Below are 72,089 nucleotides of genomic sequence, written 5' to 3'. Positions count from 1 at the left end.
ATCCTTCGTTATAAGAAAACTTCTTTTACAGCCTTTGCTGTTGCTGTCAGTCTCGCTACTGACTAATTTTACCAGTCTCCCTTGGTCCGAGGAGAACATGGCCATGCGTGTCAGCAACAAACAAAGGCAAACATCTCCAAACAGTTCCGTCATGTGGAACCTATATTTGAAAGCAAAGTGCTGTGGAATGATTTGCTGTCTAGACTGGCTATTTTCATGGGGTAGAGAGGGACTTATCTTCGATACAGACAGATACAAGATTCTCTCTCAGAAATATAATCTTGGTTAAGACTCCAGGCTTGGAGCCTTAGGGATTTAAAATCGAAGAACTAAGTCAGAATGTGAAAAATTACTTTTTGGACTACAGCTCTTAATACTTACTAAGTATCTTTTTTGTTATGGCAGAACCAATACCAAATTAGACCTTTAGTCACCTGCTCCAGATTTCATCCCCAGATTTCAATCACATGCTATATATAGTTTTTGCCCCTTTCAAAATAAATAAATGGGTGAAACCAATAAAAAGTCCCAACAACTTTGTGAATGTGGTATTGTGGTTATTATTTATTATGCATGTTCTTGTTTGTTTGTTTAAAATGCTACCTTGGGTCCCACAGTGGGAGCATATACATTAAACAAACAAACAAACAAAAATAAAGTGATGTATAGGAATGAAAAGTAAAAAGATTGTTTTTTGGTAAACTACTGTAGACTAGCTCTCCCAGTGGATGTTACATAAAGGGGTATGGTGCACTCTCTAATTCACTTGATATCAGGAAATGCTTCACATACTAAAGAGGTTGGGTTTTTTATTTGTGTTTTGTGTTTGGTAATCTGTTCTTATTTTACTTTTATTCTAGCTTGTGTTTTCTGGCTCTAAGTAGAATAGACTTTATTGTGCACACACAAAGCAGTCCTTTGGAAATGGATATTTAATATCCCACAATAATCAATACAGGTTTTTCTCCTACACATAACTTTAAAATACCATAGAAACCACACCACACAATTATAGTAGGTTGATCATATGTTAATTTCATCCCTTTTGGCTGTATCTTACAGAACGCTGGGATTAGAAGTCTGGTGAAGTTTTCAAATAGAGGAGTCTAGGGGTCTCATTGTAAAGGCCTGGTGAAGTACCGCGCTTTGCCTGACATCCCGGAGTGAATCAGTCACCTTGCACCCAGCTCCCTCTCAGTGAATCTTTTCCCATCACATGAGGAAAGTGTTGCCCTCCTGATGAGACCCTGTGCTGGCTTCACTGAAGCCAGCACAACATGGGAAGCCTCCTGTGTTGGAGGGAAAGCATCCGGTGACACTTTCACCCCATTTGGGGGGTGAGGCCGCTGCCAGAAGTTACACAACATCATGTGATGTCCAGCGTGGGGTTCTGTCCATTAGGCAGGGTGAAAGCATGCTAGGATGCTAAATTCACACAGTCTGATAAGGTCATAAATTCATCGTGAAGCTATAAATACTTATCAGGAACTTAGCCATTAAAATGCATCAAAGGCCCCTCCCTACACTGCCGTATGATCCAGATTATCGAAGATGACAACTCACATTTTGAACTGGATTATATGAGTGTGCACTGACATTTAATCCAGTTCAAAGCAGATAATTTAGACTTCATATGGCAGTGTAGAAGGGGCCAAAGTGTTATTATGGTGTAGTGTGGAAGACCCCAATGCAAGCTTGTTATCTAAGTCCATGGGGGTTAAAAGTATTTTTTCACTAATAGTTCAATTGAGGAAGCTTGAACAAAATTGGAAAACCTCTTCTAGAGCAAAATATTTTAACTTTATTAGCAATTATTTTCATGAGCAGTGATAATATAGGTAGATACCTCCTTTACACTTGAAGATGTATCCACCTATATAACCACTGCTCTTGAAAATAATTGCTAATAAAGTTAAATGTACATTCATATTAGCTGTTCTCAGTGTTGGTCCCCATGGATGAACGAGTTGTCCAGTCCCTTCCTGAAGTGATGAATATAATAGCCACCATCCAGTTTCACAAGTTGTAAATGTTGGAATGTATGCCAAGTAGAACCGAAACAAAAGCATGATTATCTCCAGGGCCTTTGGCGGTGGCTAATTCTTGGCTGGGCTTGGAAGACAGGAATGGAAGCATTTCAGAGGTGGTCTCAGGGTCAACCTTCTTTGAGTCTGTGTGAAGCTCATTGTCTTGGCTGGGAACAGTTTCCCTTTCATTCAGTAATCATAAATTCAGAGGGGATTTCAGTACACACTGTGCTTTGCTGAGAAAAATACCCCAGGCTACATCCTTTTCATTATGCTTAAGTTTAAAGTCCCCAATAAGCTTATAGGACACCCCTTCATCAAACTGGCCATTGGCCATACTGACCTTGTATGTTCTGCTTTCTGAGTTGCTATTTTCCTTTCTTCCGTCTTCTCCTTCCTTCTCCTTCTATATCTCAAGAATGATTGCCAAGACACAGACAATTTTCTATTTCATGCCTAGGTCAAGCTGCACAAAGCATTGAGCCACAAAATGTTGAAAAAAAAAGAATAAATAAAATTCAGATACCCAGACACTTATGTCACTGGTTTTGCTGACAGTGAGAACTATTGTAGATGGAATTGAAGCAGTAGAAATTATTTTGCTTTTCATTTTAAAATGAGCCTCAAGGGAGTTGTTCTTGGCTATAAACACTTGTATGGCAACTTTGAGTTTGCATGGTATGCGATTTGAACATTGGACTACGGCTAAGATCTGAATCCCAGATCAGCTATGGAAACCCACTGTTTGACTTTGAGGAAGTCTCACTCTTACTGCCTCAGAGGAAGATGAGGGCAAGCCCCCTCCAAACAAACCATGCCAAGCAAACAACATTGGCAACCTTACTTAAGATGGTGACTAGTTACCAAAATGGAACCCCAAAGCCATCATGTCCCTCTATCTTGCACAATGGAGAACTGTGGCACAAGGAAGGAGAAAGATGTCCAATTAGGGTAGTGCAGTAAGTACCTCTATTGCAAATTGCTTCTGATCATTTGAGCCACTGAAGCAAAGTTATTTCTTAAGTAGAAAAAACATGCTAAGCTTTGAAAGCCAATCTAATTTGAAAACAAAAATCCCTACCTGTCCCCAAGTATTAATGAACAGTCAGATCATTTGCACAAAATAAAACCCCAGTCCAAAAGTATTTCAAAATAAAATGTCATTACAGCAGAAGGTAATGCAAACAGTGTCTTCCTTCCATTTGTGATGGTGCTGATTCTTCCGAAAAACAAATAAGCAACATTTCTGGTCAACATAGTGAATATTGTCTCTCCCCCTGCCTTTCTCTTACAGTTATAATGCTAATGTGTCAATGCATTTAATCTCTGTAACATTTTAAAAAAATTAATGTGTGACACAGGCGAATGCTGTGGGAGAAGCATAGGAAGATGTTTGGGATTCAGGAAAGGGAGGAAACCATGTCCACACAACAGTTAATTACAGCTCAAGCAAGAATTGATAAAACTTTACTGTATTTTTGGAACAACAGGAATACCTGTTGCAGAGTGTGAAATTCAGAAACAGAGCATCCCAATGCTTAATTAAATACCTGGATCATAAGGTAAGAACTGGGTCTTACCAGATGTGGATCCTGTGGGGACTGGACTCATGTCACATGATTCCCGGGCCCAATCCACACAACCATCTCAATTTTTCAGGCTCCTGGAACCTTTTAGTCAAGAACAGATTGTGGTATTTACTTGTGAATATTAAAAAGGACAAAAATATTCTATAGTGAATTTGTACAAGTAACTTGTCATTCATTTGATACTACAACATAGCTGGTAGTCAATGTTTACATATTATGTTTTAACTACAGATACTTTAGAAATTCATGTTTTCCCCAGTTTCCTGGCTATAGATTGTCCTGGGGCCTCTAAGACAAGGGTACTCAAACTTTTAAACCAGGGTCAACGGTCCCTCAGACTGTTGGTGGGCTGCACTGTCTTTTAAAAAACATGAATATATATCTTATTTATAGTGCAAGAAAATGAAAGAACAATACAATATTTAAAATGAAGAACAATTTTAACCAACATAAACTTGCCAGTATTTCAATGAGAAGTATGGGCCTACATCTGACTGATAAGATAGTCAAGTTCATTAGGATTGTTGTTGTGTGCCTTCAAGTAGTTTCAGATTTAGGATGGTCCTAAGGGAGCGTCCAGACAGCAATAAAATTCATGCCAAGGTGGATTTCTAAAAAAAAAACAAAAATAAAAACCCCTTTGGAACAGATTCCCATTCCCACTCCCTTCAAAAACCCTGGCTTTCCTGGGGTGGGGGGCTACATGTCATCCTGATTAGGATGGCATGGAGCCACCTCAAAGCCTCCCAATTTCCTCCCAAAAATAAAGTAAAACCTATCTGGCCACCATAGCTTTCCTCCTCGCACCGTCCTGGCACAAGGAAATAAAACACCAGGAGAACGGGGGTAAGGAGGAAAATACCCCCCCTTCCCTCCCCCTCCTGGTGCATCATTTCCTTGCACCAGGAGGGAGAGAGTAGGAAACTTATGGTGGCTGTGTAGGTTTTTCTTTCTTTTTGGGGAGGAAATTTGATGTTTGGGGGGAGGGGTGGGTACATTTTTGGTCTTTCAGGCTCCAGGAACCTGGAAAACCAAGATGGCTATGTGGATTGGGCCCAGAATTCATGTGATGTGGTCGTGCATCTGGTAAGACCCAAATAATATCTTAAGATCCAGATCTTACCAGGTACCATTTATACTCGAATATGAGTTTTTCAGCCCTTTTTAGGGCTCCCCGGCTTATACTCGAGTGAGGGTCCTGGCTGGCTTATATTCGGGTCGGCTTATGTTTACAGGTAATCAGAGTTGGACATTCTTATCTTATTAAAGTATTATTATTATTATCTTAAATTACATTTTTATGTAAATATCCAAAAACATTTAACCTACTGATGCCTCAATTAATCTAATTTTATTGGTATCGATTTTTATTTTTGAAGTTTACCAGTAGCTGCTGCATTTCCCACCCTTGTCTTATACCCGATTCAATAGGTTCCCAATCTTTTGTGGTAAAATTAGGTGCCTTGGCTTATATTCGGCTCGATTTATTCTCGAGTATATACAGAATTTGGTTAATTTGGTTTGTTCCAAAATAATTCATTTTTACCAGAGGTGTCATTTGGATGCCTCCAGTAAAAACCCAGACAGGTCCCGGAATATGGACTTGCCTGGTTGGGCCCAAAGTCTAAAGTTTAAGGGGTCTGGGTAAATAACTTTAGGGGGCTGCATCCGGCCTGTGGGCCTTAGTTTGGGGGGTCCTGCTCTAAGACAGGAGAACATGTTAATTTTGAAAGGAGAGGACTTGTGAAAACATTTTTGATTAATGCTAGGACTGGTCTTTGTACTACAAAAGAAAGTTTCAACATGAATGCAGAATGGATCTAGCAAAACTGATTGCTTTGTCTAGCCCATTGCCATTGTTTCCCAGGGGCAGTTGTCATCTGTTCTCAGTCAGATGAATGAGAACAGATGAACTTCAGTGCTATTTTCAGAACTTCAAACCTCATGGGAGCTGGTTGGGCTATATTGTGATACTGTGAGAAATTACTTTACCCAAGTAATGTAGGAACCAGAACTCAAATCTGTTGGTGCCAAAATGGAGGGGAGACAACTCACATTGGATATGATTGAGGATTTATTTTAATCATCACACGAGGTTTGTAGTCACTTGCTATTTCATTGGCTGAACAATCCTGCCCTGCATTTCTTATTCAATAGGAATGATTGAAACCATTTTTTTAACCAAATCCAAACTGGAAAGCATACTTTTCCTTTTATAGACTACCTCTATAAATGAATGCAGCAAAAACATTAACAAGGAAACTGCTGGCTGGATCATAATGTGGTGTCTAAATGTCTCTGTGTTTGTGAGCATATGCATGTTTCCAAAAGCAATTCTTTCTTCTTGTGCAGGCCTGTAGCCAGGATTTTGATTGGGGGGGGGGGGGGGTGCTGGGATTTTGATTTGGGGAGGGGCTGAGTCTGGGTGAGGGAGGATCTACCCTATTAAACCTTTTGTATCATTATCCCAATACCCCCATGCATTTGGGATATATTGAGCATGGTGATCAGCTCATGATATGAACAAACGTAACAGTTTAAATAATAAATGTAAGGTCTTCTCGCAGACCACCCTGAGAATTTCGGGGGGGGGGGGTGGCTGAAGCCCCTCAAGCCCCCCCCCCCCCCCCCCCGGCTACATGCCTGTTCTTGTGTATATGTAAACTAAGTGCCAAACTACATGAGATATTAAATACATTATTTTCAGAATGCCCATAGGGGTTATTGTTAGCTGAAAATTCCAGGGATCCTTGCTATTCTGTTATTGTCCCAGGTACAAGGACTCTTCTAAAGCTGCTAACTGGTCAAAGCAGAGGGGTGATATTAAAAAGGTATTTTTCCTCACTTGTTTTGGAAGGAAGAACATTATATATTGACATCAACTTTTAAAATGATGTGCCATCTTTCACTCTTTGGTTTTATTGGCCTATGGATGCCAGTGAAAGGAAATTGAATTTAAGGCATGGCTACTTTCAGTGATTCTTGGGAACAATGTGAGTCTGTGACATTGCCATCTGTTAAGGTTTTATTTATATATTTCAAAAAGCCCTAAAGTATGAGTGCACCAAAAATATAAGTATGTTGCTATTTCCTGCCAGTTCTTTTACTTTGGAATTAGCAAGATATATTCTACTTTGCATTTTAAAAAATACAAATTCTTACTCTGAGTTGGTTATAAGTTTTTTCCCCATTTACAGGCGATTTATATTTCATACGGTGGGCTCTTGAGCAATTCAGGGCCAGAAAGGGAAAGTGAGGATTCCCATGGGATGTTATTTCCTTTCTTGGGGTGAGGGAAGGTATTTGTTTACCAAGTGGTGTATTTGATTTCTTTCTCCAAATACTTCAGTGGTAGCCCTGTCTTCACAAGTACTCCACATTGTGATCTCAGATTCCTGCTCTGTTGCGAACATACAGTGATCAGCTTCAGTGGATTTTATGGCTTGATCTGGGATTTTCAGGAAGCTTTTTATACACTATATCCAACTGAATGCGTGTTGCAGTGTGCATTGGAAGTATGTGTTTTGTAGATACCTGGACCTTGAGCTCACTTCAGCTATGTAAAAGGGCCCTTAGTCCAGTTTAAAGAACAAGCAGATTAAGGAACCAGAGTGTCTTCAAATTATCTGCTAATGGTGAGAATATTGACAGCAGACAGAGGCAACACAGAAGATGCTTGGTGTCAGTCCTCCCTGCTGTAGTAAGGTTCACTGCATTTTTATTTAATTATTAGTAATTGTGAGTATATTGAAACTAGCTAGACTACCAATTGAATCTCAAATCAATGTTAGCAACACACTTGAAGATAGCATACTGTTTGGGAGCTTAAGACAGGGCATGTTGGCATATCCAGCTCTTCTATAAGAGAGAGAGAGGCGTGTAGATGAGGAATTGAAAAAAAAAAACTGTAGAAGCTGCAGTTAGAGGAGATTAATTCCCTACCACTGGTTGAAATAGCAATTAATTTTAAATTGGTTAGTCAAAGTAGGACTGCTGTGTTAATGAACTAATGGCTTTGGGTAAGATCTTCCAGGTTGTTTTTTTTAAAGTAATATAACCAGTATATTATGATCTTAACCAGTTGCTACCCTATCAGAAGTCTTTTAATTATCATACTGGTTCATGTGGCTATGTCGTTTATACAATAAAAATGGAAAATGGAAAGATGGGAACATACGTCCTTGCTAGATAATGCTCAGGAACTGGAGAAAATTAAAAATGGAATGATGGGGGAAAGGCAGCATATAAGCCTGAAACTTTTTTTGTATCTCCAAGGGCCCTTCCATACAACCATATAACCAAGAATATCAAGACAGATAATCCACAATATCTGCTTTGAACTGGATTATCTGAGTACACATTGCCATATAATACAGTTCAATGTGGATTTTATACAACTGAGGGCCCATCCAGACAGGGCCCAAAACAAACAAGCTTGTGTGCTTTTACTGGAGGCATCCAAACGACGTCTCTAGTAAAAGCAAATTAATTTGGGACAAAGCAGGAAAACTCTGCTTTGCCCCAAATTAATTAGGTACTGGATTAAACCTGGGTCTTCCTGAAAGACCCAGGTTTAATCCAGTGTGCGCCCTGTGTGGACTGACCCCTCGATAGTCCTGGGACTAACAAGGGGCAGTCCACACAGCTCTCTCAGGTTTTCTGGGCTGAATCAGCCTGGAAAGCCCAGAGGACTATAACCCCCTCCCCAAAAACTCTTTAAAACCCCTTTAAAAAGAAAATAACTTACCTAATCATGATTATTCTGGTGTTGGAGTCTTCCTGGTGCATAGAAACAATTCTCCAGGGGTATTAAGGTGTATCGGGGAGGGGGTTAGGGTGTGTGGGAGTTCTCCCAGAAGGTTCTGGAAGTACATCTAGACTCCCAGTGCTGAAAGTGTGGGCTTTCAGGCTGGTGTGGGGTCAGAAGGCCACCCTGATCTGGGTTTTTAAAACCTGGGTTGGCGCAAACTTCTTCTCTTTCTGGAACCGGTCTGAGTGGAAGAGGCCTAAGACTCCCTAGACAAACCCAAAATACCAACTTCCTAATTTAAAAAGTGATGCAAATATTGAAATAGTGCAAACAATCTAAACAATCTCCTCATATTATTCAGCGCCCTGGAAATTATTATTTTTTTAATTTTTTAATAGCAATTAAACAGAACGATATATGTACCTGTGGCCATCACTGCTCCCCTGGATTGCTGCAGCGCCCACCAGGGGGCAGTAGCACCCACTTTGGGAATCACTGGTTTAAAGGGTCATCCCTGAACTACAAACCCCAGATAGATAGTGTGATGAAGTTGTAATTGTCCATTTTTACTGTAGATCATCCTTATCCCATGCAAAAATCACTCTTCCCCCCGCCCCCAAAAAACCCCCCAAGGTGGTTTAAAACAAGAAAACACTTTACCTACCTGGAAGGGGAAATAGATAACTCTTGAGCTTGTGCTATATTTGTGTGATTCATAATTTCTCAGATACTTAAAATTTCTGAGATGTCCTATCCTTGATTCAACTAGACTGATCACATTTTAAGGTATGTAATGTTATATCACATTTTAACTTAAACTTCAGGGTGTGATTCTATAATTTTGGGGAAATAGCATCAAAATGGAAGATTGCAATTTTATTTATAACTTACTATTTTGTTTGGATGTATAAAAAGGAGGTAGGAAAAGGATTGCCATTTGTTTATGCCTTCAAGAACTGCAGTTATCAATGAATTATGTGATGAACCAAACTGATGCCACAACAATGGGATAATGTATGGGAGATTGTAGTTATATTGAAACTCGCCTATATTATAAGAATTAGAGAGATGAGACAAAGAATTATTTTATTTAATTCTTTATGTATTTATTACAGTGTGGAAAAACAGTTCCAGTATAGGATGCAAGTTTTTTGATACTGGAAATCTTGTCATAAAATAAAATAAAATAAAATAAAATAAAATAAAATAAAATAAAATAAAATAAAATAAAATAAAATAAAATAAAATAAAATAAAATAAAAATTGATTTACACAGTTTTTGGATGCTTGATTGCTGGAGTTTTCTGTGTGGTGTATATATAACCACATGCGTGTACATGCATACATACATAAATACACACATGCACACTCACACACGTTAATGCAAAGAAACTTGGAGCAGAAAATGGAATATTTGATTTTTTTTTCTTTTCTGTAATCATAAAGAATTGATTCCACATATTAAGCATCTCAAGAGCCAGTATAGCATAGTCAGTCAGTGCTTTGAGGATTGCACTATGATTCAAAGCATATGATCAGAGTTCAAATCAACAGTAATGTAGGCTCTTTCTTTAAGGGCCCTTCCACACAGCCATATAACCCAGAATATCAAGGCAGATAACCTACAATATCTCCTTTGAACTGGGTTATCTAAGTCTAAGTGCCAGATAATGCAGTAAATGTGGATTTTATACAGCTGTATGGAAGGGGCTTAAGTACAACTACCCCACAAATGTATACACAACAGGAGAAAAGAAAGCATTTCTGTCTTTAATGGCTAGTTTAGGTGTGCTATAAACCCATTTCTTCTCTGTGATGGAACAGTAGCAAAGAAAGAAAATCAGATCTTTGATAGACTTGGACAATGGCTCAAGGAATGAAATGCCTTACCACAGGTGATCTCTAACTACATGTTCCATCTTGAGTGCATGTTAGACATGTGTGGTCTATGAATGGCTACCAGGGTTCGTTTTTTGAAAAGGCAATATCCAATAGCCTCTTTTAGAGTAGAGACCTTTTATAAGACAGGATGCAAACTACCGTTAAATCAGTTGTAAGATAATGGCTACTGAACTGGCAGGACATCGTGTTTTTGAATGTTTCTGGCAGCTCTTCATTGAACTACTGGTAGAATTAAGTATCCAAAAGGTTCCCAGGACCAGAACTAAAAGTAGGTGGACTAAGTAACTGTTTCCAATGGGAGATGCCAGGGAGTACTAGAAACAGTCTCTACCTCCACCTTTGAGCTCCTAATCCAGGTTAAAACCATAAAGGCATATAAAATCACATCACAAAATCACAGCAACCCTTGAAAGTCTTAAACGCCTTTGCCTTTAAAAGCCTGCCTGAATAAAAATGTTTTAACCTGCCACCATAAGGACAACAGTGAGGAAGCCATTCTGGCTTCCCTGGGCAGAGGGTTTTAGAGTCAAGGAACAGCCACCAAGAAGGCCCTCTCTCTCGTGCCACCAATTCAGCTTGAGATGGAGGTGGGTCGACCAAATAGGTTTTCCAGTGCTATTTTATGGTCAACTTCCAGCATACATTGACCATAGAGTCATACTGGAGAACCTAGATTTTCCTAAAGAGATGTTCTTTCAGGTAAAAATAATATAGCAGGTTATTTATTACAGGCTTTTAATTTTTGAGGTGATGCCGAGCCTTAGAGTATGTGGAAGGCTAACTTTACTTCAAAAATGGAATCAAAATACATCTTACTGCATCCATATTAGCCAGCTTGGTTAAATAAAACTCTTTCCAGAAGACAACAGCCCATGAATTACCTGCTTATTCTATGAGCATTAAAGATCAGGAGACTTTCAAAGGGGAGGGGGGAGGATGAAGGGGCAATCCTAACTTAACATGAACATACTTAAATTCACAGAAATCAAAAATTGTCACTTTTAAGAACATCGAAAGCCTTTGGCATGAACAGGCAAATCTGTGGCTTTGGGTTTTTCCCATATTTAATTACTTTCATTTTAAGTTCTCTTTATCCTGAATATGAATATATGACTAAAGAATTGTTGAACCAGTTCTTATGCTAGTTGCTGTAATTTTATGGGGCGCTTTGCCGTTTAATGATATTGTGACTTTAAGAAGGAGGTGTCTGGATACTTTGGCTATTTCAGTTAGGCCTTAAAGAAAACTCATATGAATTCCATGCTAGGAACACAAATAACAATATTACTGAAGGATGATGCATGTGAACAAAGGACATATCATTACATTAATAACAACTCAAGCTGGCTTTGTACTCAGACAGGTAAATGGAATGTGGATATTCACATTTGGTATTTTAAATGTGGATAGTTCCTTCAGTACAAAAAGATATTTGTCTTGGAACATAGTCGATGCTCCCTCCTCCTCCTTCTACTGCTTCTTCTGCCTGTAGCAACTGTCTCATCCGTTCTAATGAAATGAAACCAGTGTGGCAATACAGACAGAAGGCAGTGCTGCGAGGTCAAAACAGATTGAACAAGGCTCAGTGCAGGAAAGCAGAACGTTTTCTGGGAAGATGAAAGTGTGCTCAGAACTGTCATTGCAGGCTTGTTTTGTGTTTGTCTTGAGATATATAACTGGCCTCTGAGATATAGAAACATTTGGATATCAGCATACATTTGGTATGCTGGAGGCCTGAGTAGTAAGTATGTTTTATACTAGGGATGGGCAAATAGTGACCCTCCAGCTCTTTTTGAACTGCAATTTTCTAAAGCCCTAGCCTGCGCAGTGCTGTAAATTGCATGGAATCACAGCCCCAAAAAATCTCAGGAGGGCACACTATTCCCATCCATGTTTCAAGGTAAGCGTTGTTTTGAGGAAGGAAGTCAAAAAAGGTGCTGGGACTGTTTGCTTGCTTGCTTTGTATTTTATTTACAAATTATTTCAGTGTAACCAACATACTCCATCCTAAACATGTAAGTGTCAGAGGATGGGATCAACAAGATACAAACACTGTTACTTTCAACTACTTGGGTTTTTCAGAGGGGGCAACAAAATTGCATTTTAAAAATGTGACATGTAAGAGCAACTTTGTTTCACAGCTGTAACAAATATCACTTTCTAGCATCAATTACACTATGTAACAAAATTTGAAAATATTTCTGCTCCTGGTTTGAAAGTGTTTTTTCCTACTTAATGGTACAGTACTTACTTTGAAAGTAGTAGTTATACTCCAGAAACTTCGTTTTTGTGGCTGCAACAAACTATGTTGAATTGGTTGAGACTCTACAAGATAGTCATTGAAAAACTATAGCAAAATGTGCTGCAAGATACTACACAAAAACAAAGCTTTTGCAGCTTTTTTGCAACCTTTTCCATGTTTTTATTAAGACATGGCATTTATTAACCAGGACCATAAATCATGGTACATAGTGCAGGACTTCAAGAAGCATTTTGACAGGTCATTTTGAACATCTATACCGTTCCCTCATCAAAAATCATGCTACATTGTGTTATCCTTAAGAGTATTTCAAGAAGCATTTTGAAAGGTTGAATATCTATGTTGTTCCCTCATCAATTTTATGATTTCTTCTCTTTAAAAAAATACAAATGCTAATTCTTTTCCAAAAGTAACTTCCAAAGTTACTACACATCTCTTCTTCTCTCTCCTTCTGTCTACCTGTTCCCAATGAACTGACTCATACATCTGGATGTAGTGCCCTTTTCCATCCATTGTATCCTGGCTGTACAGAGCAGTGCAACCGAGTGAGTGCTGGAAGGAAAGGTGGCTGCTCTTGGGTGTAGCTACACTACCAAAATAATGCATATGACACCACTTTATCTGCTATAGCTCAATGCTATGAAATCATGGCATGTGTAGTTTTACAACATTTTTAGCCTTCTCTGCCAAATAGTATGGCAGCCTCCTCAGGATACTATAACATTGAACTGTAGCAGTTAGAGTAATGTCGAACTGCATTTATTTCAGTGTAGATGTAGCTCTTGTTGCCTGGAGTACATCACATTCCCTGTTCTTTTTTTTCAGAGTAGATATTCACTACATTTCTTCTAGAAGGGAGCAGTAAGAATTTTTAACAATCCTTTCCCTCTGTGAGAAAGTATTTGTCAACCACACAGTCTTCAAGCCTTATTCACAAATCAACTTTTATTCTATGCAAATTTTGTGCAGAATAAGCCCTGAACAGCAAAGAATCTTATTGGTTCATTCTCATTCTTGCAGACTTTTCTGCACAGTATTTTTATGCAAATCCAACTTTTTTTTTTACATAGAATAATTTCTCTGCAACATGTTGAGACATTTATATACAAGGAGAATATTGTGGAGGAATATTTATTTTCTCTCAGGCAGGAAGAAAAGTACTGTAATTATTCTTGTTTTGCATGCAAGGATGAAACAGTTGAGAATTTTCATCCTACTAGGTGTCACGATCTCCAACTGTCTTTGAATGCATAATCCTTGAAACCAGTAACATAGTAAATATTCAGGAACAAAGCAAGAGAGTGCCCCCTTCAATTCTTATGCCTAGACTATTGCCCCACAGAAAAGAAGGGGAGACTGAAGTAGCGATGGGTATACCTCCCTCTTGTGGTTGAAGTGAAACACTATGGACTCATCCAGAATTGACCAAAAATATTGGAGCTCTTCTGGTACTGTTTTTGTCAACTATTGTCACCACATCCATCTTCTCTTGTGATGGAAGCTGTTTGTAGTAATTTCTTAAATCGGTACTGGGACATTTCTAAAGGTTGTCCTCGAGCAGTGGTTCTCAACCTGTGGGTCCCCAGGTGTTTTTGCCTACAACTCCCAGAAAACCCGGCTGGTTTAGGCTGTTAGGATTTCTGGGAGTTGAAGGCAAAAACATCTGAGGTCCTACAAGTTGAGAACCACTGGCCTATAGTAAGAAGGACTATTTTCTTCTCTGTGAATGTTAAAATGGGAAATGTATCCACATTGGAAATATGGTATTAAATGTATCATTTCACTGATGTTCAGATACACTATAACAACACAATGCCAGGAGTGGGGGCGGGGGGGGGGGGTTGAGGGAAGCATGAGATTACAAGTGTCCTTTTGTATTGTTGTTTCTGTGGTTTGGTACAATGGCTGCTTGCTTCCTGTGCATTCAGGTTATGATCATGCAAGGCAAGAATGTTCATGGGTATTTCACCAGCAGTGTCAATGAGATATCTTGTTTTTGGGTTGAGGTTTTGGCCATGTTTTAGCAGCATTCTCTTCTGTTGTTTTGCCTATATCTGTGGCTGGTAACACATCAGACCATTAAAGCCTTCAACAACACATATCTAGTCTTTACCTACAAGCAACTTACCTGTACATGGTAACAAATGTATGGCCTTGCAGCGGACACTGCACCCTAACCCTGAAACAAATTCAGACTAGACATGGTATTAACATAAAGGAAAATAATGGGATGGGAAAAAATTGCATGAAGACTACATTAGAATCATATGTTGCACTTTCCTTTACTTACCTGTGTGGAGTATGCTGTCTTTGCTTCCCAGTCATTAACAGTAGAACTTGGTGTTGGCTGGTTGTATCTAAAAGTTCAAGGCAAGGTGTTAGCAGCCTCCCTGATTCCTATGCATACTATGAACCCAGGGATTTTATATGTGCAGTGTCCTCCACCTCTTTACAACGTGCCTTTTCCCAATAATTTCCTATTACCAGATTACCCCTTGTGAGATTGACATGTATTTGACTTCATGAAGGAGCACCAAGTTTTCAATGTGTTGATGTGTTCTGGATATTCTGTAAATGAACTCCAAATCAAGATACAATGTAAGGAAGGAGTCAGAAGCTTGGCTTTAGTGTATGTGGCAAGCATAAGATACTGACTGTAGTCATTTGGTTGTGGCTGCTATGGAAAAGATGCTTCAAACGAATGATTTCAAAATGGTTGAGAGTGGAGAAGAAGTTGTATTTGGACTAGATAGCTGTTGGGAAATTAGATTAGAAGTTAGAACGTTCATCTCAATGTTATTGAGTGGCGCTGGATTATAAATTTGGAAATGAAAGGTTAGTAAATGTGACAATGCCGTGCAATGCTTCTCAAGATTTATTTCTTTATCTTTGCCTGGAGAGGGTTTTTGGCAATGTGTGGGTATTGATATAAAAAATGTAAGGACGATTAAAAATATTGTTAATTATTTAAATCAACAACTTCAATTTTCCCATTCTTTCTAGAGTAAGTGGAGAATTTTTTTCACAGAGAGCTAAATGGTTTTCTGGGCATGTTAAGCAAGTGGTTATTTCACATTGTGCCAGCAATTATTATGAGATATTTTGAGGAAGCTTTGAAGTATCTAAATGATGACTGAAATGAAAGGCAGAAAATGAAGTGATGTTAGGTCAGGAGGAGTATTAATTATAGAATAACCCCCATTAACTGCTTGCAGGATACTTGGGGGAGGAAAAAGGACTTTTCGACCCTACTTGTATGGACCCTGAAGTTCATCACTGATCCCCAAAAGTTCTCCACCTCAATTTGTTTTAAAAGTCAATGCAATTTTGGGCAAATTTATCCAACTCTATGAAAACAGATCAATTCATCCTAACACAGAGAATTCCATACTAATAATTGATACACATGTCTTCCTCTGCAGTCCCTTTGAAAATATCCATAGGAAATAATATGATGTCAATCCCTGTGACACGAAAGACTGCAGAGGAAAACTGAGATAACTGGGTTTGCTGGGAGATATGTGTTCAGCTTTGAAGGGGAGGTTTGCAGTGGAAAATAGGTTCCTGGCCCTACATTGTTACCCAGCCCTGCTATATCATCTCCAAAAAGGTATCACCCCAGTCTTGGCCCTTTTGTTATGCAGACTGAACGAGCCCACAGCAGTAGTTATTTTGGGCAAAGGGCAATTCAATGTTTTCTTTTCATTGTGTGATATTTAGTGTAAAATTATATGTTTATTATATATTACAGTAATACCTTGACTTATGCATTTAATTTATTCTGTGACTAAGCTCTTAACTCAAATTGCTCTTATGTCAAATTGGATTTCCCATTGAAATGCCAGCCCCACAAAAGCCACACCAATAAAATGTACTTTATAAATAAAAAATAATGTATGAAAATAATAATAAATAATAAAAGAGAATGTAAAGTAATAAACTGGATTTATTAAGTGTAGAGTATGTATTTTCCTTCAAGATCAGACTTCACTTAATCTTCTTCTTCTTCTTCATTGACATTTGCCTTTTTCACCACACTTTCCTTGCTTTCACTTGCATGGTGGTTCAATAAAAACCTGTCCAAGGAGTTTTGTTTCTTCCTCCCTTTCAAAATGTTTCTAAAATGAGTGAGGCAAGTGTTGGGAAGGGAAGGGAAGCTCTCTCGGGATTGAAGGAGAGGGCAGGATTGGAAAGTTATAAGCCAATAAGATAAGTTTCCTTTTCCTGCTATGAGTGGGAAACTTCAGTAAAATTCTTCTGCAATTATCAATTAGAATGATAGGTATTTGTGTCACTTGCCTATTTTCATCAGGATAGAAGTTTACTGCTGAGAGACTCCTGGCCCCTAAGCTTTCCTGCAATCTTCCAAAGCCCTCGAATTGCAGATATAACTGCAAGGACAAGAGCAAGGAGCTTTCCTGGCTGCTCCCTTAAAGCTCTGCTTCAGATGCCAGGTGGCATACTCTCACACTGACTAATAACTCAAATCTCGGCTCACATGTCAAAGCAAAAAAAATAACTGAGCGATGGCTCGTAACTCAAAACTCTCATAAGTTGGTTTGATTATAAGTTAAAGTTTCACAGTATTTTAATTTTTCGGTTTCAAACTAATATGTTATAATTCATCTGGTCCCCTTCTCCCAGTGCCCAAAGTGGCAGTTGGGGGTCTATCCATAAACAATTCAATCCCTACAGAAAGTCCTGTTGAAAAATCTACAACCAGGAGGGATAGACAAAACTGCAGAAATGGAAGCTCACATATAAAGTGCCTGAGAAATGATGTGCACCCAAGTGAACAGCTGCTGTCCAGATTTAGGCAACTGCAAAAATCTCATCTTCTTTTCACTGATGCATGGCAACAAAACTTTAAAAATCAATACAGTATTGTTATGATGGAACTGGAAATTGTCAAGTATGGACTGTTGTTATTCTTAAATCATGATATCTCACAACTTGAGCAATTGATTTTTGCTACTGATCTGCTGTATCTTTTCTTTTAATCCATGGAAACACGGAGGCTATTCCTCCACACTTAAAAACACCATGGTTCGCTTAAGCATCATGGGCATAAATATTGGAATAACACTTTTAAATCCATCTAAAATATCTAAATTAAAAATTTTGATTATTTTTTTAAAAACCTCAGATGTTCCTAATTACATCTGGCCCTCTGTATCCATAGATTTTGTATCATGAAAGGCTTGAAAATATTCCAAAAATTCCAAAAAAGCAACTGCTTGATTTTATCATTTTATATAAGGGACAGTATTTTATTAAACCATTATACATACAATGAGACTTCAGCATTCATGGATTCTGGTATCTACAGGGGATCTTGGAATGAAGCCCCAGCATCCACCACATATATACCAATATACTGTAGCTATTTTCATTACTATTCACAATGCTACCACTGAAACATAATTCTGGTATACCCTTTTCACATCTCAAGACTAAAGTACTGACAGTATCCTTAGGTCCTCATCATACTAGAGCTTGGATCCACTTTAAATCCACTTTAGGGAGGGACCTTTAAACAGCTCAACCGGACAGGTTCTGGGCCTCACCAAACTACAAACCCCAGAATTCTGCAGGAGGCAGAAACCGGATTTGAAGTGGATCCATGCTCTGGTGTGATAGTTAATCATGTTGCATTGTTTCCCTTCACTGACCATTTTTGCAGACTTTTACACACTACTATAAAAAACTGAAAGACTATTTCTCTTCTAAAGAAAGAACTACAACTTACTTTAGTGTGGAAAAATAAGCTAAAACCATATTTTTGCTTTAAAAAGAAGAAGATTATGGCTTATTTCAGAAAATTGTAACCTAATTGAAAACAGGTAAAGGAAAACAAAAGCATAAAAAAGCAAAGAGACAAAAAGCTTGGGGGAATAATGTTAATAACAGTAAGACCAGCAACAGTTCTGGAATCTTTAAATATGTCAGAAGCAGCAAACCCCCCAGGGAGATACTTGGGCTATTGAATGATTAGGAGGCTAAATGATATCTAAGGAAGGAAAAGGAAAATGTAGAGAAGTCAGGCTGTATTGTGCCTTTACTCATTTCATTTTTAAAATAAAAAAACAGAATGGAAATCTTCTTAATTTTCTTTCCATCCAGAGAAGATGGAGCTTTGAACACTGAGACTAAGTTCTATGCATAGGGCTTACGAATTCTTTGAAGTTAATTCGATAACTGAAGGCTGCAGATGTACACTTGGATAAAATGCTCATTATCTGTCTTTTAAAATGAAGGGGAAACCACCTCCTTACACAGCAGTGAATGCTGTTTTTGCTTGTAAGGAGAAAGATTGGTTTAACCTTTTGCAAATATGTTAAGCAATGCAATTCGCTTGAACCAGATGAAAGAAAGAAAGAAAGAAAGAAAGAAAGAAAGAAAGAAAGAAAGAAAGAAAGAAAGAAAGAAAGAAAGAAAGAAGGATCATTTGACTTGCAAAAATAATTTGTCCTTCAAGCAGCAGTGCTTCTATTTAGAATTTGGGCCACGAATCCATGGATATGCTATTTCATTCCTAGCACCCATTTTCTATTTTCTTTTCCAAACAAATCTTCAGCAGTCTACGGCTACAGAACATGTTCTGTTGCACTGTATTTGAAAATGAGGACTTAAAAAGAGTTTTTGCTATTTTTTGAAAATCACAGACTTCCCTAAGCATGTCAAATTCATTTTGCTTCTTAGCGGCCTTCTTTTGGCAATGTTTATGATGCCTATTTGTGAGTTAACTGGCCTGTGTCTGCACAAATTGCAGGAAAATATTGTTTGAATATGATGATGAGGAAGAAAAAACTGTCCATCTTTTATCTCCTGTTGCTGCTTCAGTTTCAGACCATCTAATTTCTTTTTCCTACCATCTATCTGACACACTAATGTTCATGACTTGCCAAATCACATAAGCTAAGGGTTCAGCACAGGTGAAGAGTGGCAGGGTTATTTAATCTACTAGAAGAGCACATTCCCTTAAATGCAAGCTAAAAATATAACAAGTCACAAGAACGGTATGTAAAAGCGAAAGGGTTTCTTTTTGTTTTGTTTTGTTTTGTTTTTTACAGAGCTTGCCACTTCCTCAAGCCAGCCCTCCTGGGTTGCAAGATTCTTTCACAACAAACAAGGGGCAATTTTTTAAATCTGTTTTATAAGATTTTATCACAACAACCAGCAAGTCTGCTATAGTTTCTTTAGCATATATATTGGATACATACCAGGTTGAGCAACTGTAATGTATCATACATTACAGGTGCTCAGTGTATCATTATTGTCACCTCCTCTTCCTCTATAACCTGCCTTTTGAGTTTGGTCTCAAGATGACATAGCTAAAACAAACCCAGCTAAAAATTCATGGCACACAAAAGTTAGAAATTAATTACATTTATTTTAAAAATTAAAACCTGTTAAAATATAAACTATTAAAAGAAAATCAACAAACAGAAAATCTAGCACATTAGGCAAAGTTCTTTCCCCTTGGGAAGTCAGTCTTCTTAGGCAAATTCCAGGATTCCATAGGAAAGAAGCATGACATTTAAAGCCAAATCATGCTGCTATAATGAAACAGTATGTAAAAGAACCCCAGGACACATGGTTTGGTGACTGATTCATGTCCAAGTACAATTTAAAGCACCTGGCATCTCCAGATTGGCCCTGGAAAGGCTTCCATCTAAGGTCTGTCTCTAGGAAATCTGGCACAAAGTCAGAATAGACAAAATGAGGTTGATGAACCATTTGTTTGACTCAATAGCAAATAGTTGCCCATTTTCCTTGATATCTAAAGTATCTTCTCTACTTACAAAGACCTGCCCCTGTCAGATCCATCACCATCTTATGACATGCTGGGCATAATGCTTTCCTCACCTTTAATTTCAGTTAACATTTTATTTGTTTACATTTCTCAAAGCTAAAAGAAGGAGGTGGCTGGACACAAGAGCTTGGGGATGTTACCCTTTTTGGAGGAGCGAAATATGACTCAGAAATCCAGTCTAGATAGATTGGATAGAAGATTCTGAGTGTTGTACTCCAAAAGGTTCTTTCCCGAGTTTCCTGAGTTAGCCTAGCTGGTTCCACTTTTCAAGACTGCCATTTTGACTACCCATAGTGTGAAGAAATACATGGGAATAGTAGGCAAGGGTGAAGAGCTGCTCAGATAATGAACTTACATACAAACACCTTTATTTCCAGCTATACACAGTGTCAGAGGCAATGTGTGCATATCTCCTCATGACTACTAGAGTAGCCTCTGGCTGTAGCATAGACAGAATTCAAATGTGTTTCATATTGACAGTCTTCTTCCTGCATAGAGGAATTCTATTTCAGCCACTAAAATTAAGGATACATTTTAATAGTGACAAGTGTCCATCAATGTCACTTGAATTCTCTATGGTCTAATTTCACATGAATACACATGAGAACTACACTATGTGAAAACTGGGGTTCAAGCTTTAGGCAATAAAACTTTGGGAAAGGTTTTATTTATTGCACAGCAATTTACTGCACTGCGATGATTGATCTGTGGAATGCCAGATTTGGTTGCCCATGTCCTTTGTACACTGCATCCAGGTTTTCCTTTTGTTTACCATTCTGTCTGAAGGATTATTTCAAAACTAGGATGAAAAAGATATAATTTCATCCATTAACCTATCTGTAGGTGTTTTTTTTTCTTCAGTGCTCATTCAAATAGTAATTTTTTTCCAGGCTCATTCATCTGCATGCTGGGGGTAATCCTATAGATACAATGAAGGTGCATGTATGGAAAATATCAATATCTACAGGCTCAGATCTATGTTTTGGCCTTACTAGGGAGTTTCAAAACATTATAATCCAAAAAAGAGACCAGGTTCACACCTGCCTAGCAAAAAGCAATGTGACATCTGAATATAGACCATGTACATGTACATCTGAATATAGACCATGTACACTAACGTATTTGAAGAGCTTCCACTTAAGTGTCAACACCATTTTCTTCTAAACCTTTCATTACTATAAAACTACATTTCAGGATGCTGATAGTCTTTTTTAAATGAAACCTTTCCTAGTTAATTTTCCCCAGATGTTTAAGATTACAGCTTTCATCATCCCTAGTTTACTAAGGTTTGTGGGAGATATTGTTCAGCACATCTGAACAGCTAAGAGAAGCCATTCTGAGGAGCTGTTAGTACTCAATCATTTAAATGTTAATATAACCCCAGATTACCTTAACGACTACAAAATGCAACAGATATAACCCAAGATGGGGTCCATATTTACTTGAGCCTCTGTATTTTTCTCAGCATAGAGAGGAGGGAATGTGTCAATTCTGTTGTGGGTCTTCCTAGTATCTAATGAAATCAGATAAATTGCTGGGAAACCAAGATCATGTAAGTGTATTGGCAATGCTGACTGGCTGTAAGGGCCCTTTCACACTAATCCAAAACCTGAGAGGAAGCGGGTTAAAATAATCCGCTTCCTCTCAGGTTCTAGCCCCAACTCCCAAACCAAAACTCAGCTTTTCTGTGAGGGGTGGCTAGATGGCATCCCAGGTCAACCAGTCTAATGTTTTGGTTTGGGGAATTGGTGTGGCCTTGTTAGCTGCTGATCACCAGAGGTGAAGAGGAGATTTACCCAAAGATGATATGTGTAGAATTTCCACACCCCTCATAACAATTTATTTGGTTGTCACTGCTTTTGCATGTTTTATGTCTGTCCTAACAACTTAAGCACATAAGGTGTTGTGGGCACTGAGCCACATCTATGCCTGAGATTAGGAGGACCTGTGGGACCTTGTGGAGTAGATTCCAGTTCATGTTTCACAGTAGAAAGGTGGGAAGAGTTGTAGTTATTTTAATCTTTTCAATTATTGTATTTCACTTATTCCCCCCTCCTTTTCCACCTATAATCCTTCCACCTTTTCCTCCCCTGACCAACACACATTTTGGTGCCTCAAATGTTTGACCTGTATCTGTACCTGTTTACTCCAAACATCAGCTCTAGCTTTTGAGATACAGAACATAAGCCATATTTGCTCGCCCATGAAAAATCATGATTATATAAGAAACTAGAGCTAATGCAGTCGATACAATGCAATTTTCTGAATCAATGTGTCTAATAACCTCAGGAACTGGCCTAAAAACCAAGGCACCAAGAAAATGTTTTTGTTGAGCTGTGTAATCTAAATGGGACAAATAATAAGGTAGGCATAATTTCTAATGTTTCTCTGGATTTAGGAAAATTCGTTATCATTCAAGATCTTGAAGTGGGCTGTAGGAAGATCTTGTTTTTACCCAATGCATGAGCCTGTTTTGTTTATTGTGTAAGCTAACCTACGTGCTTACCCAGTAAAGCATTTCAACCTACAGCCAACACAGAAGAAAACTGTTTCACATTGATTTTCAGTCATAATGTGTGCAGTGTGGTGGTTAACACTACGTAACTTCTTAGAAGTAAGCCTGACTGCATTTAATGGGGCTCACTCTGAAGTGGTTATAGCATTATAGCATAAAACGCCTCTGAATACCAATTGCGACAGAACATGAGTAAGAGAGTGCTGTAGTAAATATATAGGATTTTAAGTTGGCCCAGCACGATTGATCTTTTTCCTTGTTTCCTACCAAGCTGTGACCCATAAGCTAATGCTCACAGATTGAGGCATCACAAGATCAGAATTCCCACTTGCTGGTTTTCTTTGCATGAGCAGGTGATCATGTGCTCTTATCCACAATGATGCTTAGTGGAAATACTTCAGGTCCCAGGTACACAACATCAAGGATGGTGCCCATAGTATGATTCATAACAATTTCTGGTTTTGTTTTTTGTTTTTTTAAATGGAGTAATAAGGCTAAATCTGCTTTTAAATTGAATTTACTGATGGGAGGGGAAATTATGTTTTTGTAAAACTTTATACAATTTGTCTTCTATATTTGTGGGTTTAACTCTTAAAGATTTGATTATTTGTGGATTAAAATGGAATCTTTAGGCCATCTATTGCAACTCTACGGCTATCTTTTGGTGCAGCTTCCTAGAGAAGTGTTCTCTCAGATTGAAGGGTCCTGCACCACTAACTCCCAGCGAATGTAGAGGACTGACTGTAAAACAGGCAGATTTGTCTCTTTACAACCATCCACTTTATCTGTATGTCTGTATCCACAATACAAATGACATGGACAACAAAGAATAAAGGCCACCTGGTGACCTCTGCGAATGGTCATCTCAATGGATGGCTTTCCATTCACCTAACAAGTTCCTTTTTTTTTTTTTTAAATTTTTTTATTGTTGTTTTGTCATCTTATCCCACTCCCACCCTCCCACCCTCCCCTCCTTGTACATACACTTTATACAACAAACTACAGAAGTTACATTTGAAATATCAATCTCAATCTTAATTTTTCCACTCCACATCTTAGTACATTCTCTAAATAGTTCTTAACTGGTTCCCACATCCCCTTGATTATTGCAATATTTTCAATTTTATCTATATTATTCCATTTGCAATTTGTGATTTCTACATTTAACATATCAATTATATACTTATACCAATTCGTCAGAGTCCATTTTGTTTTATCTTTCCAACCGCTCACTAAAACAGTTTGTGCACATGCTATTAATTTGTCAATCATTTTTTCTTTTTGTATATTCTTCACTTCTGTTATCCTTGCATGTAGTACATTTCTATTAACTATTACTATTTGTAGATTTAGCATTCTATTGATTTCTCCTTCAATCATTCTCCAGTATTCTTGCACCCGATCGCACTCCCATATCATATGATTGAACACCCCTCTTTGTTCACAACCGTGCCAACACCTATCTTTCATCCCTGGTAAAAACCGTGAAAGTTGTGCAGGAGTTCTGTACCATTTTTGTAACATTTTCCTTCTTGCTTCCCTTAATACATTGTACTTTTCTTTTGCTATATTACTTATTTCCCTTTGTATATCTTCCCTCTCAATTTCCATGTCCATTCTCCATGTTTGGAAAATTTCCTCTACTATTTCTTCTTTTACCGTTATAATTTGTTCATACAGATCTCCTGCCACCTTCTTTTCCTCTCTCAAACATTTCCTAATCGCCTTCTCAAATGGACTGTCCTGTTCTCTAATTTTTTCTCTCAATCTAAAAATTTCCTGTCTTATAGCCCAGCTTTGAATCCAATTCCCTGATCCTATCCAATTCTGAATTTCTTTTTGTTCTACAGGGTCTCCATCTATTGTGTACAAATCCTCCACTAACCTTTTCCCTCTACTTTCAATTGATCTCAATGTTCTGCCTATAATTTCGTTGTTATTGTAATTAATTTGCCATATAGTTGCCATCTTATTCTCATTGCCTGGACTTAGCTTCTTCTTTCTTTTTTTCCACACTTTTATTGTTCCTTTAAAAGGTTCCTTAAATTCTGCTTCTTCTCTCCTACTCCATTCCCTAAATATTATTTCTTTTTCTTTAGTATTATTTATTATCTTCTCCATATTTGCCCATTTTTTTTTAGTATACTGTATTTCCAATAATCTTTGGATTTGAAACGCATCGTGATAGACTTCTAAACTTGGAATCCCCCAGCCTCCCTCTTCCTCTTTTGCATTTAACCATTTGTCCCTTATTCTGGGCCTTTTTCCTCCGACTGCCCATTTTCTTATTCTCCTGTCCCATGTCTTTAGTGTCTTCCTATCTACTGTGTTCGGTAATGTTTGAAATAAATATGTCAATTTTGGTATTATGAACATTTTTAGTGCCCTTATTCTGTCCACTCTTGTTAATGTTTTTCCTTCCCAATTCTTAAACTGTTTCTCTATTACCTTCCATTTTTGTTTATAATTCCCCTTGACTATACTCTTTGGGTTTTTATATATCCATACTCCTAAGTATTTCAGCTTCTTTAATCCTAATCTTAACCCTGATATTTTCCTAATCTCCAGTTGTTCCCTTGGTGGGGTATTAAGACATAGTATCTCTGACTTTTTAATATTGACGAATAGTCCTGATATATTTTTAAATTCTTCCAGTTTTTTAATAATATCTTTTACCATAATTAACGGTTGACTTGTAATAATCATTGCATCATCGGCAAAGAAATTAAGCCTTATTTCTTCCTTTTGTCCTCCTCCCTTTTCTATTTTGTACCCTGTCCAATTGGTGCTATTCCTGATACTTTCAGCTAGCATTTCTATCGCTATTACAAATAAAGTGGGGGATAATGGACAACCTTGTTTTGTACCATTTAAAATTGGTATCTCTCCTGTCCTTCCATTATTCACCCTTATTTTTGCTTTACAGTTGCTGTACAATTGTTGCAGCGTTTTGCAAAAGTTTTCCCCCATATTCAACTGTTGACATAATCTTAACAGATAATTGTGATTGACTTTATCAAATGCTTTGTAAACATCCAATTTGAGAATTCCCATTTTTTTCTTATTCGAATTTGCATGATTCATTGCAATTACTACATTTTTTATTGGATCCCCAATTTTTCTTCCCTTCACAAATCCATATTGATCCTCTTTGATTATTTTTGGCATTATTGTTTCCAATCTTTTTGCTAAAATTTTTGTAAATATTTTATAATCTTGATTGCATAGACTAATGGGTCTGTATGACCCTGGTTGTGTTAAATCTCTCCCCTTTTTGGGTATAGTTATAATTTCTGATACTTTCCATGTTAGGGGGACTTTTTGCTTAGTGTATATTTCATTGAACAATTCTGTTAGGTGTGGTGCCAACTCTTCCATAAATGCTTTATAATATTCTGCTGGAAATCCATCTGGCCCTGGTGACTTGCCTCCCTTTAACCCTTTAATTGCCCTTATTGTTTCCTCTTGCGTTATTGGTTGGTTTAATAACTCTCTGTCTTCCTCTGCAATTTTTTCTCTGATATTTAAGTTCCCTTGCATTACCCTCTCTTCCTTATATAGATTTTTATAATATTTTGCCATTATCTCCCTAATCTTACTTTGCTCCTCTTGTTCTTTCCCATTTTCGTCTTTCAATCTCTTTATCCATGTTTTTTCTTTTTTCTTTTTCAAATAGTAAGCCATCCTCTTCATTGATTTTATATTCCAACTTTGGGAATAGCTTTTAACGTATAGATATTTATTTATTATATTCCTTTCCTCAAATGCTTCTAATTGGTTTTTTTTCTCCTTTAGCTCTCTCCAAATCTGTCTATCCTTAGTCCTTTTATGTTTGTCTTGCAGGGTTTCTATTTCTTTTATTCTCTTATCCTGTTCATTCCTCCATCTTCTTCTAAGATTTACCTCTAAACTTATACAGTGACCCCTTATCACTGCCTTACTTGCATCCCAAATTATATCTTTAGTTACTTGTCCATTGTCATTGGTCTCAAAATACTTATTTATTTCTTTCCTAATTGTTTCATATTCTTCCTCTCTACTGTTTAAAACTGTGTTATATCTCCAGGTTCTTTCTTTTCTTTCTATTTCTAATTTTACTTTTACTCTTAATGGTGCATGATCCGATAAATGTATTGGAAGTGTTTTTGCTTCTAGAATCACTGATTGGTTTGTATTTTTCCCCAGAATATAATCTATTTTGCTATATGTGTCATGTCTTCCCGAGTAATATGTCCATCTATTATTCTCTGGTTCCCCTTCTAATAAATCATTCATGTTGTATTCCCTTATATTTAACTTTCTATTACTATTTTGCCTTGTTGTTACCAATTCCAGGTTATAATCTCCTGCACAATACACTTCTCCTTGTGCAAACTTATCAATTTCCCCAAATAGCTTTTTTAAATACTTTTTTTGATTTTTGTTTGGGGCATATATACACACTAAAGTGATTCTAATTTTTTCAATTTTCCCTTTAATCATTACCCATCTCCCATCTGAATCCCTTTTTACCATTTCCACTTGGAAGTCTATTGTATTTTTAATTAAAATTGCCACACCCCGTGCTCTATTTGAACCTCTCGATTCATACACCTGTCCCCAAATCCTATCATTAAATAATGGAGTATGGTCCTTTCTCTTATGACATTCTTGTAAAAGCAGAATGCCAACTTTATAATCCTTTACCATTTTCATAACTTTTGCCCTTCTTTGTGGAGTTGATAAACCATTAACATTATGAGACATTATTACTACTTCACCCATAACCAGGTATTATTTGCATTTACCCTCCTGTAGTTTCTTTCCCCTGTCTGCTTGTCTTCCCATCCTCCCCCATGCCCCCCAGAGTCCAGACCTCTCCCTCCTCCCATCAGAGGGAGACCTGAAAGAGTTTTCCCTTTGTTCTCTTCCATTCCCAGACTCCCTCCCACCGGTGACTGCGTTGCCATCCACTGCTCTCCCCTCCTGCATCATCTTTTACCCCTTTAACCCCATTTGTCCAAATTTCATTATTCCACAAATGTTAGGCTGTTCATTCTTAAGTCTCTGTACTAGATCTCGTTTCAATTCTTCTATTCTCCTCTCTAATTTTCTGTTTTTTAAGATCTCTTAATTGTTTTTCTATAGATTTAATTTGTTCTAAATCCAGGTCCTTCAAATTCCTTAAAGTTCTCTTTTCTTCCCTGTCCTTTGGATCTCCCATTGCAAATAGACTCTGAAGTAAGTCTGTCTCTGTTGGTCCGCCTCTCTCTGCAGTCTCCAGCTCCCTCGATGCTTCTTGTCCAGTCGGCTTGTCCTTGGTCTTATCTGATTCCTCCTCCAGACCGTCTGTTTCTTTTCCGTCTGTATCCAGTTTTAACTGTTTAAGCATTTTCCTCCCACTTTCCAAGTCGGAAGCTTTATATAATTTATTGTCTTTATATACAATTAGGGTGGCTGGAAAAGCCCAGGTATAACGTTGTCCTTTCCTTTCCAAAGTTCCTGTAATTTCCCTCATTTCTGCTCTCTTTCCCAATGTCTCTGAAGATAAATCCAGGAGTGGCCATACTTTACTGCCAGCCAAGGTCAGGTTCTTCATTTTCCTCAATTTTCGATAAACAGTGTCCCTTTCAGCCTCCCTTGTGAACCGTATCAAAATATCCTTGGGTTTCCTGCCTCCTCTGAAAGCCCAATGTATCCTCTCGATTCCTTGCGATGGGACCTGAGCATTTGTTGCAAGCCACTCAGCTATAACTCCCTTCAGATTCTCCTTTATCTGAAGACTCTCTCCTGCTGCTCTCAAACGCAGATTGGCTCTTCGGGATCTGTCCTCGAGGTCAGCAACTTTATCTAGAAGTTTTCTATTAATGTCTCTCAGAGTGATTAATTCACCTTTTTGTCTTCTGATCTCCGCTGCTGCCTCCTTAAACTTTTCTTGGCATTCTTCCACTTTATTCTCTATCAGCCCGAGTTTGCTATTAATTTGTGTGATTTGCTCTCTTGTCTGCTCATTTCCCTGTCTTAAAATCTCCATGTTTAATTTAAGATGTTCCAATGTAGTTATAATTTTGTTCAATTTTTCTTCCTCCCCTTCCTTCTCCTTTCTGTCCGCCATACTCACAGTTGTCCGAACTTCTGTTTGGATTCTGAGATTTATGGCTTCAGTCACCTTTGATTGTGACCTCCCAGCCTTCTCTCTTTTCTCCTTTGATCCGGACTCCAGTTAAGGAGAGATTTATGACCCTTTATGGGCTTTTTGAGGCTTTAATTGCCTTTATAGTTAGGAGAGCAATTAGGCACGTCTACTCTCGTTGACGCATGCGCAGCTCCCCCACCTAACAAGTTCCAAGCCTAGAAGTCCACAGTGATAAATTCCACAAAGGAAGTATAGTAATATATAGTATAGATTTTCCTTTATTCTATGTCATTTATTAGCAAGAGCTGGATACTTTATCCTTAAAAACCTCTGCCAATTTCACTGTTTTCTCCATAGGTTATGCATCCCTTATCTAGAATTTCAAAATACAAAATACTCCAAAATCCAAAATTGTCTTCATGGATGGTTGGGAGAGTGACACCTTTGCTTTCTGATGGTTCAGTGTATGTAAACTTTGACATTAGATAGATAGATAGATAGATAGATAGATAGATAGATAGATAGATAGATGCTAGATAGAGAATAAAGTTTCCCCTAGGCTATGCGTCCGGGGGTGTATATGGTCCTAACTTCAAGACATCTCATTATATACATACAGTATATGCAAATATGGGTATTCCAATCTGAAAAAAAATCCCAAAGACTTCTGTCCCCAAAATAGCCTGGTCATAAATGATTTAATAACAGATCTGCCTAGAATAAGTTGCCCATTGAAGAGCTTGTTATCAAATCCACAAGTGGAACTGATGTATCATTTATCTGCAATAGCATTACGTGGCTGCTTTCCCCCTCCCTTTCTCTCTGTACCAAATGTGAATCACTGAATATAGAAAATGAATGTGATCAGATGGTGGGTGGGTGGCTATGCTTGTTCTCAAAGCGTCAAGAGCCAATTTGCAACAGGATCTTATGAGCCACTATGTGGATGTTGCAGCTCAACTGTCAACAACATCAGTGCCACTGAAATTGCTGGTCTATTGCTTGCCTTTGAAAAAAAATTGGGGTTGCCAATACAGAGATTTTTCACCATCAAATGATCTTAACTTTCACTGAAGATTTGTTGGCTAGTTATACAATTGTATTTGCATCTGTTCATATCATGATGAAATTTGTATTATGTCAAGCCAGAGTTGTTGGGTAACTTTTCATACATATAACATTCTTACAATTGCAGCTGAAAAAAAGAAGTGTTCAGGGGAAAAACGGTTTTAAATTCTGTATTAATTTTCATTACATTAATCATTGGTTTCAACAGACAACTTTTTTGTTGCCTGAAAGTTTGCTGTTTTCCATCCAAATGAGATGAATTTTGTAGACATCATTCTACCTTTCAGATTACACTTCAGATACTTAATTTAGAGGAAGAAGAATGCTTATTTAAAAAGAGGGTAACTCCAATAATATTCCCACCAGCAGAAGCCCCAGTCACATTTATTCTGCTCATAAACGTCTACATATTTGATATGTTATAGACTTTCTATCACAGTTTCCCCAAGCATCAGATGTGCCATGTTTCAAATATAAAAGACAAACAGTTCCCATTTTATAGACAATTAGAAACCCTCCACAAAGACAAAATCCACACAAGGACTGTATCCCAGATCCAGTGAGCACTATTCTGGTTTGATCTTGCTAATAGCATACTCACCTGTTTAAATCCAAACTCAAAGTGGACTTGAAAGTCACACAATTCCACCTCCCAAAAGCCACCTCAGGATAACGGACTTTTTGGCATGTCCAGGATTATTTTAGATTACACGATGGTAGTCACTGAAGATTTTTCTTCCCAGCATGCATAAGCCTGAAAACCAATAGCTTTTCTTATTTTCCTGTCAATCCATCTGAACTCCCATTGGATGACTCCTTTATCCAATTCCCTTCCCATCGTGTCTTAGTGAGTGAGTGGGTGCAAGAACTTGAAATGTCATGGCCCAAGCTGAATGAAAAGACTTTAATTCTCCCAACATACAGATATATTTGCACAGGATCCAGGGTGAATGGTGTGTGAATCAACAGGGCAAGGGCGGCTGGGAGGGACTTTAGTGGCTCTCTCCTCATTCCCTCCCCTGTCCTATTCCCTGTTTGTCCTAGACATTCATATACTATGTGCCATCAATCCTTTGCCCATCTGATCCTCTTCCCACCCACCCACGCCAACAAGTGAGTGACTGACAGGTGAAGAGTGATCCCCAATTCCACCTGTGCCAATAAGTGAAAGACTGAGTGACTGTGCCCTCCCTCTTCCCACTCATCCCACCAATCCTCTTCTCCCCACCTGCCCCAGTGAGTGAGCTAGTAATCCTCAGATGTTTAAATGTGGATGAGTGTCTATGGTTAATAAAATGTAATAAAATAATAAATATTTAATGAAATGTAACACCCTCTGTAAATAGAGAATCTAAAACCTTAGAGTTTTGTTTTGTTCTTTGAAAATGAATGACAATGCCACACCTGCCAGATCTAGGCAACTGTCCACTAACCTGTCCTGCCCTCCAAATCACCCTGGCCCCAAATTCCGCCCAAATCCCAATTTGAGTACCAGGACACATTTTTGAGAAAACATCAAAAAGAAATTTCTCTAGGAACTGCAGGGTAAAAAAACAACAGTTTTAAAAATTGCATGAATGCCTAAAAGAAGTACTTTTACTTTTGGAATGTGAAGAACACTGTGTTTCAACCACATTGGGATCGAGGTAATGACACATTATTTTGCAGGTGTGAATACAGCCCTAGTTGTTATTAAAATTAAATAGAGCATTCCATTCTGTCAATTGCACTTTTCATTTCATTTCCCTTCCCAAGGACCTTTTCGTGAATTGTGTCTGGGCCTATATCCCACTGTTGGTCCATCTAGATCAGTGGTTCTCAACCTGTGGGTCCCCAAATGTTTTGGCCTTTATCTCCCAGACATCCTAACAGCTGGCAAACTGGGATTTCTGAGAGATGTAAGACAAAACACCTGGGGACATCTAGAATAACCCTACAGAATCAATTGCAGAACAGTAAACTGACAGTTAGCAAATGTCATGGACTGAATGGATTTACTCTAAATGGGATTAGCAATTTATACCATAATGTTCAATAATATTTCTGAATACTATGCCTGAATTTATTTCTTCAGCGCAACACAAGATCTCCAATGCAAAACAATTTTCAAAAGCAACAATTTTAGTTTTTGTCACTTGTTAATCTATACTATTTAAACAAGTGAACAAATGATGGCTAGTGAATTCAATTCTCTTTCATGCATGCTACAAAATAAGAAATCAATATGTGGGGTATTTGCACACAGCTGTTGAATGTGTAAATTGTATAGAGTGCAGGGGCTGAATTGTATATAATCTTTTTTATGTAACACTATGGTAAAACCATATGTATAGCATCTCCTATCAAGAATTAACAGCATTTTGATAAAATAATCCCATAATTATTTACATATTATCTTATTGGAACTTCTTGCCAGGGAAATATGGATAGGATGATGATCACTGCTTTGGCTGAGTAGAAATCATTGCTTCTCCCTTAAATCAGAACGTTCAATTTGCACATATTCCCTCTACACACTGCATCCCTCCAAACCCTATTTCATTCTGTTCCAGATGGCTTCCAACTATCTGAAGCAGCTTTTTCACTAAGTAGGGGGAATTAATGAAAATTAAATGTCCTGACTTGTTTAAGAGGAAGCACTACCTGCCAAGGCAAAGTCAATACTAGACACAACTTGAAATGTAGGATGTTGTCTGCTATAGATAGCCCTTTCCTTCCCCCACCACAGAGAAATAGGTCAGATCTGTAGCAACCGAGTTAAATGACATAATTGATAGTCTTGCCTTGTGACTGATTCGCTTGTCTCAGGCTAAAGGCTTTCAAATCAGTACTGTTCAAAAGCTTTGGATTTTTTTCTTGGATTTTTTTCTTCCATATTTTCTAACAAAAAATGCAAAACATACATTTCTGTCTCAAGACAAATAAGTGGATATCCAATCTACAGTGACAAATAATACATCAACCACTAAATCAGTGTTCCATCGCTTTATTAAGATCTTGTTTACTCTTTAAGTAGCTCAGTACAATGCTAGTAACTCTGTGGAAGCAGTGCAGTTTTACTGTCACTAAAAAGTTACAAGATGGCATGCCTTATACAAAAAAACTGCATGCAACCAACACAGCATTTTATACAAAAATGGATAATCTTTTTTACTCATGAGAGTTATGCACAGTTAGTTTTTTACTCCCTAAATAACTACTAATTTCATTCCACAACAGAACCTGAGAAGCTTAAATATCAAGTAACACTGTCTCTTTAGGCAAATCAACTCAAATGGCACTGTTATCCACAAATAAATCTCGAGTTACTCAACAATATTACAGAGTGGTAGAAAAATAAAACATTTTCACATTTGCACTTGAAACACACTATAAAATCCAAATTTGCAAAACATTTAGCACATAGATCACACTTTTTATTCCTTCATATTATTCTGAAATGATGAACTATGATGCCGATAAATAAAAAAAGTATTCAACCCAGATATTATTCCTCTTAACAAATACAATCTGATAAGCAATTTGTTTAAAAATGTCCAGGTGGTGTTCCTGGAATAAACAGCCTGTGAGTTCTGGAACCAATGATGAGAAGGAAGTCACTTAAGATATAAAACCCTCTCATTACATAATTACAGTGAGTTAAAATTCAACACAGCAAGGGTAAGATGAATGCAACATTTTTAGCTGTGCTGCAGTTGAGGGCTTGTTAGTGTCTTCTGTACACCTTTGTTTGGACAGTTAAATTGTGCTCATCTTTTACCATATATACATTGGAAACTCCTCTAAATGAGTTTGAACAAGAGGCAGCATGTTCTTAAGGATTGAGCAACCATGTATTTACTGCTATCTAACCCAACTTCCCTGGGCAATTTCATTTTACTTCATCTTCTAATCTGAGTAACAAACAAGATGATACTGGGCACATTTAGTAAGTAAAGATTCTTTAAAATTCTAGCTTACTAGGAAAGAGGCAGCATGCTTGTGCATGCTGTCCAATCATTCCTACCACAAGTGGAAGTGGCTTACAAACCACCAAACCTCCACTTTTGACTTGTTTATTGTGATGTCCAAGCTTGACTAATCTGCCCTGTTTTTCTCCAAATAAAAATATGGAGACATAAAACTTGAGTCGTAAGCCAAGAATGAGTGTGCTGAGTTCTAATTTCACAATAAACAATCTCTGAATGAAAAGGTATTGGGAACCATCTCAACACAACCATAGTCCAGCTCAAAAAGGTCACAGGTGTGTAATTTATTCTGTGAAAGCCAGGGATCCCTACAGCTATGGACCACATCTCTGAGGGTAGGGCAAACAAATAAATAAGGTTTTGGATACTTTGCTCCCCAATTTGGAATAAAAGGATAAAATACTTTCATCATACCAAGATACTGGAAGGCAGAATTTTGTTCAAACCTCAAAGCACTAATGGGATGCAAAACCAATGATAGTAGATTAAACTTGTATTTTGTTGTTTGTGGGGGCATTGAGCAGCAACTATTATTCTTCCAGAAAGTGATGTTCTTTACAATATGATAATTCTCTTTCATCCATACAACAAGCCTGAAAAGGCCGAGAGCATCATGTGAGGTGTTATCTCAGATAAATATAGGGTTGGGGGGGGGGGGTGCATTTTGTTCATTTTGGTGGGAGTTCTGCATTTCTAAAACTATCAAATAGAGAGGGCCAGGTTGTAAAAATTCCAGTTTGGAAGACCATAGTCACCCAGCCAGTATAACACAGAGCATGTTGTCTGGGAAGTTTGGGAATTTGCCAGTTTTTAAAATTAACTATTCCTATCTTCTCCAAAGAAATTGCCTCTTGAAACCTATCACATGAAGGGATGCACTAACATTAATCTCAACTAAGATTACATAGTATTTCCAGCTCTTTTAAGTATGATTAAAAAAAACAGTTAAGTCTTCACAACTATAACATTCATTAAATTATTCTCAATATCCAGTGAATCAGAAGGAATGTCAAAAGAAAAATGAAATTGAATATTTTCCCTTACAAACCAGAAGTGGTGCAGATTTACTCTCTCTTAAGCAGATGGATGGCCATCTGTCGGGGGTGCTTTGAATATGATTTTCCTGCTTCTTGGCAGGGGGTCGGACTGGATGACCTGTGAGGTCTCTTCCAACTCTATGATTCTATGATTCTTAATTGAATACAAGAAGTGAGATTTTAATCTAAACCAGAACAGAAAGGTTTATCTAGTTTGTCTAGTTCAATGGTACAAAACTGGGGGTCGTGTCCTGATATACATGAATACGAAGAAACTGGCAAAAATGGCCTTCTGAGCCTCTTTTCCTTGTGAAAGTCCTTCCAACCATCTCAAAAATTGCATGAGAGGTTCAGGACAATTTGCTGAATGTAATTGCCTTTGTATTAAGATGGGGTTGGGTAATCCTAAAAACATCAGATTGAGACATCTTCCATAAAAATGCCTTTCTGTTGATAGTAGGAAGATCCTGAATCCAACCCTGAAAATTTGATGTTAACTGTGACAATATTGTTTTTGGTGTTGCAATTGCTTTTCAATTTGTGGACTGTAATTTAATTGTTACATCTGTGAGATTAGCAACTCGTGAAGTACAATGCTACACATATTCAGAGTACATTTGAAAGTTCATTTATTTTATCAGTTGGAAACCACATTCATCCACAATATTTGCAAATGTTGAAGTGCATTGTATATTCTCATCATGGTTTTGGGTGCCAATTAATTGCTTTTTAAGTGTGAAAGACAGCATTATATTAAATTATTGGACTAGCTCAAATAAGCACCATTTACATATACAGTAGAGTCTTACTTATCCAAGCTAAATGGGCCGGCAGAACCTTGGATAAGCGAATATCTTGGATAATAAGGGGAGATTAAGGAAAAGCCTATTAAACATCAAATTAGGTTATGGTTTTACAAATTAAGCACTAAAACATCATATTATACAAGAAATTTGACAGAAAAAGTAGTTCAATACACAGTAATGTTATGTTGTAATTACTGTATTTATGAATTTAGCACCAAAATATCATGATATATTGAAAATATTGACTGCAAAAATGGCTTGGATAGTCCAGAAACTTGGATAAGCGAGGCTTGGATAAGTGAGACTCTACTGTACCTAGCTTTTTTGTGTTACTCTCCCCCACAGCACTGTGAATGCCCAACAAATTCTGAAGATGTTTGGGTTTTGATCATATTTACCATTATTGTTCAATTTGTATTTTAAGAATGTTGATCTCTTAATGATGTTTTGACAGTGATGAAAAGGAGGATTTCTCAGAATGGCATCTACAAAATCAAACATTTCAGCTAAGGACATTTCTACACCGCAATAATTCCAAAATAAACCTGCATGTTATTGTTACCATTGGATACTATTTCAGAGGAAGGAATTGACAAAATCACTTCTGAGTATTCCTTGTCTTAGAAAGTGTTATGCAATTAATGCCATAAAATGGCAGGTGATTTGAAGGCAGGCATGCACACACTGAGAACTCTCTAATGTAGTATGTGAACTCTTCTAGCTCTCCAATGAATGCTCCTTGAACTGTTACGATTGCCTGCAGAGTGGCAATTAATATTACACAAGCATGAGTATGTATGTTACACAAAATCAGGAAAAAGAAAATGCTTCTTCACACACTTTATTTTTATGAAGCAATGACTTCCAGATGTTATTAAACTACAAATCTCCAAAATGCCCATGGCCTGAGGCCTATTGACCATTGTTTATTGTCCTCCTGCATCTAGGGAATCAAGTTTAGAAATTACTGCTGGAACTGATTCTTTAGTGCATCTTATAGAAAGGCCCGCTTTTCCTCACACTGATGCACGTGTTTCTAGTTTTGTTTCAAGATTTTGGCTTAGAGAGAAGCATTACGTAAGAATGGAAGTGGGTACCTGCCAAGGTTCATATCCCAGGTCCACAGCCCTGCAGAACAGGGCTGTGAACCAAGTGGCTTTCCAGATGGTGTCTGACAGCAGTGCCCATCAACCCTTGCTATTGGCTTAGGTGGCTATGACTGATGGGAATTGCAATCCAACACCATCTGGAGAGCCATATGTCCTTCACCCTTACTTCAGAGCCTTCCAATTCTGAAGCTTCCCTTTCTCGCTGCTGCTGCTGCTGCCTGCTCATCTGTCATTTCTGATAAATGAACAGTGACAGCTGCAAGAAAAAGAGCAGCTGCAATTGCTTACCTTTCCCTCTGGGCAGTTATACACATAGGACCCTGAGGGAGAAGGTAAGACACTGTACAGCAATGAAGGGATCCTAGTGAAGGCATTCTGCCCAATTGCTCTTCCATGGCTATTGTGGGCATTTCAGCTACACAACATTTATCAGACCTAAAATATGTTCTGATACCACTGACCATCAAAGGTGCGCCTCTATGAGAATATGCACACACAACCTCCATATATCTGTGCTCTTCAAGTAATTCGAAGCCTAATCTATCAAAGCTGTCAATACTTTTGCTCAATGATATCCAGACTGGTCACTACTTGGCCAGATCTCTTCTCAAGGTGATGGCACAATACATAAAGTGCTGTTTGTTCACTAGTACATCATGATCTGGCAAAGATTTGATTATTTTCATGCTAACTTCCCATCCATTGTGTGTTTCCTTATCTTCTTCTATGTTACTGACCATAAATATCAAAGACTCATTCATCAATAAAGTGCATGCAGAAGTGTCACATTGTGAGGTATACAACTTAGAATGTCAGGCTAGCACTTGGAAAAACTCAGGTCCAACTCCTGAGTTACAAAGCTAACCAAGAAAAGCTTGGGACTATTCCCCGTTTAACCAACCACTCAAGGTTGTTTGAGCTTAAAATACAAGAGGGAAAACCACCTTGGTTTTGATAAAACAAATGGAGAATATAAAGGTAGTGATTAAATAAGATGGGCTAATTATTACCTCTGGATGTTTACATCCCAGATAGGATGGCATGAGCAGAAGAAAGTAGCTGAGATCACATTTAAGATATAATCCTAATGAACCCAAAACAGACAGAAGATTGGTGTTCCATATATGCAGAGATAAATATATAAATCTAGACAAATACCCTTTTTATTTCAATGGAATGTCTTTTCATTTTCAGACTGGAGTATTAAGAAGCATTGCTAAAAGGAAGGAGTGTCTGCTGAAGTCAAAATATGACACTATGTAACACGGTTTTTGTTCCTGGGTTATAAATGCTATTTCCAAATTGGTTCTATCATTAAAAACACAGAAAAAGTTTATTAATCTGCAAAAACTTTGCTTTTGTGGGACATCCAGCAGCACATTTTACTATAGTTTTTCAATGAATATCTCATAGAGTCTCAACCAATTCAATACAGTTTGCAGCAGCCACAAAAATGAAGTTTCTGGAGCATGACAACTTCTTTCAAAGTATGTACCACATAATTAAACAGGAAATAACACTTTTTCAGGAACAGAAAATGTTTCAATTTTTGTTATATGGTGTTATGGAGAGGAAGTTTTGGAATTTTGGAAGAAATAGGGCAAACTTCCATCCGAGAAGGCCTAGGGAATCCTACCATTAGACTGTCAGATGGACTGTGAAATTTTATTAAAAATTAAATCATTCAAATTCTGTATGCCCATAACTGACTGTAATTATATGTTATGCATAACTTGCACTGAAGGGCAACCCTCTGCCTTTTTGGGGTGAGCCACCCCTCCTGCTTAAATCATAGCCTGACCCAGAAACATAACCTTTATTAAAGTTAAAGCTGCAAGTTAAACCTGGTAACATTAAAAGGATAAATAAGTAACAAAGAAGACAGGAAAGGAACCCAAATACCTCCTTATTATCCGCCTTTTAATTTTTGGTGTGGATGTGAAGGATTCATCTTGTATCCTTCTCCAGTAGCATATTTCACTTTTTTTTTAACCTACATTGAAAGTCATTTCCTATATTGGAATATTGTGTGTGTGTGTGTGTGTATGAGGGACAGCAGTTGTTTCTGATACAGAAAGTGAGATATACTAAAAAAAAACCTGTTTCCTAAGGCATCTAAAAAGAAAATATTGACACTCTGGAATCTGAAGTAGCTTTTTGCTCTTCAAGGGAGAGAATACAAAGTTTTTATTCTGTTGTGTGTGCACACACATACACACAGAGAGAAATACACTTCTGCAGCATCACTTAGTAGGATCTGAAGCTTTGACAAACTGTTAAATGTAGACTGCACTCATTTGTGCACAGCAGAGATTTTGCTTTTGTTGTTGTTGACCTATATTGTTTAAGACTCTCTTCTCTAAAACTCACTGGGATTTTAGAAATCAAATTCTATTTCAGCAAAGGTGAAAGGTGCTCTTCAGAAACAAGGCGATAAAAAAGCCTACAGCACATGCAAATACTTCTAGGATGACTTCTTTAACTTACACTATAAAAGGAAAACAATATATTTCTCAGTGAGTTCTGTATGCTAAAACTTATATAAGACTGAGCTTTGTTATCATGACACAGTTTAGACCACTGTTTCTCAAACTTTGAGAAACACTGATCTTCCAGCTGTTTTGGATTTCATTGGTCAAAGCTTCTGAGGCTTTGGGGAGTTGAAGTCCAAAACACATGGAAGACTGCAATTTGAAGACTCCTGATATAAACTCAAGCATTTTAAGGGTAATGTCCTTGGTAGAGAGACCATCAACTGCCACATTGCACTGACGAGCATTAAGAATGTCTCTGCAGAGACTGGATTCAGTGACTCAGTTCCAATGGCTTACAGAAAAGGAAGGTTTAGATTCAGTTCCCTAAACTGGCAATTAGTGTTATGGATGGATAAAGTACCTGAATGTTACAGTTAAGAACCCTGGAAACATCCACACAACATATGTGACTCATGGACAAATTAATGTAAAAGAACATCCACACTGCCTTGGATCCCACCCTAGGAGACAGGTGATCTTGTTGGATCAGGTCTCAAATATATTAAGAAAGCATCTTCAGTTGGGAATAGGAGGGTTTAACAAACATACAGAGTTTGATGGGAATTTGTGGTGGGAAATTATTATCAGGTTATAACCTATTTTAAAGGTTACACCCTGATTACAATTAACTATGTCAATATAGAAGTATGTGTAAGTTGGGTGAATGTGAGCATGTAGGAAAAGAAAGTTATCCTAGAAGAAAAGGTTAAAAAATCAATTCCACCATTCTGCCCTTAATTCAGTTGCTGTGTTCAGCAAGGCATGTCTCAGTTAAATTTGGTTTCAGAGAAGTGTTTAGTGGCAGTGGCACGGGAAGACTGTTTCATACCTCTCTGGTGTTCTCACAGCGTCTTAATATAAATAGTAAATCACAAGGGTTCATTAATGAGAGGAATGCCCCTTCTTGAGCTGGGACCTAAATTTTCTTGACTTTCTCAATTTTCCTAAAACTGCAAGTAAAAGAACATATTGTTCAGTGGCCTTGTGTGTTTGTAATTTGGGTTTTAAAAAATATGTCTGAACAGAAGCATTGCATGTATAATCCTATGCATACTTATTCAGAAATAAGATCCACTGGATCCACTCATTTTGATGTCCTCAATAGTCATAGTAAGTGGAGAAGGTGCTTCCAATACATTTTCTGAAAGCTAAGATGCTCAGTTTTACAGAGCATTAAAGAGTGCCTGAAAACCGTCTTAGCACAATACAATCCGATTCATAGTTACATGTAGGATCTGGAAGCATTATGAATATATAATACAGCACAGTTCACTGGTCATTGCCTCCTCCCATTAAGAAGTTAAATAGATTCTGCAGGTTCAATACATTTTTCATTTATGAATTTTAAGCTGATTTGCAGTTTTGCCAAGAGATATTCAGAACTATTCTCTTTCCACTCATATTCAGCCCTTGGAAATTAATAAGCAAGATGTAAACAGTTTATTTTTATCCCTCCAGTAAAGCATGGGCTTTTGTAAGGATTTCCTAAAGCCATTGAAAGGATTATGTATCCTCTTCATTTTGTATACAAGGAATATATAATGATTTGAAGCATGGGTTTCTAGAACATTTTTTCAGATATATTTTGGAATATTAAGTGAAGTAAATTAGGTTTTTTTTTAAAGTCCAGTTTTGTAAAAAAATAATAATCTAGAAGTGTATGCTTGTGCAGTTAGTGATCTGTAGCTTACATGATTCTGGCTGAATTCAAATGAAACTCTTCCTATCTTTCCCTTATCCAAAATTATGCATCTCTGATCCATCTGGCTGATTTTTCCCACTCTGACACTCTCTGTGTGAAATGACTTCTTAACAAGATTTCCGCATACACAATTCAGTATACATGCAACCAAACTGCGTGCCTGATTCTCCATCACAGAACCAAACACAAACAGTGGCAATTTGATCTTATATAATTTAGATTTTTACATGTAGGAATCTGACCTATTTTATTTACTTTTTGAATGTACCTTCCATCTTTCCTCATCAAGTGGTCAGGGCAGATGGCAACAATATGCAACAACATGGCAAAATCTAAATGCCACCACAGAACAACAAACAAACAAAAACAAAGAGTGGGCTACAATCAAGAGTGAGCTTTAAAAGATACAACCAATTTGGAATTTAGCAAACCAGTTGCATAGACATCTGAAAGCCTAGGAAGGCTAAAGGGGAGCGCTCCACAAGAAGAAAGTTCCAGATATTAGACACTGCAAAAAGCTTTTACTTGTGCTGATTATCAGTCTGTCTGAAATGCTCATAGGTCATTTCCTGAAGATCTCAGATACGGATTGATAATGAAGATTTGAACATGAACAATTGAAATATTCTACGCACAGGTGGTCAGGAAGGGAGCCCTATTTGGGAATTCAATTCTCCCTCCCCGTCCTTTCTGCATGACAGCTCCCCAGTTCTGTCCTCTTTGGTACATCCCTGACAGGCAGGCTTGCCACTTTCTGCACATTTGGAAATGGAAAGACTGTTCTACACAGGTCACACAGGTTTACACACCATTTAAAAACTTGACTGCTAGTTCCCTGTACTTGTGGAATAGGTCCTTGCCCCAGGTCTTTCGCCTCCAAGAAGGGCACGTCCTCCTCACTAATCATTCCATCAATCACTAAATGCTCAACACGAAAAGAAAGAAAAAGAGAGTTTCATCTCACAAGGCATTTCCTATTCTTATATGAATCTTTTATATGTTTAGGCAAAGCATGATTTTCCCCACAGTGAAAATTAACAGCAGCTTCCTTTTCCTCTTCTGAGAGAGGGAGAAGGAGGTGGTGGAGGGGGGACCCACTTGAGAAGTAACAATTTGCTTGGAAAACAGCCATTGTCATGCAAAGTGCTGCATTCAACAAAATCAAATCAAAATTAAGGCTAAAAATAAATGAAGTGCACATCTTTTGGTGGGAAAAATGACAACGTATTGCCAATCAGAGAGGTTTTACCTATTCAAAAATTACAATGGCCCAAAAACTAGATAACTAATCTTGAGCAGGACATCAAACAGTTGACTGGGAACTGGAATTGCTGCCAAAGCATAGGGATATAGGATACATGTTTTATGTTTAGCTATTTTTAAAGAAAAAACAAAGTCAGAATCCCTTGAAAATAGCACAGTTCTATTTTGTAAAAAAAAATCCATCTCTTGCCATTACCTCAGACAGTATTATTACTATTTGGGCAGTAAGAGACTTAAAATATATATAAATGAGCAATCTGTGAGAAGGACCAACAAGGGACTATTGCAATAACATCCAAGCACATGGGGAACATGGGAAATTTCATCAGATGCTTCCATATGCCAGCTTTAGGCTTTACCAAGCAGTCTTGTGTATGTCAGGCTAAGGGTTCACCATACAATTAAGAAGTACTGATTTTCATGATTCATGAGACTATCTGGAAATAGTATCCCGCTTGCAACAATGGATGCTCATTACAGCCATACTATCACAGGTTGAGAGTGACTCAACCCATCCTTTTCCTCTGAACATCACATGGCTAAATGCCTCTCTATATAAACTCAGATTTTAAGGGGGCAAATAACACCCACTAATAGGTTAACTTTCTGGAGTCACAAAATAACTGCCAACAAACCATTAGTGTATTTTGGCTATTGTTTCAATATGCTTTCAAAAGTGAAAAAAAGAGACAAGAAACAAAAATCAATTTGAGAAAAAGAGCAGAGCCGTTAGAGCTCACAAGTACATTGGATAAGGGAGAGAGGTGCCCAAAGGCAATGCCAAACAAAAATTTCAAGTCATATAATATGCTTCACGTTATTTAATCATTAAAGAAAATTCTACTTTAATATGTACCAAAGTTAGAGCAGGCTTACTTCTTATTGATTGGATGGGTAAAATACTGCCAGCATCTTGAAAACTCTTTAAATGAAAGGACTAGATGCTTTTTTGTTGTTGACAATGAAGATGAGGATAGAAGGTTTTTTTCCCCTAATGAAAGCTGAAAATTTCAGGGAGGGGTCTACAATATCCCTGATTGGGGCTATACCCCATAGACCCTCCCATTCTGGGCAAAACAATGCAGAAACAAGAGAGATTTGAAACATGAAATTGGGCAAGGTTTACCTTTCACAGATACTTTTCAAACTAGAAATTATGCAGTTTTTATGCATCACTAGTCTATCAGATGAGTTAATGTTTCAGACACGGTCCATACGGTTTCTGCTTAAACTGCACATTGTCTTTCTTCCTTGGCTCACAGAGCGTTTTTAAATTTTTACGTTTTTTAAAAAAACACATACACAAATATATGTTGTCCACTTGTTACGTTTTCTTGAAAATGCTTGAAACGAGGGTGCTCTACGGGTTAAAAACAATACGCGAAGATGAGGAAAAGCAGAGCAAAGCGTTTGCTTGCAAAAAAAATTAATAACAATTCACAAGCTTGTGTCTCCATTCTGTTTGCACTCAGATAAAATACTGAGAGTCATATCCTCACTTTTGGATTGCACATTGAGCTCACTTCGTCTTGAGGCTTTTCTGGTTGCTCTTGAGAGCCTTCTTCGAAATGTATCTCCTGCCAAAAAATACAGAATAGGATCCACACAACTGTTGAGACTTGCTAGACCCCGAGTTACTTGGTAAGTGGCATAAACCCTGTTGTTAAAGGCACACATTTCTGGAGTCTGAAAATCCAGCCTAGCTCGTAGATTCAAGTTTTTCATCACATGAAAAGGAAGGTAAGAGACAGCAAATACTGCCAATACTATTATCACCAAGTAAATGGATTTTCTCCTAAGTGGGGAATTGTCTAGATCTTTGTAAATCAGTGCTTTTACTATTAATCCGTAGCAACCAAGAATCAGTATGAATGGGATGCAGAATAAAAAGACTGTGGTGCACATGCTGTAAATGAAGTAGCTTCTCAGATAGTTATCTACCGTTGTGTCGTAGCAAGCCATGGTTTTGATTTTCCTTACCTCAGTCCCAGAATAGAAGAAGATGGGTGAAATCGCTACAACCACAACTCCCCAGACCAGGGCACTGATATATACTGCGTTCTTTTTTTTCAGCCTCCCCAAGGATTTCAAGGGATACACAACACCTGTGTATCTGTGCACACTGATGCAAGTGAGGAACAAAATGCTTCCATACAGATTGACATGAAAAATGAACCTCTGGAGCTTACACATGAAGTCTCCAAAGATCCAATCAGTTTGATTGAAGTAGTAGAAGATGAGCACAGGAAGAGTCAGGACATACAAGAAGTCAGCCAGTGCCAGGTTGAACATGTAAACGGAGATGCCACTCCACGGCCTCATGTGGAAGATAAACATCCAAATTGCCACACTGTTGCCCAGGAATCCAGTGATGAAGACTACGATGTAGACAGCAGGCAGGTAATAGAACTGGAAGCCAGTTTTGGTCAGTGAACATTTGCTGGTGGCATTGCTGGTGACATTGCTAGCCAGCGAGTGAGTTTCAGTCATGTTCAGGACAGCAGACAGAAGGACTTCAGTCATGGTTACTCCCACAAAGTCGCTTACATGGATCTAGAGGTATCAGCAAGTGTCTCTGGAAAAACAAAGAAGTATCTCAACTAGAACAATAAAAACCAGAAAAGACAGAATAAAGATCTAGCCTTAGTTTAATCTTTTCATTTAGAGCATGTTCACACAACATCGGTTTTTCCCAATGGTGATTAAATAGGAAATCTATTTTTACTTTTGGGACACTGAGAGTTTTTGTAGATTATACCAAATATGGCTTTATTTCTTTTTCATTTTGACTATTGCGAAAACAGGACCTTATGTACAGCTTACAACAACACGTTTTACATCATCCTGGAGGGTGAAGACAAAGGCATCTCAGCCCCGTCTCCTTGCATCATGTCACAAGGTGGTGTCACACTGCCCACATAAAGTGTGTTACTCTTAGGTCTGCCAGTTGACTTAAATAGGAGGAATCAAGGCCTGGCTGCCCTGAAAAGTTTAGTCTGCTCTCTGGCTCACTTTTTGGCCTTCTAATGGGCACACAATGGGACCCTGGATCTCTCCTGGCTTTACTCGGGAATTTGTGTAGTGGTATGGTGGTCTGTATTCCATATACGTGGTGACTCCCCCCACTGTAGCAGAATATGTTCCAAGACACACACACCTTGTGGGTACCTAAAACGACATATATTTTCAAACTCTATACTTGGGTCAGAAGCATACCAAATAATAGCACAGAAGGATTCAGAGAAGCTCACAAATGCTTCCATTTACGAGCTTCTCTTTGTCATCCAGTACTATTCTACGGTATTTTGGGGCCATAAGCATAACACAGAATAGCAGTGGAGGATTAGGAAACCTGCAAACACTTCTGAGATTTTTTTGGAGCATAGGCTATTAGATAAGGGCAGATAAGGGGTTTACTAATAATAGCTTCATTGTGAGACATCAGACCATATTTGTTCTGCTTCCCCAATGATGGTGGTGGGACCTCTAGGCATCTGCATGGGTTTGAGCTTGCCTGCCTCACTCCAAAGCTGCAGAAGGGACCTATACAATCAAACCCGGATGGCCCCAGTATTTTGCCACCACCCACCATGCCAGTTTGTCACCAGCATCCAGGCTGTTGCAGTATGTCAGCCAAGAAGTGGGCTGGTTGATGACTGGCTCATGCCTCTAGGCAACAACAAAGACTAGGCTGTAATCAATAAATACCACAGCTACTTTTACATGTATGTGTGTGTGTGTGTGTGTCTGCCTTCAACTTCAAAGGTGATTTTGCCACATCTAAAATATAGCCTTCAGCACCAAGGAATGGCTCTGCTTAACTTTCAGAATCAGACAGGTTCTGGTGTCTTTCCTTACAATTCCACTGCTATTCTTTCTGATCCCATAATGGGAACGGGAACCATTTTAGGCATCTTTGATCAACTCTTCCTTGTCTCTCTCTCACACATGTACATAAACACACCGACAATACAGTCTAATTTCGCAAAGGGCATTAGTCATTTTAAGCCAGTCTAATAGGATTCTTCTTTTTGTCAAAGCAATCTGCATCCCCAGCTGGAATCTTACGCATCAGGTAGGCAGATGGAAAATTGTAAGCTTAACCTGCAGCGTTTGTCACAAAATCATGTGAAACAACTTCAAGGAACCAGGAAGACTCACTTCCCCAGCCAGCTCTTCTTGCACTATGGATATTTCACCTCCCAGTTTGGTTTGCTATCATAAGGAAGTGACAGCAAAGCCTGAATGGGGTTTGAAAGTGAAGTGATGGAATATAGAAAGGACTGGAGAGAGAAGATGTTGATTTATTAAACCTGAAAGGAGATGGCAACCTTTACTTTACAGAAAATAGTGTAAAAACTTCAAGCAATATGGACTAGGACTACGTCTTTAATACTGCCTGCTATCTTTATCCTGAAAAAATATTTCCATGTCCAAGAATGCTATGTTCCATAAAATGAATTTGTGGCCTCATGGATTGGAGGCAACATGAGTGAACCTGGGCACTTTTAAAGGTATGATTCACTTCACGGAGGTGACCATTCCAGGACATACATTAAATATGTTGCTAAAATTAGTCGGTTTGGTTTTCAGTGCCTATGTTTTAGAAGAAATAAAAGATTGAAAAAGAAGGGAAGTGTGTGATGACAATGTTACCATGTTTTAAGACATTTACAAGCCTCCAATAAATATATTTCCAATGTAAAGGTTTCAATGGACTTAAATATAAACCCCAACTCATTCTAAACTGTACTTTTAATATTCTTTAAAGAATGGAAGAGGATCACTATTAGATCAAACCAATGATGATAAATGGATAAGAGAGGTGAGGTATTCCTCTCCTGTACCGCATACATCAGCAACCAGTATTCAGAAACATGACACTCTCTGAACCCAGAGGTCAGAAATAGCCATACTCATAGGCGTTATTAGATTTTAAAGCCATGGATTGGTCTAATTCAAAATAATCTGAGATAGAAGCCATTAACGCATGCTGTGGCAGCAATTACCTCAAATTAATACTGGGTAGAATTATCCTAATCAAGATATTCAGTTCATCTCCTTTGGACCATTTTGGGGAGGGGGGTGGTGTTTGGAGATATCATGCAACACATAAAACTGTGACGTTAAATTACAAAGGCAGATCCTAATGAGGGGACATTTTTAGAAATTGGTCTGGGAACCTTCCCCCCTGATATTTTACCATGAAAATGTGCTTTTCAAAATCATACTGAAAATCCACCTGGTTATTGGAAAAACAGGTAGCGGTATCTAAGAGGTCAGGAAGCAGCAGTAAGTCAAAGATAAGAAGATGAGAAAGTGGAGTAGAGGAAGAAAATGAACAATTGATTTTAATGTGTTTAATCTTACGCCTGTATTTTAACATATATGTTTTAACGGTCTTGCCTTTATCTCTATTTTGTAACAGTGTTGTACCCCATTTTCAAAAAAAGACAGGTAACATTATTATTATTATTATTGGGTTGCTGTGAGATTTCCAGGCTATATGGCCATGTTCCAGAAGCATTCTCTCCTGGCATTTTGCCCACATCTATGGCAGGCATGCTTGGAGGTTATGAGGTCTGTCAGAAGGCAGGCAAGAGGGATGTATACATGTGTGGAAAGTCCAGGGAGGGAGAAAGAACTCTTGCCTGTTTGAGGCAAGTGTGAATGTGGCAATTGGCCGCCTTAATTAACATTAAATGGCCTTGCAGCTTCAAAGTCTGAGAAGTCAGCCATAGCAGAGCACTTGATGAACCAACCTGGACACAGTATATTATTTGAGAACACAGAAATGCTGGACCACTCTAACAACCACTATTGTCAGACTACACAGAGAAGCCATTGAAATCCCCAAGCATGTGTACAATTTCAGCAGAAAGGAGGAAACCATGATAATGAACAAAATCTGGCTACCAGTATTGAAAAAAACTCTAAAATCAGGACAGTAAATAAAAAACAACATGTAGAAAACAAGGGAATTACAGACAATAAGCAATGCGGGCCAGGTAACACCTCCCAACAAAGGATTTCCCCAGGCAGGAAGAAGACAGACTTTGAAGCTGCTAGACTATTCAATGCTAATCAAAGCGGATAATTGCTGCATTCACACTTGCCTCAAAAAATCAAGAGTTCTTTCTCCCAACCTGGACTTTTCACAAATATATAAATCCCACTTGCCAAGTTTCCAACAGACCTCACAACCTCTGAGGATGCCTGCCATAGATGTGGGTGAAACATCAGGAGAGAATGCGTCTGAAACATGGCCAAACAGCCCAGAAAACTCACAGCAATCCAATGATTCCAGCCATGAAAGCCTTTGACAACACATGGTGATTACTATTATTATTATTATTAGGCCTGAATGCTGCTCCACAAGAGGAACAAAACAACAAACTGCACACTTCTGCTTTCCTGCACACTCTTTCCAACAGTGTCCCCAATGGTGGGCAGATTTTACCCGCCTAGGAAATGAAACTACAACAGTGCTTTTTGACTATTGCCATTTTTATCTGCTGTTAAGAAGAGTGTAAGCGCAGCCCTTGCAGAAACGTGTGTATAAATAAACCTGACTTGACTGGACTAGCCTCTCCTCTGCAACACCCTATTAAACCACCTTTAACACACCAGTTCAAAATCCAACAGAGAACAAATGCCCAAGACTGGCAGGCTTGCCCAGGCCACCCCCAGGAAAGGCGTGCAACACGGAAGTCCTCTGAACTGGAGCCAGAGTTCATGGCCGCGAACCGGCTCCCACACACACACACCCGCTTGGCCCGACCCTAAGTCAATGGCAAGTGGCCCCGAGGCATGCACAGAGTGCTTCATAGAGAGCCCCCCCCCCACTCCGATCCTCTTCGTTTCTTCCAAGCCACATTTGGCGAACTTTCTCTCTCACCCCCCCCCCCCCCCCGCCCCGTGCTAGGCACTCGTTTAGGCAAGCTCCCGAAAAAAGCAAGGGCGAGCGCGCGTTAAAAGAGGCTTAGACCCACCTGGCAGTTTAGATTGACATCCCTTTCACTGCCATGCCTCTGGGCTAGGGAATCATTGGCGGTCCTTTTCTAAGCTTCCCGTGCTGGTCCCTCGCCAAACTACAACTCCTAGGATTCCACGGCATTCAGATTAAGGCAGTGAAAGTGGTGTCATGCCATGCTACATTCCTTCTCCAGTCTTGAGGCGCCCCTTCTTCCTCCCTGCCCGACTTTTCCTAGGAAGAGGGAAGCGATGGCACTCGACTCCCCTCTACGCGAAGGGCCCTGTCTCCATGCTCCGGAACCCTGGGTGCTGGAATGCGGTGCGACATCCGCACTCCCCGGGGCTGAGGAGGCTCCAGACCTGGCCAAACCCCAACCTCCAGGCTCCGATAACACTCTGACACTATACAACTGCGGTGTATATGACCCTGTACAGGGCTACAGAGAGAGAAGAAGGAATGGGGCGGGGGGGGGGGGGGCAGAACGAATGCATTCCCACACTCCCCTTGGGTTGCAGGGAATCGCAGGAGTTGTAGTTTCCCAAACTACCAAAACGCACTGGCATCCTCCATCGCATTGAGCCAGGCGGTTTTTCCCCCCAGGTCGTTTCTGGTGTGAGAGAATTGGCCGTCTGCAAGGACGTTACCCAGGGGACGCCTGGATGTTCTACCATCCTGTCGGAGGCTTCACTCACGCTCCCGCATGGGGAGCTGGAGTTGACAGAGAGAGCTCACCCCACTCCCCGTATTGGGCCGTATTGGGAGGGGTTTTGAAAATTGGGGGGGGGGGGGTTGAACTCCTGAACACCCCCCCCCCCCCGACTACAGACCTGTCAATATCTGCTTGAGATAGTTCCTGGAGGGACTCTTAATTTTTTGCGTCTCATAGACTTAGCATGGGGATTTGGTTAACCAGTTAAAATTCATGAATAAACTAGTTTTTTTTTTACTGAAAAATTTCGGGCGGGGGGATTGAACCCCTAAACCCCCCACTCCCCGGCTACAGGCCTGCCTCCAACCTTTGGTTCAGCAGTCCTGCCGGCACAAGGGTTTAGTCTATTGAGCCACCGGGGGCTCCTATAGTCCAAGCAGTGTCGGTTCTGCCTGAATCCTACAGTTGTCTTCTTTGGGCTCATCTACACTGTAAGACTGATGCAGTTCGACACTACCCGGGCTGCCAGGGCTCAATGCTATGGAAGCGCCGGAGTTGGGCTTGGACACGGTCTATACCTCACAACCTCTGAGGATGCCTGCCATAGATGTGGGCGAAACGTCAGGAGAGAATACTTCTAGAACATGGCCATACAGCCCGGAAAACATACAACAACCCCACGGTCTTGAGAGTTCCCCTCTGCCCCGAGGCAGGGCAGTTCAAGCAGTCGGGCTGCATCCAGGCTCCAGTCCAGACACCCCTGGAAAGAAAGGCGTGCAACGCCTGGCATCCACTCCCGAGTGGCGGGAAAGTGAGCTCGGCGCCGGCTTACCTTGGGCTCTCAGCTCGCCCGGGGAGAGCGAGCCCACCGGCGGCGCCCCCTGGACCCCCGCGCCCGCCTCCATGCCGCCTCGCCCGCGGGGCTCTTCCTCTTCGGGGCCTGGGACGGAGCCGGGAGCGCCGCGCAGGGGCCCATCCACGCCGCCCGGGGCCCCTCGCGACGTGCCAGCCGGACGCTTCCACAACACTAGCACCAGCACCACCTCCAGCAGGAGCAGCAGGAGCAGGCGGGCGGGCGGGCGGACGGGGAAGTGCAAGTGAGGCGAGAGAGAAAGGGAAGGACGGCGAGCGCAAGGAGGAGGCGGGGTTGGCTGCTGGGGAGGCGGCGGCGGAGAAGAAGAAGAAGCAACAGCCTCCCCGAGGAAGGAAGGAAGGAAGGAAGGAAGGAAGGAAGGAAGGAAGGAAGGAAGGAAGGAAGGAAGGAAGGAAGACAAGAAGGAAGGAAGGAAGGAAGACAAGCAGGAAGCAAGCAAGCCTCTCTCACCCCCAGCGCCCTGCCCTCCAAGCCCACCTCATGGCAGCCGGTCAAGGCGCTCGAGCAAGTGGTCGGAGGGCAAAGTTGGAAGTGAGTGAGAGAGAGATGGGGGGATAGAGAGAGGGGGATAGAAAGAGAAAGGTAAAAGAACATAGAAAGAAAGCGAGGGAGAAGGTAACCAGCGTGACCAAGGAGTCTTGTTTTACTCTAGGGAGGGAAAGGCGAGTAAGGAAAGACCTGAGCGAATGCATGTGTGTGTGTGTGTGAGAGAGAGAGAGAGAGAAAGAGATGGAAGGGGAGAGAAGGGAACCGGTTAACCAAGGAACTACAGAAGTCAGCCATAGCGGAGCACTTCTTGATGAACCAACCTAGACACAGCATATTATCTGAGAACACAGAAATGCTGAACCATTCTAACTGGTTCTACACAGAGAAACTACTGAAACCCACAAGCATGTGGGCAATTTCAGAGAAGTCAGTCATAGCAGAGCATTTGATGAACCAACCTGGGAACAGCGGGTTTGAGACTCACGTTGCTCCTGACACGAGAAAAAGAACAGGTTTGAGAACACAGTGATGCTAGACTATTCAATCACCATGTCAGACTACACAGAAGAACTATTGAAATCCACATGTATGTGGACAATTTCAACAGAAAGGAGGAAACTATGAAAATGAACAAAATCTGGCCACCAGTATTTTAAAAATTCTAAAATCAGGACATCAAATAAAGAACAAGATTCAGAAAACAGAGAAATTCCAGACATGAATCAATCAGGGCCAGCTAATGCCTCCCAACAAAGGATTCCCCCAGGCAGTAAACAGCCAGACCTTTAAACTGAAAGGCTATTCAGTGCTTAATCAAGGTGGCCAATGGAAACATTCACACCTGCCTCAAACAGACAAGGGTTCTTTCTCCCACCTGGACCTTCCACAGATATATAAACCCCACTTGCCTAGTTTCCAACAGAACTCACAACCTCTGAGGATGTCTGCCATAGATGCAGGTGAAATGTCAGGAAAAAATGCTTATGGAACATGGCCAGGCAGCTCAGAAAACACACAGCACCCCAGTGATTCTGGCTATGAAAGCGTTGGACAACACTCTGAGATGTGTGTGTGAGAGAGAGATGGAAGGGGAGAAGGTAACCAGTTGACCTAGGAACATCTCAACTTGTTTTTAGCTGCCTTAAAGGAAGGAAACACAAATAAGGAGAGACTAGAAAGCCACACTTTGTAGGAATGTGTGTGTGTGTGAGAGAGAGAAGGAAGGGGGGAGAGAGAAGGAAAGGGAGAAAAAGAAGCTAACTAATGTGATCAAGAAACATCTCCATTGTTGTTTAGCTCAGGGGGCAAAGGCACAGAAAGAGAGACCTGAAGGCAGCACTCTCTGGGAATGTGTGTGTAAGAGAGATTTAGAAAGAGGGTTTGAGGAGAGAGAAGGAGAAAAGAGAGAGAGAGAGAGAGGAGTTAACCAATATGACCAGGAAAGATAAAAGAGACAGAAAGAAAGAGAGGGTCAGAGAAGATAACCAAAGTGATGAAGGATCCCTGCCACTAATCCTTGAGTTCAGAGGGGAAGAGAGACCTGAAGGCAGCACTCTATGGGGATATGTGTGTGTGTGTGTCTGTATGAAAGAGAGGCAAGAGAGCAAAGGTGGGGAGAGAAAGAGAGGCAGGGAGAGAACGTAGCCAACCTGATGAAGCTGCACTTCCGCTGTTGTTTGGCTTAGGGGGAAAAGAGGGATAAGACCAGACCAGACAGGGATACATAGGCTTATGCATAGTCTGGAGAAAGGCGATAAGGAAAAGCATCTTTTTTTCTGTCGCTCCTAATAGATGTTGGTCCAAAATGCTTGGGATCAAAGCATTCCTTTATTTACATTCTTTTCACAGAGTTGCATATAGAGCATGAGATATCTTGGGGATAGGGCCCAAGTCTAAACAAGAACTTCATTGAATCATAGAATCGTAGAGCTGGAAGAGACCCCAAGAAGCATCCCATCTAACCCCATTCTGGGACACATAGCCTCTGTTTGAAAGCCTCCAGGGAAGGAGACTCCACCACACTCCTAGGGCAGCAAATTCTACAGTTTAACTATCAGGAAGTTCTTCCTACTGTTTAGGTGGAAACTCTTTTCCAGCAATTTGAATCTGTTGCTCCATGTCCTCCTCTCTAATAGGAAACAAGCTTGCCCCCCGTTCAATGTGAGATCCCTTCAGACTTTAACCATGGCTATCATGTCCCCTCTCAGCCTTCTTTTCTCCAAGCTGATCATTCCCAGTTTCTTAAGCAGCTCCTTCCAAATCTTTGACCATATTAGTCACTCTTACCTGTACACGTTCCAGCTTGTCAGTATCATTCTTGATATCATGTATGTTTCTCAGATGCCATACACACATAGCCTGGAGGTCATTTTATACATGGTATTGTTAATAATATTACACATGAAGCACAGTTTGCATACATTGAACCACCAGAAAACAAAGGTGTCATTATCTCAGTGATACAGGTGGAGCATTCAGGATTTCAGAATAATGGATGCTAGAACCTGTCTTCCTCCTCTGAAACTGAATTGCGACAGATAAATGAAAGTGTTTCTTCATAGGCTTCCTTCAATCATGGAATTCACAATTAGAATATGTAATGATGGCTGCCTACCTGGATGACGTTAAATACCCTCAAGGAATACCCTCTTGTCTTATCTTTGAAACTAAACAGGATGAGCTCTGATTGGTACTTGGCTGGGGGACTAAAGGCTATAAACTACAATTCAGAAGAAGGAACTGGCAAGATTCCTCAAAGTAATCCTTGCCCAAGAAAACCCTGTGAAATTCATGTGGTCACTATAAGCTGACGGGCTACTTAAAGGCAGAAACACAAAAAGGGATGTTCATGGAGGACATACTGGTGGCATCATGATGACTCATGAGCAGATTTGCTCAGAGGCAGATGCTGGGGAGTGCCAGATGGAGTTATTGTACTCCAGGTGTGTGAACAAGAAGAATAGTCAGTCCAAGGTCAAGAAGAAACAGGAACATGAGAGAGTACCACCAAGCAAACTAGATAAGGACAGTTGTCAGCACTTGGGCTGGCTGCAAGATAACTGCTGGGATGTTTATGTGCAGCTCCATAAAGGTCGCAGGTGCTAATTGTTAGCTCTGCATCTATTATTTAAATAGAGCTGGGCTGGCATTTCTCTCTCCTCTGCTCAATGAAGGATGGGGGCTTGTCTTCAGCATCGGCAGCTTCTGCCAGCTCCTGCTGAGGAGCAAAGTCTTCAATTGCCTCCATACCAACAGTTTCAGAGAAAGTTTCACTTGTGGCTTGCAGCTTTATGGCAATCAGCCTCCTTCATGTCCAAGGACCTTATCACATTGGCATATGGATTTGTCACACATTATGGCAAATTTTGGGGACCCTGGTGGGGGTGTGGAGAACCCATCGCCCCATGCCCCACATTGCCCAACTTACAACTGCCTTCATACCATGAGGGGATCTGACCACCACCCAGCTTCCTCCCAATGTTTCAAAAGCAACATGGGAAGCCTCCCATGTTACCATCACAGCGACGTTCACCACTTGCTCTCCCCTTTCACCACAAAGCCTGTCGGAAGTATATATGCACCATGGAGTCAACTCCATGGTGAAAGGGGAGAGCAAGAGGCATATGATGGGCAAATTGCCCTGTCTGATGAAGCTGTGAGTTGTCCAGGGGTGAGTTCTGACATGTAGTTTCCTTGATTGAATCCCCCCGTTTGCAATACATTTATTTCCTACTGTCTTCTGCTTTACTAAGCATTATTGTCTTTTCTAGTGAGTCATGTCTTCTCATGGTATGTTCAAAGTAAGACAGCCTAAATCTGGTCCTTTTATTTCTGCTTGGTGATTTGATGTGTTTAGTGTCCCCACTAAATTCCCCTTTTATTTCTCAGATCATGTGGAAGAGACATCTTGTTCTTTGTTTATGTTGATTATTATAGTTATCTTTGTCCTGGCACATACAAATTGTTAAACTTACATCCAGGATTTTGACCTTAACTTTTGCTTCTCATCTATCCATAACTATATTAAAAGTTTTATCTTATCATTCATTGAGTCTTTCTTTTGTTTGCAGATAGTGATTTTTTGTTTGTTTTCCATTTCTCCCTGATTTCAATCAAGTGTAACTCCTCCACTATTGCTTTTGCTCAGTAGCTGCTTGCCACATTTAGCCCCATCTACACTGACCACTTAATGCAGTTTTAAACCAGTATTTAAAAAAGTGGTTTCACAGTGCAGATGATTACACAGGAATTCTTAAACGACTTTGAAGCCCACATAGTGATTAAAAGCACAGAGCACTGGTGCACATTAAGGACTTCTTTCACACACTTTTATGGGAATTTTTTGTTTGGTCACTTCAGTTTAATGTAACCTTAGAACTGCATTAAATGGTCAATGTAGATGGTTACTTATTCTGTCACCTCAGTAAAAGGCTGTCTGTCATGGGAGACCTATCCAGCAACACCGCTACCATCACCATAGCCTCTTGTCTCATAGAAGCATGTAGTCCCACCATTATGGAAAGATAGTACTGTGGTGAGAGCACATTAGGCAAAGTGAAGCAGCCATATAAGGCAGAAGATGTTGAGGGGCAGCAGCACAAACACTTTCAACAGCTTTTCCCCCTTGAGCCATTTCCCTCTCTTTGAGGCGTGTCTTGTACTCCTCTACCTGCCTTGAGTATATCAGAGGATCTTGTGTGGAAATGACAATGTTGAAGTATGAACCAGCTAAGAGTATACAAAATAGATTAATATTCTGTTAGACCAGTTTGGTTTCTGGACATGGGCTGAAATGGCAATTCCAACTTGTCCTGTGCCTCAGGCAGCAAAATGTTGAGCCATCTAAGTTTATATAGAAATATTACGTCTGAGACAAGAACACAAACAGGAAGAAAGGAGCTTCTTTTGTTCCCCAAACATCTGTATTGCAGCCCACAAGTCCCATGCATCTCTCAGATTATTGGCATGTGATTGCTACTGAAAAAACAAAAAGAATGGATATATTTTGATGTGGGAAGAAATTTATGTGAGTTCTATTTAGTTTGAGCTAATTTTAACTAAGCCTGTCAAACCAAACCTTTCACTTGTTATTAAAATCAGCCTGAAGCCACAAGTTATTCACTATTTTTCAACATTTTTTTGGGGGGGGGGGCACCACACTGACGAATTTGGAGGCCCACAACTATTCATGAAGATTACAGTGGGAGGAATATAATTTGGTTTTTGTTGAGGCAAAATTTAACATTGTAAAATGACACAACAGGATGGCAAAAAGTGTTGAACTTTTCTGAAACACTCTACACAAGTACAAATTTGGGACATAGAGCTTCTGTGATGCAGTAAGAAAACGTTTATGGCCCAGGATTTAAATTCTGGTTTAAAAAAGGATCTCATATATAGGCCATGTGGCAGCAAGGAGGGGAGATGAAGAACCAGGTGGCCACAGCTAAAAAGAAAAAGATCTTTCTTAGATCCTAGATTTAGAAGTATTTGCATGAAGCATAGAAACTGATCAGTTCCACACAACAGCTTAATTCTCTGCAAAGCTATTTAAAAGTGAATCATTTTTAAGTTACTGGTTGTCTCCATTACTTATTTGGCAATAATTGGTGTGTAGAAGCTGCAGGCCTTTATAAAACATCCAACAAACATATCAAGTTCATCTAAAGATGGGAATGATTTTAGATTTTATGTTGTCAAATACAAAAGATGAACCATTTTAAAAATGCTGGCAGTCATGGGTGTAGTCCCAGGACAATGTGAAATTATCATATTACCTGGCAGAACCTCATCTGAGTTGTTTAGATGGACTAAAAAATCATACTCCTCTCGTAAGTGCTCTTATCCTGATATATGATGTTCATGAGGATTCATTTGCAGTGTGTTTATTTGTACTTTAAATCATTTCCAAATAATATCTTTAACCTCAAGGCTTACAGAAAATCTGGACTTTTACGGTTGTGACCATCCCTGACATTGTTTTACTATGTAGATGGGAGGAGGAGTTGCCGGCGAATAGGACTGGTTGCTGGAAGGTGAGTATTCCTGCCAGGAAGTAGTTCTTTCCCAGATTAAATTTCACTATACATATTTTTAAAGAATGTGTGCAGATACTCTCATATCAGTAGTGCAATATTAGCACACTTCTGCTTAACATATAATGTATGAGGGCTATCCAGAAAGTACATTACCCTGTTTCCCCAAAAATAAGACAGGGTCTTATATTAATTTTTGCTCCCAAAGATGCACTAGGTCTTATTTTCAGGGGATGTCTTATTTTTCCATGAAGAAGAGCTCACATTTATTGTTGAACAACAAAATGAACATTTATTATATACTGTAAAGTAGTTGTCATCACAAACCAGCATAACCAGACAAACTGTGAATCCTATCAAGAATTTCTTGTTACTACCATTATTTACATGTGCAACAATCTATGGTACCTCTTGCAGTTTAGGTTTCACAAGGTTTCCACGCTGATTTCTCTCTATTCTAGTTTCAATGTAGTCATGAATGATGAATAATATAATATACTATAATAATAATATGATGATATAATAATAATATAATGATATACAATATATTAATTAGATAATATAATAATAGGATATAATAATAACAGAATATGATAATAATATGGTATTAATAGGATAATATAAAATGGAAAATAATAATAATAACAGAATATGCTAATAATAATAGAATAATAATATAATGATATAATAATAATAATAATAATAATAATAGAAAAATATAATATGATATAAAATATATTAATAGGATAATATAAAATGGAATATAATAATAACAGAATAATAATATAATAATATGAAAATATAATAGAATAATAATAGAATAATAATATAATGATATAATAATAATAGAAAAATATAATATAATGATATAAAATATATTAATAGGATAATATAATAATGGGATATAATAATGGTAACAGAATATGATGATAATAATATGGCAATAGAATAATAGTATAAAATAATAAGTTTCATGGCATAGGATAGGAATACGGATGAGAGGAGAATCCCTATGCGTCCTGTACCTTTAAGGAGCAAAAGCCTTGGGGACTAGTGGAAAGCCCTCTTCCTTCCTTCCCTCCCACCCTTCCTTGCCTGGCTCCAGGAGCCAATCAGAAGCCTCTGGGAAGAAGGCAGCATGGCCAGGAAGGAGACGGAAGGAAGGAAGAAACGGCAGTGGAGCAGCAGCCACGGAGGCTGGGGGACAGGCAAGGCAAGGCAGGGAGGGAGGGAGGCACAGAAAGCAAGCACTTTCCCTCCCTCCCTCCCTCCGGTGTGTGTATGAGGAGTGCTGCTTTAGCCCTGCAGCCATGCTTCCCAATGGAACTCTGCTGCAGCCTTAGTTGCTAGGTCTTACTTTCGGGGGAGGCCTTATATTTGGCAATCCCCCCAAACCCCTGCTAGGTCTTATTCTTTGGGGAGGTCTTATTTTCGGGGAAACACGGTATGTTTTGGAATTAAAAATGAACAAAGTATAGGAGAATACATTTACCATATGCAGTTGAAAGCCACACCCAAATACCACTTCTCAACATAGTCGCCATTCAAATCTAGGCACTCGATAAATGCGCTTGGAAACTCCTTCCCCACTATATTTTGCCACCTTTGTCCTCAACCACTTGTTTCCAACAATGGGGCGTGGCTGGCAACACAGTGTTTTGGCGACACTGCGCAGCTGAGGGAAGGGAGAAGGGGGAAGAGTTGAGGACAGAGGTGGCAGAATTTAGTGGGAAAGGAGTTTCCAAGCTCATTTATCGCTATGCTAAGTGCCTAGATTTGAATGGTGACTACATGAGATGTGGTATTTGGGTGTGGCCTTCAACTGCATATGGTAAATGTTTTCTCCTATACTTTGTTCATTTTTAATCCCAAAACATAATGTACTTTCTGGATAACCCTCATATTTATTTACATGTTTGACACAAAAAACAAAAAAATAAATAATGAAATGTCCATAGCTGTGTGGCCAAAAATAATGCAAAGGTTTAGAAATGTGAACTGCCCCCTAACAATAAGGTGAATTTACTAGGGGAAAACATGTATCTGGTTATAGTAATATCACTATGATGCATGTAATGTTAACAGTTCACTTGCAGGGCCAATGCAAGACAGGAAAATATGGTGTCAAATAGACTTTTATCATGCAGACAAGCCATGAATGTATAAAATCTCTTCCTTCTACATTTCATGGGCTTTACATATTTTGTGATTCTCAATTCAACATTGCTCATATTTTCTTCTTCTCTGTGGTATCTGGTTTTTGCAACTTCTTGCCTGAAGAAAAATTTGGTGATCTCAAAGGTTTGCACATGTGGTGACATCTGAGTTGGCCTAGCAAAGGTATTGCCCAAATATGGATTGTGGAAATGTGCTTATGACTAAAAAATTTCCCCTTGCAAATTCTTGAGATTTTTTTGTATGGTGTGCAGATAGCACAAACTGTGGATGGACTGCAGTCTGAGCAGACATGTGTACTTCCCACTACTAATGTATTAACTATGACCAATGGTTATTACTTGAGGGGAACAAGCCAAAGAAAGAAGTGAGGACTTTAGCTTTAGATAGAAAGACATTGTCTGGAAAAGTCTATTCATGGAGAAATAACAAGGGGATGAGCATTTTTAGAGGGCAGGCCTACTAATTGTGGTAGGCTTGGTGTTCAGATCTTGTCACTAAATTACTAAAATTGGGAGATCTGTTCTCTGACACTATTAGAAATATGCAATGAGTAATAAAATGTTGACTTCCAAAGGAATATTTTCACAGTTCAGAATGCGAGTAATACATTATTAGATAATGTACGGTTCTGATTCATCTAGAACTGTAGACCTATCATATTCATTTCTTTTTCACCTACCAAAGGCACTCCCTTTAGATTCCAGTGCTAGTCACTACAGTATGTTTTAAAGATGGAGATAATAGAACATGAGGACAATTTTTCTGATAAGCCACCTGAGTTGAAATGTGTCCACTGATATTTTTCTATAGGTGGGCTTATGGAAGTGAAGTGATATTGAGTCTTGTATGAAGTGACTAGTGGGAGAAAAGAGGAGTGAGAAGCTACATACTCTGGAATTTCCTGTCTCTGAATGTCAATGATCAGTGTAATAAGGAGGTTAGCTTTAGACTACTTCATTCTTAGAAATGAAGATGACTAATTTTCACAGTTTCTCATTGCTGGAGAAAAAACAATTATTTTTGTGCAGTTCTCATCTACTATCGGGCAGTTTCCACATAGTGTTTCAGGAAATTGTTTTGTACAGAAATGCATAACGGTTTGTATGAGCTTAAAAGAAAAAGCCCAGTGTTGCCAGGTAACCATGTGTGCTTTTTGGAAAAGATTGCTGTTTTCTGTACACAAAAAACAGAATCTTGCACAACAAATATCTTGCACAGAACAGTCATTTTCCACAACAAAACCACTTGTTTATTTTTTGTGCAAGATGGCTTTTTGCATAATGTTTTCCATGTATGATTTAATATTGATGCTTTCTGCGCAATATTTTCCCTTTGTGCTCAATTTTTATTGTGCATTTTTTTTTGTTGCGGAAGAGGTCATTTTTTTGTTTAAAAAACAGCACTATTGTACAAACACACACACAACTACCTGGAAACACACACAAAACCAATGTTTCTTTCTGCATGGAATGATTTCCTGAAATACTTTAGGATGTACGAATACTGGATAAAAACTGTACAATATTTCTCACTGCTGTATTATTCTTCCCAAATGAGTTTTACGGATCTCAAGAAACTAATTTTTAGACAAGAAACAAATACATTCTTACATATAGCAGAAAACCAAATACTCATAATGTGTATTTGGCACTGCTAATGCAAAGAACAAGAGGCATAAAGAATGCCAAAACATTGATGTAGAGTGGGTGAAAGAGCCAACTTACGATGAGCGATAGAGCCAAAAGACTGAACACAGTACTTAAGAACATATCAGATTTTTTTTTGGCATTAAATACTTATAGTTTTGAGACTTGCCACTATGGTCTATAATTATTTTTCTTTTACCCACTAGTGAAGCATATACATACACTAGAAATGCCAAAATGACCTATTTATTACATTGTTTCAGGTGGACTCCAACATATGGCAACTCTATCCACAAAGGGTGTGGTTGTGGCAGAATTTATTGAGGGCACATCCACACAGCACCCAAAATGTGGGCCCTCTTAGACTTTTATCTGAGGCATCCAAATGATGTATCAGGTAAAAGCGAATTAATTTGGGACAAAGCAGGAAAACCCTGTTTTGTCCCAAATTAATTAGGTACTGGATTGGAACATGTTTTTCCACCTGCAATTAACACCCTCATTTTTTCCCTCTAAATTTCTTCACTGATTATATCCCTTATATTAATCTGACTTGACAATCACCTTCAGCATCAAAACTATGTGTTGCATTACAAAAAGCCAACATACCAGTTGTCACAAGGTATCCTAACAACATGGTTTATAACAGTTTGCAGGCCTGGCATTACCTACAGTCTTTCAGGCATAGCTGCTCTTCTTACAGCAAAGTATAACCATGGTGTGTCAGGCTCACTTCAAAGGACCAGTCTGAACGCAGATCAAAGATAGCTGCTCTCAAATCCAATCTTTATTGAAGAATACATGACTTTGGAAAAGTCGAGAATGACCTAATGTTTACATACATCTAATTTTATCACTTCTGATGCAACGTAATACCACACGCAAATATCATCATCAAATCCCACCCCCTGGATCACATTACTACCATTCCCACACACTACATCAATTATAATTGTTTATACTTTCAACCCTGAGTTCCCAGGCTCATTTTATCTTCTCCCGCCAGGTGCTTGCAGGATTGTTTATGTTATGAAGTCAGATTCAGGGCTTGGAAATTCAGCCCTGGGATCTGGCTCCATGACATGGCGCCCTCGTTTTCTTCGTCCTCCTCTTCGGTTCTTCTTTCATCATAGTTCTGAAACAAATCAAACAATAACTCTATGTGTCCATTTTGTCCAAAGTCCCCATATACTTTTTCAGTAAGCTGCGATGGAATACTGGGTGTATTTTCCCTAAACTTTTTGGCAATGCCAACTGGAAAGTTACTTCATTGATAACACCCTGTATTCTGAATGGTCCAATATATTTGGGGCTCAGTTTTCTTGAAGGTAGCCCCAATTTGATGTTTTGGGTACTTAACCACACTAGATCTCCTTTATCTAATTTATCGCCTTCCACCCTCTTTCTGTCTGCGAACGCTTTATACTTTTTGTGTGCTTCCTTTAAGGATGCAGTCACTTGACTCCAGCATTCTAGCATTTGCGTTTTCCATTTCCCTGCCTCTGTTTCCTCATTTTCTGTCCATCTTGGCAACTGGGGTAAAGGCTGTATTTCATACCCGTAAACTACTTCAAAGGGGGTTTTATTTGTTGCTGAATGTATAGTCGAATTAAAAGCTAGTTCCGCAAAAGCCAACCACCTAGACCAGTCATTTTGTCTCATGTTAGAGTACATTCGAAGGAACTGCCCAAGCGTCTGCTGAGTACGTTCTACCGCCCCGTTTGTCATGGGGTGAAAAGCAGAACTTAGACTCCTTTCTGCTCCTAGCATTTCCAAGAATTTTTCCCAAAATTTTGCTGTGAATTGTACTCCTCTGTCACTGACCACTCTACTGGGACATCCATGCAGTTTGTAAATATGATTTATGTACAGTTCAGCTAGTTTCTCGGCCGATGGTAGTTTCGTCAGCGCTATAAAGTGGGCCTGTTTAGAAAACAGGTCTAATACTGTCCAAATATAACGATGTCCTTTGCTAACCGGCAGTTCCCCCACAAAGTCCATAGCTACACATTCCCAAGGTCTGGTAGGTTCCGCTACCGTTTGTAATAATCCCATAGGCTTCCCTCCTCTCGATTTATTTCTGGCACAATCATCACATTGAACAACATGATTCTTTATGTCCTTCCTCATTCCTGGCCACCAACAATGTTTTGCTATTGCCTTTGTTGTTTTTGTAATTCCTGTATGACCAGCGCTCTGGTTGTTGTGAAAACGATGCAAAATCTTAATCCTTAATATTGCTGGGATATACAGTTTCTTGTTTACAAACCAAAATCCCCCCTTCTGCTCCCCCTTTTCTGCGTTGGATGCGATCCATTGATCTCCTTCATAAGACTGTTTCAGTTCATTTCCCCAATTATCTTCCCCGCCGAGTTCAACAAAAGCCGTGTTCTCCTTTTGGGTTTGTGCTCTTGTCCTGACAGCTAAGCCCCATTGTTTGTCAGAGAATATTGTCCCCTCTTTTGCTGTGGTTATGCCTTCGTGTTGAGGCATGCGTGAAAGAGCATCTGCCAAGACATTCTGCTTCCCTTGAAAAAACTTTAATTGGAAATCGAATCTGCTGAAGTATTGCGCCCATCTAATTTGTTTGGGAGATAATTTTCTAGGAGATTTTAAATACTGGAGGTTCTTATGGTCAGACCAAATTTCAAATGGGATTCCGCTTCCTTCGAGGAAGTGTCGCCAGCATTCTAAGGCTTTTAATATGGCTAATGCCTCTTTTTCCCATATTGGCCAACTTTTTTCAGTTTCGCTGAACTTCCGGGACAAATATCCACAGGGTTTTAAGTTCCCATTTTGATCTTTTTGCAATAGTACTGCCCCGTACGCACCGTCTGAGGCATCGCAATGGATTATGAAAGGGCTCCTGATATCGGGGTGTTTTAGGATGGGTCCTTCTGTGAAGCATTCTTTTAGGGTTTCGAATGCCTTTTGGCATTCTGGCGTCCAACTTAGTCTGGCGCCAGGAGCTTTTACTTTTGCTGTCTCCCCTTTCCCTTTTGTTTTTAAAAGTTCAGTAAGGGGTGCGGTTATTTGCGCGAAGCCTTTTATGAAGGGTCTGTAAAAATTTGCAAACCCCAGAAATGATTGCAATTGCCTCCTTGTTTGAGGCACTCCCCATTCTTTCACATCTGATACTTTAGCTGGATCCATAGCTAGCCCTTCTGGAGATATCCGATACCCCAGAAAGTCAATTTGAGTTTTATTAAATTCACATTTGGACAGTTTTGCGTACAGCTTTGCTTCCCTTAGTCTCTGCAAAACTTCCCGGACCAATTTTACGTGCTTTTCCTTATCTTCATTCACGATCAAGATATCATCAAGAAATATGAATACCCCTCTGTACAACAATGGGGGTAGTATTTCATTTATAAGCTGCATAAAGCAACCGCCTCCATTTTTTAAACCGAAAGGCAAAATTTTATATTCAAAATGGCCGAATGCGCAGGAAAATGCAGTTTTCCAAGTATCCTCCGGTTTGATTCTTAATTTATGATACGCCTCAATTAAATCCAGTTTAGTAAATATGCTCCCTTTCTTCAATACGGTAATTAAATCCTTTACTAAGGGCATAGGGTATTTATTGTCCTTAGTAATTGCGTTTAAATTTCGATAATCAATGCACAATCGTAGGGAGTTGTCTTTCTTTCTCCTAAATAACACTGGGGCCCCGAGAGGAGAGTTGGATGGCTTAATGAAGCCTCGCGCCAGGTTTTTATCAATATATTTCCTCAATTCCTCCTTCTCCTGCACAGACATGGGATACACTTTTGGTTTTGGTAAGTTTGCTCCTGGGGTTATTTCAATTTCTACTTCTATATTCCTTTTGGGAGGCAATTTACTGGCCTCTTTCTGATTGAAAACATCCACAAAGTCTCTGTATTCAGGTGGCAATAGCTGTGGGTCTATTTCACCTGCTTCATCTTCCTCGTTCTCCTCCTCTGCAATTTTGCTTATCTCCCATTGCGTCTGCTGTTCTTTGAATGCTAGGCTCTTTCCTCTCCAATCTACTTCAGGATTTGCCTGTTCGAGCCATGGTATCCCTAATATTACGTGGTATGTGGCAATAGGGGCTATCACAAAGGATATTCTTCCTTCCCATTTGCCTATTTTACATGGGACCCCCCGTATTTCCTTTGTAGATACTTCCCCAGCAGCGACTGATCCATCTAGCTGCGAAAATGCAATTGGGGAGTCAAGCGCCATCTGCTGGCATTTCAGCGCTCCTGCTAATTCCGGAGTTATAATATTTCTAGAACAACCACAATCCACAAATGCCTTGCAGGTGGCCCGATTCTCTAGCCCCGAGAGGCAGATTGGCACTACTATCATGCGTTTGTCCCGACTCACCAGTTTTTCTGAAGATTCTGGGGCTTGCGCCTCCTCTTCCGCGCGCCTCCCGGTTGCTGGCTTGGGCTTTGGGGGTTTTGGCGGCTCCCCCTTCCGGGCCCAGCATTCTGCTGCCCGATGGCCCGTCTTCCCACATACAAAGCATCCCGGTTTAGGTTTGTTGTCGTCTCCTCTGGAGGGAATCCCCGGCCTCCCTCCGGGTCTTTCCTGCTTCCTCGTTTCTCCTCGACCTCTCGCCACCGGTCTTTGCTGGCCGCTGCTGCTCCTGAAGCGCTTTACTTGGGCCAGGGTGGATTCGACGCGCCCCGCTAGTTGAATCCATCCCTGGAGCGTTTCGGGGTCATCTCTATGCGCTGCCCAGCTGAAAATCTCGGGGCGTAGTCCCTCTTTAAATAATTCCACTTTGGTCACTTCAGACCACTCTGGTACCCTTTCCGCGAGGTGGAGGAATTCCTCTGCGTACTCGGGCACTGTTTTGTCTCTCTGCTTTATTCCTTTCAGCTGGTCTCGAGCCCTCAATTGCTCTAGCCGGTCTCTGAACCGGGTTTCCAGCGCGGCGAGGAAGCGGGGCACTGACCTCAGGCATGGGTCGCGTCTGGCATGTAGCTGCACATACCAGCTGGCTGCTCCTCGCTTTAGTGTGTTGCCGATGGCTCGAACCCTGCTTGCTTCGGAGGGGAATGTGTGTGCATTGTCTTCCATGTATCCTCTGATGCTAATTAGAAAAAAGTTCAGTTCATCTGATTCCCCTCCGTATTCTAGTTTGAGATCTTCCCTTCTTGGCATCCATTCTGCGGCCCGTTGATGCTGTCTGGGAGGCATGGGGAAGGGTTGCATCAGGTTTCCTCGGGCGGCTCCTTGGAACACGCCGCGCCCCACTCCGGTGGTCATTCTGCGCGGCTCCTGAAAGTCTGCCGCCGCTGTCGGCCCTTCCGCCCATCCGCATACTGGCCTCGCTGTAGCCCCCTCATCTCGCCTTTCCTCGTCGTACGGCACATCCTCCTCCTCTTCCTGGATCCCCCGCTCCTCTCCGCCTTCGTCTGCAAATCCACTGGACCCGATCCCTGGCCCCAGTGGCCTTTCCACCCCGACGCCCATCCGGGGGGTTGGGAGCTCTGTTGGAGATGGCGGCCTCAGAGTTCCCAGAGCTCGCTGGCGCTCCACTTCGCGCGCCATTCTGTCTCGGAACTCCAGCTCCTGCCAGTATTCCTCATCTCCCTCGTCCCTTGCCGCCACGGGACTCTGCGTTGACGCTCGCTGGCCCCTCTGGCTCCAATCTCCTTCTTTACTTGGCTCTCTCTCGGCGCCATATCGGATGGGTTCCTTTTGGAGATTCTCTTCCAATAGTGGCACCAACCTCCCCACGGTTTCCGACAGCCTGGATAAATTAGTTTCCAGGATGGATAACCGCAGGGCCACGGTCTCCGGCATGCTTCCTCCAGATCCCCAACTGGTTTCCGCAGCCGCAGAGACGCCTCTTCCTCCCCTGGGAATCCTCTGGGTCACGCCGTTCGGCCTGGGGTACCCCGTAGAGGAAGCTATGGCTTGCAGCGTCTCTTCTCTCTTCGGCCGGGCCCCTTGCAAAGGCCTCCCTGCCCCATTTGGGCTTTGATCTCCTTCTTCACTCATTATCACTTCACTGCGAATTCCGCAGGAGGGTGAGAACGGGATTCTCGACTTAAATGTCAGGCTCACTTCAAAGGACCAGTCTGAACGCAGATCAAAGATAGCTGCTCTCAAATCCAATCTTTATTGAAGAATACATGACTTTGGAAAAGTTGAGAATGACCTAATGTTTACATACATCTAATTTTATCACTTCTGATGCAACGTAATACCACACGCAAATATCATCATCAAATCCCACCCCCTGGATCACATTACTACCATTCCCACACACTACATCAATTATAATTGTTTATACTTTCAACCCTGAGTTCCCAGGCTCATTTTATCTTCTCCCGCCAGGTGCTTGCAGGATTGTTTATGTTATGAAGTCAGATTCAGGGCTTGGAAATTCAGCCCTGGGATCTGGCTCCATGACAATGGTGGATTTTAAACCCAAACTAAGATTGCATTTATGCAAAATTATATCCTGTTGTGTTTCTATTATTCTTTTTCTAAGTCATCCAGATCTTGTAAAACTTTGCAGAAGAAGCATAATTAGTTTAAAAGCATCAGCATTCACCTGATTGTCCTGCTGACTCAAGGAAGGGACCTTATCTCACCAACCTGCTATTTTGCTACACTTGAGTTGGCATAAAAAGAGAATACATACCAAGTAGAGATCCTCTTACACCCTTCTACATTAGCAACCTCATTTCTTAGTGTCATAGTCCAACATTCAGACTGCCACACCATATTGGCATTAGTTCTCTCAAATTCCCAGGAATTTCCACTTCTTTTTTTATCAAACCACCTTATCAGACAGGGCCTTTTCCCTGTCATACATTGCTTCATCTCCCTTTTCGGCATGGAGATCTTCTCATGATGTAAAGGAACTTCTGGCTAGGCTCCATGCTGAAAAGGGAGGTGAACCAGTGCCCGTTGCCACCGTGGCAACATGGGAGCCTTCCTGTGTTGCCTTGCCTTCAATGGGGGGAAGCCAGGCAGCAGCACTTCCCCGCATGGGATGAAGAAGAAGGTAAGGTGGGCGATGCGGGGCATCGAGCCACGGCTTCTCCACACTCCTCACCGGGAGCCCATGGATTCACCCTGATGAGTGGTAAATCCATGGGCCTTTGTGATAAGGTCAAAAGAGTTCTTCCAGGTTGGTCTGAAGCTGTGGGAGTTCTTATGACATAGCTTCTTCGGTTTTGCTGTTCTTATCTCTGTGTTTACTTTCATTCTTTTTGGATGTCCTTCTATAATGATATCTTGAATCTGCATTCAGGATTTTCAATTGTTTTTCTGAGGCATGTTTGGTAGAGGTTGCCCCATATTTTTGTTTAAAAAATCACAAAGTTGTAATGCAAAGGTACTGCCTTGCTGATGTCACACTATAACAAAAAAATTAAAGAGGAAAAGAAAGGGAAATGTATTTTTCACTAAGTCTGGGAACAGGGAGAAAAAGAACCTGGAGGCTAGAACAAAATGCTGGTGCTGGGAATTGCTGGAAAATCAAAGACAACAGAAATACTGTTTGCATGTATGTGTGTGTGTATATATATTATCCATCTCTCCCCCTCTTTACTTTCCATCCACCCTCCCTCTCCCCCTCCCCCTCCCTCTCCCTCCCTCCCCCCTCTCTCTGTATATATAAATATATATATATGAAAGAACTCTATATACAGGAACTTCAGCATCAAGTACCAAAACCTCCAGGCAGATTTGTTCCATCTCAGGGAGCTTTAAATGTCATGAAACGTGATGCTATGCAACCAAATATATGCCCACACCTGCATATATGTTCATACTCAAGTGTGTTGCAGTGTGTAATACACACACAATTTCCTGTCACTGGACAGTTTTCCCTTTCCCAGAAAAAATCAATTTTGAGGAAACTATTTATTATCTAGTTCAAAGATTCCTGTTTTGGTTTCCTGTACTTAAAATATCTGTTTTTGCTTGTCTGCCACAAGTGAGGACTCTTAAAATATTTCTGAATTATAATTTTTTGTGTGTAATAAACTGGTGATGGCTTCAGTTTTGGTTGGTGGTTGTTTTTGTCTTACTTTCATCTCATGTTTTCACAGGGTGCTTCCAGACAGCACCAAAATGCGAAACAAAGAAGTAGGTTTTTAAAAATGCAGAACCTCAAAGGGAGTCCAAATGCAGAACACTTTTAAAAAACCTCTCTGATCTCTGTCTTCCCCCAATTGTTAATTCAAGCTCTGTTGAACATTGCAAAGTGTAAAAGACAGAATTTGAGAGAGTTGTATTTGCTTTCCACGTGTGCTTCCCTGAGCCATCTGTGTCTTTGTTTGACAGCTGATCAGCTGTTTCAGGCTTTTCAGAAATGCCTGTGCTCTGGAGGAATCCACACAGAGAAGAGAAGGAAAGCACATGTTTTCCATAACTGCTGGAATACACAAGCATGGAAAGGTATGTGTTTCTCAGGAAGAATTGGGTTTAAAAGGCACTTTTTAAACACGTGTTTTCCAGCCCTTAACTCAATTCCTCCTGATTCCTCACAGACTTTAACCCACTTCTTCTCAGATTTTAATGCATGTGAAGAAGGGCCCTCAGTTTATTTCCACATATCTCTACTCTGAAGTAAGTTTTTTTCTGAGTTCTATTGAGTTTACTAATAGAATTCATCTACACTTTTGAATTATTGCAGTTTTACACCACTTTTAGTGCCATGGCTTAATGCTATGGAATCATGGAAATCGGTTTGGTGAAGCATCAGCACTATTCGAAAGAGAAGGCTAATGACATTGTAAAGTTAGTTGATTTTGTGTGGTTTTTATTCCTGGTATGTTTGCCTTCATGAAGAAAGAGAGAGAGAGAGAGAGAGAGAGAGAGAAAGCACAAGAGAGAGAGGGAGACTGAAATGAGTACAGTATGAAGAAAAGGATTCCTTTGCCTCTTCATTTTGTGCTTTGTGCTTCCTTGCCACTACTTTGTACTTCTACCATTTTAAAGTTTATCCTTCTTTTTTATTGTTCCATGTGAATGTGCATTTATAAACAATTTGTTATTTATAAAGTACAATTTCTTATTTAAAAACACATAACAAAAAAGGAGGGTGGAACGGATTAATACAATTTCAATGCAAAAATTTGTTTTGAGAAAAGAGCATTTTGAGTTAAGAGCTCAATCATGGAACAAAGTAAACTCTTCACTCAAGGTATCACTGTATAATGTAACATGTGTTCTGAATCATTCCTGACAAGTAGTTCGGGACAAAGTTACCAAAATACACATACATGTAGCTAAAATCCCACCAATAATATTTGATTTGGCAGGATGGGGAAAGTAAATATAATGCAGTCATAAGACTGCTATGAGAAATGTGCTATATTTTAAGAAAGATCCCTACCACCCTTTTCTTCCACTTCTTTTTCTACTTAAAACTGCCCTTTCAGAGCTTCTATCTTCCCACTGATATCAGAAATAGGAGTTTTAAACTTCCTCCATGAAGGGAAAAAAAACAAACAAACCCTGAGTCAGTTATAAATAAAAAAAAAAGTTTTCTCGTAAAAGATAAATACAGTCATCTACTGTTCTCCTTCTTTCAGCAGCAGCCTCCAAAGAAATATTTTATATTTCAAGCATTTCATGGGAGTGTTAGCATTTTATGTCTCTCAGAGGCCAAGACATTTCCAAACCTAGTTGTCCTTGTCAACTATATATCAAAAGGCAAAAACAATTACTTATTTCTGTGTGTTCCTCTTATCAGTATTCATTTCTGGAGTGAGCTGGGAAGAATTTTTAGCAAATCCACCTATTGTTTTCTTTGTAGCTATCAATGGTGCACAGAGTGTGTTCAAGAGCCACCAGTTTGCTCTTATCTCTGCTAGCAAAAAAAACCAAAAAAGCCCCTCATATCTGTAAACGCATTTGTACAATTACATCCCTCACTTAGCACTTAATTTTGGGGATACTATTAACATGTGCTTATAAGTGAGTGCTCTGAGAAAATAAGCAAGCAGCAATATTTTGATTTATTATACCATAAACCCCCATATCAGGGTTTTTACTGTATAATACATATCCACGACATGCGAGTGTGAAGAAGAGCAAACCACAGACCACCTACTACAATGCAGCCTGAGCCCTACCACATGCACAATGGAGGACCTTCTTATAACAACACCAGAGGCCAGCTACTGGTCAAAGGACATTTAGTACAATGCCAAATTTTTTAAACTTTGTTTTGTGTTTTCAAATACATTACAATTTGTACCCTCAGTTTGCTTCTGACAAGATGAATATAAGGGTTTTACATTCAAAAATATTCATGGATAATAGGTAAAGGGTAAAGGTTTCCCCTGACGTTAAGTCCAGTCGTGTCCGACTCTAGGAGGTTGGTGCTCATCTACATTACTAAGCCGAAGAGCCGGCATTGTCCATAGACACCTCCAAGGTTATGTGGCCGGCATGACTGCATGGACCGCCGTTACCTTCCTGCAGGAGCGGTACCTATTGATCTACTCACATTTGCATGTTTTCGAACTGCTAGGTTGGCAGGAGCTGGGGCTAACAGCGGGCTCTCACTCCGCTCCCCGGATTTGAACCTGGGATCTTTTGGTCTACAAGTTCAGCAGCTCAGTGCTTTAACACACTGAGCCACCGGAGGCTCCTCATGGATAATAGCAACTCTATATTTTGATTATTCTTAGCCTGGAAGCATACCATAAGGGAAACTATCCCATGAGGCTTGTAGCATGCTTTAGTGACTCCCTAGCTATGTAATGTTTACAAACAAAGTCATTGTCAAATGACTGCAAAGCAATCTTCAACTAATTTTTAAACTGTGTATTTCA

The 72,089-nt window shown here is 39.7% G+C and overlaps 1 protein-coding gene across 3 annotated transcripts; it reads right to left on the bottom strand.

Annotated features, from left to right (window-relative positions):
* Positions 1 to 19,901: 19,901 nt before the first annotated feature.
* On the bottom strand, positions 19,902 to 52,781 carry p2ry1 (purinergic receptor P2Y1). 3 transcript variants are annotated; one of them, XR_010004770.1, is made up of 3 exons: positions 50,919 to 52,781; positions 29,174 to 30,796; positions 19,902 to 23,747 (listed from the first exon to the last, which is right to left on the bottom strand). XR_010004770.1 is itself a non-coding variant. In XM_062976681.1 (2 exons), the coding sequence occupies exon 2, from the start codon at positions 44,982 to 44,984 to the stop codon at positions 43,899 to 43,901; it is 1,086 nt and encodes a 361-aa protein (XP_062832751.1). In that variant the 5' UTR covers positions 44,985 to 45,036; positions 50,919 to 52,778; the 3' UTR covers positions 33,013 to 43,898. The 3 variants fall into 3 exon arrangements, 2 of the variants coding, with proteins under 2 accessions (XP_062832751.1, XP_062832752.1); XM_062976681.1 differs by lacking the exons at positions 19,902 to 23,747; positions 29,174 to 30,796 and adding an exon at positions 33,013 to 45,036 and having other exon boundaries at positions 50,919 to 52,778; XM_062976682.1 differs by lacking the exons at positions 19,902 to 23,747; positions 29,174 to 30,796; positions 50,919 to 52,781 and adding exons at positions 33,013 to 45,036; positions 49,454 to 50,897.
* Positions 52,782 to 72,089: the final 19,308 nt, after the last annotated feature.

Source organism: Anolis carolinensis, chromosome 3 (assembly GCF_035594765.1).
Source record: "Anolis carolinensis isolate JA03-04 chromosome 3, rAnoCar3.1.pri, whole genome shotgun sequence".
Taxonomy (NCBI): domain Eukaryota; kingdom Metazoa; phylum Chordata; class Lepidosauria; order Squamata; family Dactyloidae; genus Anolis; species Anolis carolinensis.
The sequence above is the reverse complement of the archived record's forward strand: the minus strand, read 5'-3'. Positions and strand labels throughout refer to the sequence as shown.

Excerpts from the sequence above, each read along its gene's own strand:
- p2ry1 (XM_062976681.1), bottom strand. The coding sequence starts at position 44,984 with ATGACTGAAGTCCTTCTGTCTGCTGTCCTGAACATGACTGAAACTCAC.